Source organism: Triticum aestivum, chromosome 4D (assembly GCF_018294505.1).
Source record: "Triticum aestivum cultivar Chinese Spring chromosome 4D, IWGSC CS RefSeq v2.1, whole genome shotgun sequence".
NCBI lineage: Eukaryota > Viridiplantae > Streptophyta > Magnoliopsida > Poales > Poaceae > Triticum > Triticum aestivum.
The window spans coordinates 89,770,762-89,842,353 of NC_057805.1; the positions used below are offsets into that span (position 1 = coordinate 89,770,762).

At 45.9% G+C, this 71,592-nt stretch overlaps 4 protein-coding genes across 7 annotated transcripts; 2 read left to right on the plus strand and 2 right to left on the minus strand.

Annotated features, from left to right (window-relative positions):
* The first annotated feature begins 3,198 nt into the window (after positions 1-3,198).
* On the plus strand, positions 3,199-5,855 carry LOC123096417 (uncharacterized). Of its 2 annotated transcripts, none has more exons than XM_044518162.1 (8): positions 3,199-3,511; positions 3,604-3,702; positions 3,865-4,024; positions 4,141-4,317; positions 4,414-4,548; positions 5,136-5,218; positions 5,322-5,415; positions 5,510-5,855. In XM_044518162.1, the coding sequence occupies exons 1-8, from the start codon at positions 3,237-3,239 to the stop codon at positions 5,594-5,596; spliced, it is 1,110 nt and encodes a 369-aa protein (XP_044374097.1). In that variant the 5' UTR covers positions 3,199-3,236; the 3' UTR covers positions 5,597-5,855. The 2 variants fall into 2 exon arrangements, with proteins under 2 accessions (XP_044374097.1, XP_044374096.1); XM_044518161.1 differs by having other exon boundaries at positions 3,206-3,511; positions 4,138-4,317.
* LOC123096415 (uncharacterized) lies at positions 5,839-11,076 on the minus strand. Of its 2 annotated transcripts, XM_044518157.1 has the most exons (4): positions 10,643-11,076; positions 7,909-9,727; positions 6,410-6,749; positions 6,064-6,333 (listed from the first exon to the last, which is right to left on the minus strand). In XM_044518157.1, exons 1-4 carry the CDS (start codon positions 11,001-11,003, stop codon positions 6,064-6,066), a joined length of 2,790 nt encoding a protein of 929 aa, XP_044374092.1. In that variant the 5' UTR covers positions 11,004-11,076. The 2 variants fall into 2 exon arrangements, with proteins under 2 accessions (XP_044374091.1, XP_044374092.1); XM_044518156.1 differs by having other exon boundaries at positions 5,839-6,749; positions 10,643-11,073.
* A 178-nt stretch (positions 11,077-11,254) lies between these two features.
* Positions 11,255-16,095, plus strand: LOC123096416 (uncharacterized). 2 transcript variants are annotated; one of them, XM_044518158.1, is made up of 14 exons: positions 11,255-11,436; positions 11,889-11,974; positions 12,460-12,614; positions 12,697-12,761; positions 12,910-13,096; positions 13,386-13,649; positions 13,740-13,873; positions 14,021-14,210; positions 14,293-14,352; positions 14,431-14,682; positions 14,765-15,023; positions 15,093-15,298; positions 15,424-15,474; positions 15,588-16,095. In XM_044518158.1, exons 1-14 carry the CDS (start codon positions 11,369-11,371, stop codon positions 15,876-15,878), a joined length of 2,268 nt encoding a protein of 755 aa, XP_044374093.1. In that variant the 5' UTR covers positions 11,255-11,368; the 3' UTR covers positions 15,879-16,095. The 2 variants fall into 2 exon arrangements, with proteins under 2 accessions (XP_044374093.1, XP_044374094.1); XM_044518159.1 differs by lacking the exon at positions 11,255-11,436 and having other exon boundaries at positions 11,890-11,974; positions 12,447-12,614.
* A 1,995-nt stretch (positions 16,096-18,090) lies between these two features.
* LOC123096418 (protein ROH1) lies at positions 18,091-19,907 on the minus strand. The gene has a single exon (XM_044518163.1). The coding sequence runs from the start codon at positions 19,748-19,750 to the stop codon at positions 18,524-18,526; it is 1,227 nt and encodes a 408-aa protein (XP_044374098.1). The 5' UTR covers positions 19,751-19,907; the 3' UTR covers positions 18,091-18,523.
* Positions 19,908-71,592: the final 51,685 nt, after the last annotated feature.

The following is a 71,592-nucleotide window of genomic DNA, read 5'->3' on the forward strand; positions in this document are numbered from 1 at the left end:
TTGCTTCCGCTGACTCGTCTATGATCAAGCACTTGTATTCGAGCCCTCGAGGCCCCTGGCTTGTATTATGATGCTTGTATGACTTATTTATGTTGTAGAGTTGTGTTGTGATATCTTCCCGTGAGTCCCTGATCTTGATCGTACACATTTGCGTGCATGATTAGTGTACGATTGAATCGGGGGCGTCACACCCCTCCACCATAATCCACCTCGATTTTATCGTAGCGGTGCTTAGGCGAAGCCCTGCGTCGGTAGCATCATCATCACTGTCATCACGCCGTCGTGCTAACGAAACTCTCCAACGAAGCTCTGCTGGATCGGAGCTCCCGGGACGTCATCGAGTTGAATGTGTGCTGAACTTGGAGGTGTCGTACGTTCGGTACTTAGATCGGTCGGATCGTGAAGACGTACGACTACATCAACCGCGTTGTTCTAACGCTTCCGCTTTCAGTCTACGAGGGTACGTGGACACACTCTTCCCTCTCGTTGCTATGCATCACCATGATCCTGCGTGTGCGTAGGAATTTTTTTGAAATTACTACGTTCCCCAACACCCTGCCCATGTATATAAAGGAGGGAGGGAGAGAGGCCGGCCACCTAGGGGTGTGCCAAGAGTATGGAGTCCTACTAGGACTTCCAAGTCCTAGTAGGAATCCTTTTCCCTTTTCGGAGTAGGAGAGAAGGAAAGAGGGAAAGAGAGAGGGAGTAGGAAAAGGCAAGGGGGGCGCCGCCCCCTTCCCCTAATCCAATTCGGACCCATGGCGGGGGGGCACCTCCCCTTGGCCTGCCTCCTCCTTTTCCCGTATGGCCCAATAAGGCCCATTACTTCTCCCGGTGAATTCCCGTAACTCCCCGGTACTCCGAAAAATACCCGAATCACTCGAAACATTTCCGATGTTCGAATATAGCCTTCCAATATATGAATCTTTACCTCTCGACCATTTCGAGACTCCTCTTCATGTCCGTGATCTCATCCGGGACTCCGAACAAACTTCGGTCATCAAATCACATAACTCATAATACAAATCGTCATCGAACGTTAAGCGTGCGGACCCTACGGGTTCAAGAACTATGTAGACATGACCGAGACACATATCCGGTCAATAACCAATAACGGAACCCGGATGCTCATATTGGCTCCTACATATTCTATGAAGATCTTTATCGGTCAAACCGCATAACAACATACGTTGTTCCGTTTGTCATCGGTATGTTACTTGCCCGATATTTGATCGTCGGTATCATCATACCTAGTTCAATCTCGTTACCGGCAAGTCTCTTTACTCGTTCTGTAATGCATCATCCCGCAACTAACTCATTAGTCACATTGCTTGCAAGGCTTATAGTGATGAGCATTACCGAGAGGGCCCAGAGATACCTCTCCGATACTCGGAGTGACAAATTCTAATCTTGATCTATGCCAACTCAACAAACACCTTTGGAGACACCTGTAGAGCATCTTTATAATCACCCAGTTACGTTGTGACGTTTGATAGCACACAAAGTGTTCCTCCTGTATTCGGGAGTTGCATAATCTCATAGTCAAAGGAACATGTATAAGTCATGAAGAAAGCAATAGCAATAAAACTATACGATCATTATGCTAAGCTAACGGATGGGTCTTGTCCATCACATCATTATCTAATGATGTGATCCCGTTCATCAGATGACAACACATGTCCATGGCTAGGAAACTTAACCATCTTTGATTAACGAGCTAGTCAAGTAGAGGCATACTAGGGACACACTGTTTGTCTATGTATTCACACATGTACTAAGTTTCCGGTTAATACAATTCTAGCATGAATAATAAACATTTATCATGATATAAGAAAATATAAATAACAACTTTATTATTGCCTCTAGGGCATATTTCCTTCAACAATCCCCTCTCCCGTCACTCACTTCAGTCCCCTCCCAAAATCCTAGCCGCCAATCGCCACCCACCACCTTGCCACCGGCTGCTGCGATGGGAAAGAAGTTCACGAAGCAGGGGAGGGAGCAGATCCGGGTGTGGAGGCTGCTCGACGGCTACCTTTCCGACTAGCTACTACCATGTCGCAGCACCAGATCCGGGAGAAGCTCCGAATCCAATCGGTGTCGACATGGGGACACCATGTCTTTGTGGACTCACCTGGTCATGGGTCGTCTGGGTCGGAGTCCTCCACCACTCCATCCGCCGTGAAGGAGTCAATTGAAAAAGAGGACGACAGTGTCAATTGCGAGAAGATCGATGCTAAGGACTTGGACCAAGAGCGACAACTCCAACCCACGACGAAGGATGAAGAGTGCATGTGGCAACACCAATTCCCACTGGCACTATGGAACTTGTTGGCTGACCAGGATCTGGTGTAGGCGTTGTCCCCGTCGAAAACCACGGTGTCTAGATTAGACGTCGCGTCGTGCTCCAATGCTCACCACCCCGACCTTGTGGCCCTAGTGCCAAATGGTGCCCAACCCCTCTGAAGTCGTGCTCCCGCATCAAGTACTATTCGGGGACGAGACGTCATGAAACGTGTCCTCCTCCTCGTTGGAGGGCTAGCGCACCCAGCAATGCTCGCCAAGACCTAGGTGACGCCACCACACATCCTCGCAAACCCCATGCTCACGGAGACCCGGGCCCTCGACCGATCCAAGACCACCAAAGAGACCGACACCAGCTCAGCGAGCAGCTCCTCCGCGTTGGACTGTCGAGTCGGAGCACGTGTTATGCCTAATAACTGAGGCGAGTTAATGCAAGGTTGAGGAGGAGGCCGAGTTGCTGCGCCGTGAGTGCGTCGTCGCCACGGCAGCTGGGGCGCCTTCCATAATTGGTGCGACATATACAATGACGACGGTGACAATGACAAAAGCGTTTGGTGGCCTTAGAGGTCATCCCCATGATGTCATCGTCCGTTATCCTGTGAAGTTTTAGTTTAGCTTAGGTTTAATTTGAAGCTGGTGCGATGAATACGTATCGAACTCGTTAAATTTTGTTAGTTTGCATGTAATATATCAAATTTGTCTAAATTTCTATTAGAAGAGTTAAAAAGGAAGATTTTTTAGGTATAATGTTAAGGGACTGGTGTCTAACCGATCATCCGTAGACATGTGCATATTTAAGGTTTGCCGTTGGAGATGTCCCCGAGAATGGCACAAAAGAAGAACACTTCACACCACTGCGGTGGGCTAATCCATGCCGGCCCATCTGTACAAGGGCAGCGAGTTTTTCGGGGTCACCAAGCCCATCCACCATAATGCTCCGCCTCCCCTGCCTCCTGCGTGGCGTCTCCTCGACGGCGGCGTCCTCTCTCCGGCGAGCCTTCCGCTCGGCGGCCTCCCTTGAAGCCATCCTCTCACACTCCCACCCATCCAAGGCCTCCTCCGAGGACCAGGCGGGCCCAGCCCACCTCGCGCTCTACAACTACCCCACCTTCGCCGGCGCCTACTCCGCGCTCGCCGCTGACCTCTTCCACCGCCGCCTCGGCCGGCGCCTCCTCGTCCTCCCCTTTTCCTCCGTCGAGCCTTTCAGGTCTCCCTCTCACTTGCGTCTCACCGTTCCCTCATTGCGTTGGCCTCCAATTGATTATGCTTGCCTGTTTCGCACTGGCTTGGAACAAGCAGAGCGGAGGACTTCAAGGGTGCCGGGTTCCATTCTTGCTATCTTTTGGATTTCATCGGGCCAAGGAATTTTGCGTTGGAGCTCTCTCGATTCATCCCCAGGTGCGTCCAACAAGTCGCAGAAATCTCAGCAAAGTCTGCAACTGAAGTTTCTTCTTCTTTTTTATCTTGACTAAGTACAAAATTTGAAGGAGCAGCTTCAGTGGAGTGTTTGCACTGATATAAATAAGAAACCTCGTGACAAATCATTTCCAAATGATGCAGTGTGGTGGCATTTGATCACCGGCAAAGCACACTGGGAAGGATCCCACAGATGGGTCGATGCCCGACTAACCTTGACATCCGCATCGACACCTCAAAAAGTAGTGCCCGAGCTGTACTTGATTATTTCTCCAATAAGCTTACATCAGAAAACCCCGATTCCGTGAGTAGAATGAGCCATTTCATGTTCCTGTTTTTTTTTTTTTGATATGTTCCTGTTCATTGTATCGCGTCATTTGGTAAACAAGAACATGAGGTTGTTCTTTTCTCATCCAGGAGACATGTGAGAATCTGTTGGGCCAAGAAGATGAGGAGCGGGTTTCAAATGTTGTCAAATATGTAGAGGATGCTGATCTGCGGCAATGGCAGCTGCCCGATAGCAGAGCATTTCATACAGCTCTCAGGGATGAGCGTGCAAAGTTAAATTGTGTTAGTAATCCTCATGTTTTTGAGCAGGTGAAGGTCTACCCGCTGCAATCATGCTTATAAGCTTCTTTTGTGTATCCCTGAGGATGGCATGGTCAATGACCATTTTGTTGGCACTCCAAACAGCTAATGCAACTTGATGTTAGCGATCTGCTTGCTAGAGGGAATTCATTAGCTCAAAATCGTCTAGAGGCTGCAAGGAAGCTCATACACAATCCTTTCAAGCTTTACCTCGGACAAGGGCTATATGGTGAATGTCTTGTAAGTGAAAATGATGCTCTTGCATTATTATAGTTATTACCCTTGATGTACCTTTTGATAGTGGTAGCCGCATAGCACCTATTTTTTCTTTACTGAAGCGTCCTTAGATTTCTTTAGCACAAGCATGTAATATGTGTATCCAGGAGTGCTCTCACATTAATTGTATGGGCTACATTAAGTCTAGTTCAAAGGCAAAATACTCTGGCCCATTTTTCCTTTATTGTTTAGTTAAATTAACGACTATCTATAGTTCAAAGACATGTGGACCTCATAGTTTCTCGCTTGAAAGCAATGATTAACCTCATAGTTCAAATCAGCCATTTGATGCAAACTTATTTATGCTTAAGAGCATTCTTTGATTCTCATGGACTTGTCTGCCTGCAGTATTGCTGCAAACTTGGTTTCATGCTTGGGCATTAACGTACCCAGTCTCGAAAGTTTGATAGCAGATATTAGTTGGCTAATAAAACAAAATCAAGAGTTTTTTGGTGGCCGTGTCATCCACAATTTTACATCTGAAACTTATTGTGTTCGTACGTTGAAAGAAATCTTATGTTATAACATTACATGCTTTATTTTACTATTAGGCAATCAGAGCCGACGGGGATTCAAAGCTGAGCCACGAAATCGGTTTGGAGTTGAGCAAGATGAGTGCTTCCGCCGGATTAAGGTACAAACTTTGTTTGCAAGTTTCAGAGCACATGGACACAGAAATTGTGTGTGGTTAGCGTTGTTTCAGTGATTTTTCATGCACGCTTTGTTTCACTTGGTAGACCAATTGGAGCAGTGGTCTTTATGCAACGTGGACTGCTGAAGATTTGCTTGAGGACTACAGACAATACAACCAACACAGCAGAGATCGCCAAGGTGCTTGTTTCTCTTATTGTCTCTGTAAACCTGCATGGTTTTAGTTTTTTAGTAGTTTAGCTGTTCATACCTTGCCATGCCGTTTGAAACTTAGGCATATGGCGGAGGTGGAAAGGCGAGCTCAAGTTCTTTCGCACTAAGGATGGACGAGTTCAACGCCTGGATTAGGGAGAACACATGAACCGGCCTGGAATGCTGGATGGCAATCTGGTGTATCATATCGTAACATGCGTGCATGCCTAGTTGCGAGGAAGATGTGAAAAATGAGCAGCTGATGTTGGAAGGTGAGACTGTATCCTTGAATGGAGTGGGAACGATCTTGGGCAAGATGGTTAAGCCTGAAGATGTTTAAGATCAGATGTTGATGCGGAAGAGTCCCCCCAATTGGTAGGGCTGGGTGAAGAAGCACAGACGATCGCAAGCAGCGCAATTGGTCTGATTGTGTAATCAGCCACCAAATCCTCTATATAGACATGCAAATTATAGAGATTTGCCATGAAAATATTCTATGGTTTATGCGTTTAGCATAATTACAAAAGGCCATCATCTAGTGCATACCAGAAACGTGTTGATGTTAAAAATGACAATGAAAAATAAATGAGAGAACACAAAATAATAATGCTCAATTGTGACAGCATTTTATTTATACTACTTGCAAAGCACCAGTGCTAACTTGATATCACGAGTGTTGCTGCTGCTGCTGCTGCTTGGTCGAAGGACGATAACACTGACGATAATGTTTATTCGTTCGAGAGCATTCCGCCTTGAAATTTCTTGGCGGTGAACCATCATCCTTGCCTGTTTGTGTTTCCCACGAGGCAATAATTTCGACGAGCGAGCTCCGCGAAGGGTCTCTTCTTGCTTGTTGGCTTGCTGTATGACTTTCATCCTCGGAAAATTCAGCATCCGAATCTTTTCCTGCTTGTTCATCTACCGCATGAATTTCACCATCAGAAAACTCATCATCTGACGAGGTGGGAGGGTGATAGCGCACCACTTTACCAGTTTCTGGATGAGGATCACCAGCACTGGATACAGGACCAAGCTCTTCCCAGGCAAAGTCATCGACATTACCATGGTCTTCATTGCCCTTGCAGCTGGCCTGGCCGTTTCCATTTGTAAGAGGAGAACTTGACCCTTGTGGTTTACAGGCATGTAATGGAGCACATGTTCCTCTCTGAGGCAGCGTAAGTTGGAAATGAAAAGTTTCCGACCTACACTCCTTGATCCATTTCTTCTCAGAGATCAACAGATGTACTAACTGATGGATATGTTTGTCGTCAAGGCCTTTGAGAAGCGAACAGCCCTTCTGCAGTCCATGTGCCAACTCCTCCCTGCCAAGAATAAGCAACTATCTGAGTAATAGTACTTTCTAAACAATCGGTCCATAGATTATTTCACATTACATGTCAGACAAGTCCTTGTCCACCATAGGATGGGAATTGCATGAAATGGAATAACTTTACTGCAACTTGATGAATATAATAATGTTTGGACCTGGACTATATATGTTTCACAAGCATATAGATATCATACCCAGTTCAGGAAATATCATCCTTATTTGATTTGTGTCGATAAGAACAATATACATCATGAGATCATGAGCAGACAAGGAAAGTATTATTTTATTTTAAGGAAAAGAAAGTAATTTTAAAATACATTGATTTTTTATCTACACGACCCAGCAAAATCACCAGGCAGGCAATACACCATGCAATTTCATATTATATTTTGGTGCTTCCACAGGTGATATTTTTCTGTTAACGCTTATGGGCAAGACATTTGCTTGTAATACAGTATGATGGATCATCCACTGAGAATCACACTGCACTGTTTGTCGCTCCAGATATGACAGCCACAATGCAGCTTATTGGTTACTAGTAATCAGGATATTCAGACTAGCATATGGATCTTCAAACAAGTTGGAGAACAGAAAAAGGGATCAGCTCGGGTTCATGAACAAAAGAATCCACCCACTATGAGCAAAACACTACCACTATGCACCTTATGCCCAGTCTTCTCGTCATGTTTCTGGGTGCATGATTAAGTTTCTGTGTTTTTCTACAAAATTGCACAATTATCCTAGAAGGTGCCATGGGATCGGCTTGCGAGCAAAAATGCAACCCCATAGTTTTCCGGACATCAAGCTTTTGTTCTCATTTCAGTTACAGATCTACAACTGGTTCTTAACCAAAGAGCTACTCCCTCTGTTCCTAAATGTAAGTCTTTTTAGATATTTCTATATGAACTACATACGGATGTATATAGACGTATTTTAGAGTGTAGATTCACTCATTTTGTTCCGTATGTAGTCCATATTGGAATCTCTAAAAAGACTTATATTTAGGAACGGAGGGAGTATTGTTAATCCAGGTTATATTATCTGTGATGGTCGTAATTTGCTACTACTTATCAAATTTGAAGCCAATGTCGCAAACATTGATGTTGGGTAGATATAAGAAATAGAAGGAGAAGCAGGAAAGATACATTTACCTTGCCTTTGCTTCTGAAACAAGTTTTGATCCATGATGGGTTAAAAGATATTGCTGTAGTGCATCCCAGAAGTAAGATTTTTCAAACATTTCAACTCCTACTTGCTGTCCACTTGCACTGTTAACAAATGAACATCCTTTGTCCAAATCTTTCCTTGTTCCATCATGATTTTGATTATCTTGTTTATCTGATTTTCCAGATGACCACCACCTTGCTGCCCAGCTAAATATTCCTTTGCTCTTTTCAGCTTTGCTGATTTCGACTGTTTCGCCAGAGTGATTCTTTGTATTTGCAAAATCCCCCTTGACATCTGTTTCAGAACAGCTATTAGACGGGTCATTTGACAAACTAGTGCTGCCTGCTGAACTGTTATCAGGACCATTCACATCAGGATTGTCAGTTGTGGAACAATTCTTCATGGCATTTCTCAAATGTCTGTTATGTTGCCCTTCCTGGCTTGTTACATCACTGGACCCTTCAGAAAAAGTAGCATCATGAGATGGATGGACCTGGGGCTTAATGGTCTTGGGACCAGTCCATAGTATCTGAATCCTTTCAAGTAGCCCTTTTTTACTAGTAGTACCTTGAGCCTCCGAGGAGGGAATTGCAGCAGTGATCACCATATCAGCTTCCATATGACACGCAGGAGGTTCAGATGGCTTAATAAAATCTACGGATGGAGCTTTCCTTTGGTCTCTAGATAACAAACCACACTGGGAAGATGGAGCATCAGCTATCGGAATTTTCCTTTGTTCTGGAGACAATATATCTGATGGAGAAGATGGTACTTTAGATGATGGTGGCTTCCCATTCTTCGTCTCAATGAGGCATTTTACCTCACCATTACTTTGAGCAGAAGGAAATCTATTAAAGCTTTTTTCACCAACTACGGCAGGTTGACTATCACCTGGTAAAGGATCTATAAATTTGACATAATCAGGCATAGCTTGGAGAAGAGCACTGAAGGTTTTGAAGCCATATAATCCATTATACATAAACAACTTGTTCTCTTTAAGTTCTGATAGAAGATCTTCAAGGTTGACCCCTTCAGGATAAGAGTTTAATGCTCTCCTGATACAGTTGACCACAGATATGGGGATTCTAGGTGTCTCCTCTGGTTTCTTGGTCTGCAATGGTACATTCATGGAGTGCTTGGATTCTCCTTGCAGGAAGGGGTCATCACCGACCGGAATTTTCTTTTGTTCTAAAGATTCTAAAGATAATATATCTGATGGAGAAGATGAGGCATTGGATGATCGTGGCTTCTCATTCTTAGTATCAATGAGGCATTTGCTCTCACCAATACTTTGCCCAGAACTCATTCTCATAAAGCTTTTTTCACCAAATACAGCAGGTTGACTATCACCTGGTAGAGGATCTATAAACTTGGCATGATCAGGCCCGTTGACCGCAGATCTGGAGACTATAGGTAGCTTCTCTGGCTTCTTGGTTTGCAATGGTACATTTCCGGAGTGCTTTGGTTCTGCTTTCTGGAAGGGGTCGTCAAGAGCTCCCCTGTAATTACCATACCAAGAACAGGACAAACCATCAGGTGGCTGGTTAAAATGTTTCCGAGTAAACCCCTCCCCTTTAATCAAAGCCTCCCACGGCCACATAATTGTCGCTGCACTGCAGAGAATGCTGGGCTCGGTATTAGGACAGGCTAGGAGTATGTTATAATTGCTCATCCGAAGGCGATGCAGAATATTTGCAAAGTGTTTATCCCCAGATATAAGGAAGAAATGGGCTGGTGGAGGGTTCTGAGCAATCCAATAGACAAGATCAGCAATGAATGATCTGTCACAACCATCCTTTCCACCTATACAAGGTCAGTATTATTAGTACCACAAGATCAAACAGCGGCGCAAGATAAGTAAAAACTACATGCAACATTAAGAAAAAAAATACAGAACTGAGTCCCATTTAACTTGAAGCGACAAAAGAAGAGTTGAGGACTAGAAATACTCCGAGACTAGCTGAGAATTGAAATTCAGTAATATGCACTCACCAAAATAGCCTTATAACACCATAACAGTAGACAAGCGACCAGGCTTCCCTACACTGTCCATCTACTTATTTACCAGTTGTGTTGGGTAAAATTTCTCCAAAGACCACAAATAGACTGTTTAAACAGCTTTTTTTTGTATACATGACACAGACATATGAATTATTTTATATAGAGCATTTTTCATGTTTTAGCGACCCCAACTTTTCTAGAACTTAATAAAGAAGGACGCCGATAAAGCCCAAATAATTGTAAGGTCAACTGAGATGACCCCAATGGGCAACCTCTATCTATTTTTATGAAGAAGAAGACAAGAAAGTGTAACAGTTCCTATTAAACATCGACAAAATAGTATACCTCACAATGATATATTGGAAATGATCGAGGTGCATTTAGCACAAATATCAATCCGGTAAATACAAAACGAAGTACTCCCTCCAGCAAAAATGCTCTTAAATTGTGGGACGGAGGGAGTATCATCTAGAATCTGCTTTCATTAGCATTCATGCACCAATTAATGCAATTTGTAGCAAATTTCCAATCCCATAACACCCCACTGCACAACTACATCCAACATAGGAGACTAGCAGCATAAAAACAGACGAACAATTCTGCAATGCATTCTGAGGCATATAAGGTAATAACATTCCCAATTCGTGTGACAGAAAACCCAAACAATGACAGTAGGGGAGTAAGGAAATGGTGGCTGGCGGAGGTGGAGGACGCAACTGGTGGGGACGTGCGAGAACGCGACGCCGGTGGCCGCGAGGACCTCCTGGACGGGGCGGGGGAGCACGAAAACATCGCCGAAGGCGGTGATCTCGACGGGGCCCCGGATGCCGGCGGCGCGCAGCGCGGCCGTGACGCGCGGGGCCACGCGGCAGGGGTTGGCGCCGGGCGGAAGCTGGCACTTCTGGAAGTCCCACCACACCGACACCTTGACCTCCTTGCTTTCCTCCTGCTGCTGGGGCTGCCCCCTCCACCGCTCGCCGCCGCCCGCGAGCGAGCTGAGCCCGCGATGCCCCCGGAGGCGGAGGACGAGGAGGGGGTATCCGCGGCGCGGAAGCGCTTGGTACATGGCTGTGATCATCGCCGTCGCTCGCCGCGGCGGCGCCACGGGCAGCTGGAGGCGGTGGCTGGCTACTGCTGGCGGCGGGGTTTCTCCAGGGCTTAAGAAGGACGAAGCCGAATGGTTCGTGGGCTGGGCTCTCTGGTGTTGAGCCGAAAGATAGACAGACATGGGCTCAAAGTGGCCTCCTGAACGAGGAGGTAGCGGCCCATTGGGATAAAAGCTCAGGAAGGAAGGAGAGCCGAGAGCGTAAGGGTTGGCCCCCACACACGGCGCGGTCTGCGGGGAGCGGCAAAGGCGATTTCGCCGGCGTTGGTAGTGGAAGCGGGTGTGCGCGCGACGCCGCCAGCCGCCGGCCGATCCTTCTCCGGCCGCCGCGGGGCGCGATGGAGACGGCGCACGAGGTGGCCATCTACATTGACCGCTTCCACAATCTCGACTTGTACCACCAAGGGTAACGAGAAGGGCCATGTGCATCTTCACTCCTTCCATTGGTGCTCCTTCTTTTCTTGATTCTTGAATGGCGGCATGTGGATTCTCCTGAGCCTCTGTCGGGTAGATAGAGATACGATTGGCACGCGATTTTCCTTCAGATGAATGTTTCATTCCTGTGACCATTTCTATGCGGTTTTTTTTTGGAGAATACATATAGCATGCGCATCATCTATTAGAGAAGATTTCTGTGCGGAATTTCACTGCTGGTTCCCTGATTGGTAATCTGGTACGATTTTATTTATTTTTTGTATTTTGCCGACACCCTGTTTGGTAATTTCACATTCTAATTTTGCTCTTCTGTCCATTCCTCTTGGAGAACCATCCGCTGCAAACTTCCGCCCCTTTTTCCCAACATGCGGCCGCTGTGAAATTTGATTATTTCTTTCGAAATTTTCTTGTGTCTGCGTGCAGATGGTACCGGATGAAGATTAGTGCGGCGTGGGAGCAGGACGACGGCAGGGCACCGGTGTCGCCAGCAAGGGTAGCACAATACGAAGGTTATTGCATCTCCCATGGCTTGGAAAAAGAAATTTCCGTACTCACTTTACATTTCTTGCATGATCCTGTGTGGGCGGAAGTAAATGTCTAAATTCGTGATTGATAATTTATCAGATTATTATATTTATTATGATCAACACGTAGACCAGTTTGTAATGTTAAAGCAACAGCTGTTCGCCATCTTGCATTGACTTAAAATGATCTGTTCATTGCTATTTTTATCTTGAATTAAATCAATTCATTACTACTTTAGCTCTATTTTTTCTTTGGTTAGTTTAGGCAATTTTGATTTGTTCAGTTTTGGTCGTTCCCATGCTTGTTGTGCTGCAATGAGCATTTTGATGCCTGGTAGAAAAAAAATAATTCAGGGTGCAGAAAAATATTAGGTTGGATTTTCCATGCTGGGACATTTTTTTGTCTAGTATCCTTTGAAATTGTCAATCTTTTGGCTAATAGATAATGACATGCTAGGTGGATTGTGCAGCTACTGATATTGGTGCGAAGCGTGCATGTGGCTTTTGGAAAATAGATGACGTTGACAACAGCTTCTATACACAGCCATTTAGAATTAAATATGCTAGACAAGATATTTATCTATCACTTATGGTGTCTTTCTACATACCCAACAGTCAAGATGAGGTTGGGTTTCATAAAGTTTCATTTTTTTAAATGTAATCATGTCTTGTATATAGTGTGATTTGTACAGCTTTGTCTATTATAGGGTCCAGCAACTTCTTCAGTTATGTTGAAGTTTGAGCTCCTATTTATTCCAACATTGGGGAATAGGTGAGTGTGTATGTTATTTCCATCTCTTTGGATCTTGTTTTGCATGCTCTTGACATGTTTGTTCATTGTGGAGTACATGTGCATCTAACATTTCACAGGCTGACTGCATCAATACTGAAGCATGTTCTCCTTTTCTTCTCTATTACAGGATTGAAACTGAAGATTCAAATGACCAGTATTTGATCCCTGTTCATGAATTTAGGATCCCACATAGGGCACTCCTGGGTTTACACACATATTGTCCTGTCCATTTTGACACTTTCCACCCTGTGCTTGTTGATCTGACCATACATATAGTGTACCTGAAAGCTGGCGTGACTAAATCGTCACTGAAGGTACACAGGTTTGTGATGCTTTTAGCTTGAATATTATTTTTAGGCATTTAGTCTATTCCACAAGCTTGTCTGAGACTGCTACTATAACAGAAACCATATGTCCGCTTTCTTCTTTTTTTATACTAAAAAGAACTAAAGCAGAAATATGCTTCTAACAAGTTTGGCATAAAATTTTAGAGATACCAAATGTATATTTCTTGATGTTATTTCATGCCCCTGAATAAATTATTTCTTTTATTGCTAATCATCTCATCAAGTTGGTGAGTAAAATGTGTCATTCATTATGCAGGCATTCAAGCAAGGTTCAGTCTCAAAGTTATATGATATTCTGAAGGCATTATTATCTTCTAGAGAACTGTTGCTTGAGGAAGTAAAGAGGATCAGTAATGGTATTGGTACGGCTCTTCAAGATTTGGATGGCGCTGATTTAACACTTGGTAAATACGAGTCAGTTCACCCAACAAAGTCAAGTTTTCCTAATTATACTAATGGGCTCCCTGTAACCCCAAAGTGCATTGGCCAGCAGTTTGGCATTTTACAAGATCTTCTAGAGGTACTTCATTTCTCTGTTGAAGATGACTACTGACAAAGTGCAAATATGATAATTTTGCTGATTGGATACATTATCTTCCAAGTATTTCAGAGATCTGATGATGCGGTTCAAAGCACTAATGATGCTATGCTGTACACTCTTTCCAAGGAAGAATTGTTAGAATTATTTGAAATAGTGAGCGACCAACTTTCACTTGTATGGAGTGGATTCCTGAAGTTTCATAGGTGAGGTTAATTGCTTTCTTGATGTTACTTCAGAAGATGGGCATTTTCTATTGCTCTCATGTTAGTGGCTAGCACCGCTGTTTCTTAACATTTTAGATTATTTCATGTCATGCCTTATTCAGCCAAAGTATGGTTGGTCTCCTGCAGGACAAATAAATTAAAGATATTGGATTACTTGCATGATATTTGGGATGTTGATCGGAAATCAGAATGGTCAATATGGATTGTTCATTCAAAAATTGAGATTCCACATCGTTACATGCACGGTATGGGTGACAGTTCGTCTCCTCGCCATTCACTCCGGAGGGTTTCCAGCTCAAAGAAGTTGCATCATGATGTAATTGTCTTCTCTTGATTGTTTACAACGAAGTATGCTTGATACGCTTGTCACTGTTTTATGGTTTCATATATTTTTGTAGCCTGTACAGAATGCTTCTTCACGAGCTGAACTCCACAGAAAAAGTATTGCGCAAATGAAGGTCAGTCTTTGTTGATTGTGGAACTGTAAGTGAAACACTTATCTTAATAAGTGGAGACTAATGCGAAGTCCACTGCAGATTAACGCACGGTCTGTTCAAGATATGCATATCTATGCTAATCCTTCACGTGTTCCTGTTGTTCTTATAGAACAACATGTCATGGTCGTTCCACAACATGGTTGTAACAAGGATTTGTTGGCAAATGCTCCAGATCTGTATAATACTTCTGTACCACCTAACCTACAAGGAGATTCTTTTGCGGGGAATCCTAGCGGTGGTAAAAACACTGGACATGTCTTACGAGCTGTCATTTTTGTGCATGGATTTCAGGCAAGTTTATTTGGACTTATGTGTTGGTTTGGATCTAATTAGTACACATTTAATTTGAACTTCTGCCGATGTCAAAAAACAGGGGCATCATCTGGATCTTTGTCTCATTAGAAACCAATGGCTTTTGCGTGATCCTGGAGCTGAGTGTCTATTGTCCGAGACAAACGAAGATAGAACATATGGAGATTTTAAAGAAATGGGTAGAAGGCTTGCTAATGAAGTAGTCTCATTCCTAAAGAACAAATTGGATAAGTATTCAAGACATGGAGGCTGCAGAGAATTGAGGCTTAGTTTTGTCGGTCACTCCATTGGGAACGTCATCATCAGAAGTGCACTATCAGGTACTTTCAACCTAGGAAATTCCTTCCAAACAGACCGCTACATGTGGCTAATCAATTTCCATTCAACAGAACCCAAGTTGCAGCCGTTTTTGAAAAACCTCCACACATACATGTCGATATCAGGGCCTCATTTAGGTTACTGGTACAGCTCAAATTCGTTGTTCAACTCTGGCCTCTGGCTTATGAAGAGACTCAAGGGACTGCAATGCATGCATCAGCTCACTTTCACTGATGAGCAAGACCCCCAGAATACATTTTTTTACAAGCTCTGCAAGGTACATAGATTAAATCTATCAACTTCATGCTAGAATTAGATGTTTTCTACAGCTAGAAGTAGAACTAGGACGATAGGCCAACTTCCTAATTTGGTGTATGCGCCTACTTTCCTATCTTTTTTCAGCTCAAGACACTGGAGAACTTCAAAAACATCATTTTGGTGTCTTCACCGCAGGTGCTTAATATGACCAGCATGCCTTCCCTTCCTTTTGAATGCCAGGATGGTTTACTCATTCTATTAGATATCCAGAAGGTTTACTCATAAATCTGGTCACAATCTTGTGCTAGGATGGTTACGTCCCATACCATTCAGCGAGAATCGACCTCTGCCCGGCCTCGTCGTCAGATAGCTCGAAGAAGGGGCAGGTGTTCACGGAGATGCTCAACAATTGCCTGGACCAGATCCGTGCACCCACCTCCGAGACGCGGGTGTTCATGCGCTGCGACGTGAACTTCGACCAGTCCACACAGCGACGGGACCTCAACTCCTTCGTCGGTAGGGCTGCACACGTCGAGTTCCTGGAGAATGACATGTATGCCAGGTTCATCATGTGGTCCTTCCCGGAATTGTTCCTGTGATGAATGAGGGTGTTCCGTAGACTGGGGACGAGGGCGCCACCTCCATTTTGTAAGCGAAAATTCACATGGCCATACTGAAATGACTTAGTAGTTGACAGCCGATGGAAATGTAAGATGTTCTACACTAGTGGGAGTTCATGTTCTTAGAAAAGAGGCATGACAAGCAAAGTACGGGACGCTTGGGATACTAGCTATCTAATACTCCCTCCTTTTAAAATTATTTGAAGTTCTAGCTTTGTCCTAATTTAAACTTGTTTAACTTTGACCATGTATATAGAGAAAAAATTGCTAATATCTGGGATATAACCTATGATGTTTCGCCCCTTGGAGTCAGGTAGGAGTAGTGGGTAAAAAATTATATACGCCTCCCTCCCTCTTTAATGAGAGATGTGGAAAAAAGTGAAGTAAGGGTACCCTATGGGTATCTGATTTTGCCCCCTTTTTTTGCGAATAATCTGATTTTGCCCCTTGGTCTCTTTTTTCATGACAAAAAGGAAATTCCATTCATTGAACCCTTGTTCAGTTTTCCAAAGAGAAAAAAATCATCCCAGCCTGGCCAGATGGGCCAACTATCAGGCTGCTCTAGACCACCACCGAGCCGAGCTGTGAAACAGTCCAGCCCGGCCTGTTTTGCTGCAAGGAAGAACAAGAAAAATACCAGCGCACATGTGCCTGTGTTTGATTCCCTCCAAAAAAAATGTGCGTGTGTCTGACAGGTGGATCCCACCAAACGACGTAACCGTGACGCCTGAGTGACGCAACGGTGAAACCCAGCAATATGCATGCGGGCGGGGCCACCGTCACAGCTCACTCACACAACAGCACAGCAGCAGAGCAGGCAGCAGCTAGCCAGCACGCATCGTTCACACACACACACACACACACACACACACACACTGCCTGCACAGGGCCTCCTACTCCTAGTACTACTAGTACTTGACCGATGATGATGCACACGCACAACAACAGAGCAGGACAGAAACCCGATCACACCACCTTGTGAACAGGGAGGGGAGGGGCTGGTGGGAAGGGAAACGGAGCCCATGTGGCCGGTGAACCAAATCATCAAAAACCCAGCAAGGATCATGGCAAATGGCGATGATTAGTGCCGCTGTTACGGCAACGAGAAAAGTGCTTTGGAGGGGGGTTACAGTGGACACAGGACAGTTCGGAGCTTTCAAGTCTCAAACCCATCATCACACGCCTTTTCTGAGAGGAACATTGCTGTCTTGTCTGCCGCCACAGCCGTTTGGTCACTCTGAGGGCAGCTCCATGGACTAGTGGAATTTTGTAGGTAGAAAGGGGAGGAAGAAGATTGTTCCATTCTTCATCAGAAACTAATGAGAACACCAGTGGACTTGTGAGGTGAACTAGCAGAACCAAACGCAAAACCAAAGATACTATGAGAGAATACTCAAATGATATGATAGGGGAAGAGTAGATGCGTCTACCAAAGTAGACACAGTGTACTGTGTACAGGGGTGCAGCTGAATGCAGGACTGAACTACAAGACGAGCATGCACTTGGTACTGCATCAGGTTGTTATTAACATGTGACCTCGGGATATCATGCTGGGAGGGACTAACTTTTCCGCAGTACACTAGTAGTCGTACAAGGCAAACGGAGTACTTAACTCTGTGGCACCACTCTTTACCTTTTTGGCCCGATCAAGGTTGGTGTTGGTGGAGACCTGACAGAAGAAGCTTGTACAAGGAAAGAAGAACACATGCCATTCAGTCAAGAGATCATAAGCCATTTCATGCACTTGGTATTTGGATTCAGTCGAATTGTTTCTGTTCTGCAATTTCTTACTCTGCAGACTATTTTATTAACCGTGGTCTGTAAAAGCTATACATGGTGGGGATTTTATTATACTTTGTAGCTCTTGATCATAAGCCATTCCATATGCTATTGTCCTCTTGCCACTTGGTATTCAGAATTATTTGAAGCGTTTGTGTTCTGCGATTTGTCACTCTGCAGACTACTTTATTATTAACTGTAAAAGCTATACTATACATGGTGGGAATTTTATCCTGAGATGCCTTTTTTACTCCTGATAAGCAGACAAACAATCCACATATAGAGAACTGGGAAATAATCTTGAGCATATAGAGAACTGGGAAATAGTCCATAATTGGAGACAATTTTTTTAGGGGGACATTTGTAACTGCGGCATTTCTCTAGACAAAGAGTACAATGTCTTAAGCTAATGTTCAAACTGAAAATGTTCCAGATGACGCCAAAGATGAAAATGTGGACATTATAGAGTCAAGAACAACACAGAAGCTAATCACTCCAGTATTTTTTTTCTTTTTTCCTCTTTTCTATGACATTCTAAGATCAGAGCAAGCGACCTCGCTCACAGGCGCAAGTAACTCAAGAATTAGCCGCGCACACATGTCGTAGACGACTAACAAAAATCTGATGATACACACCAAATGCAGCATCAAAACATGAGAAGGAATAAATCTTTGCAGAAAGATGGTTCCTTCCCTTTCCCCTTTCCTTTACAGAACGATACACATTTTAAACTTATACTACTGACTGCGAGACAGATCACGGGTGATAAAAAACCACGGACAGGAGAGAGCTACCTATCGCCGCCGCGGCAGCGCGCGGACAAAATGCGGATTCTTGATGATGGTTCAGTCGGCGGCGTTGGGCATCGGCGAGTCGAGGCCCTCCATGCGGCTGCGCACAATGCGGTGGAACACCTCCCGGACCTGCCTTTCCAGCGGCTCCAGGCCGTCCTTCATGGCGCTGCACACAGCGGCGAGCTCTGCGGCGGCCTCCCGCACCGCGGCCTCCCTCTCTCCGGCGAGCGGGATGGGCGCCGCGTCGATCGCCTCGGCGAGCCTCTGCGCGCACTTCTCGAGCGCGTGGATTTCCTTGAGGAGGCCGCAGGAATTGCGCCTGTCCTTGCGCTTTCCCTCCTCGGTGAGCCGGTCCTGGAGCGTCAGGAGCGGCGGCGCCCACGCGAACGCCCCGCGCGGCGGTGCGGCGGGGAGGTGGTGCGCTTGGAGCGCCGCGGCGCGGTCCGGGCACGGGACGGCCGCGACGAGCGCCCACGAGGCGAGGTGCAGCAGGCATCCCATTGCGTACACGGGCGCGGCGAGGCCCGCCTCGTGCGCGCGCGGCGCGGCCAGGCCGGCCCCGATGGCCTGCAGCTGCCGCGACGCCGACCACGTGCGGGACACGCTCCACGAGAGCGAGCGGAAGTGCGAGGAGGAGGACGAGGAGGAGGAGGCGGAGGACGCGCGAGACGGGGACGCGCGGCTCCCGCGGCCGAAGGAGCGGTTGCGGTGGGAGGCGAGGAAGGAGGCGACGCCGCCCCCGCCCCCGGCGGCGGCCGCGTCGTCGACGAGGAGGATCGAGAGGTCGGACAGCGCCTTCCTGGCGCGGCGGAGCTGGCCCTCGTGGATCTCCACGGGGGCGAGCAGCACGGACGCCGCGATGCCGGCGAGCCGCCCCCAGCGCCGGACCTGGTCAACACCGTCGCGAGCGGCGTTGCACACGTCAAGCGCCTTCACCGCGCGCTCGTGGTACTCCCCCACCAGCCTCTCCGCCAGCGCGCCTCCACCGCCGCGGCGCCGCGCTTCGGCCACCACCGCCCGAAACTCCTCCTGGCACAGCAGAAACGCCTCCAGGAGCCGCCGGATCCACGCGACGGAGAGGAAATCCTCCCCGTCCCTCAGCTCCGCGAGGCTGACGGCCACGTGGCGCTGGAACGCCTCGACCTCGGCCTCCCCGCCGGACGGAAGCATGGCGGGGGACGCCGGGCTGTCCCGGCTTCGAGACAGCAGCGAGCGGCCGAAGGAGGCGAACGGGGAGTGGGAGGAGGAGGAGGAGCCCTGGTAGTCCGTAGCCGGCATGGCCGCCGGTGAGACCGGTGTGGGGGTTTCTCGCCGGAGAAGGCGAAGCGGGGCGCGGAGAAGGGGGCGGCTATCCGATATCGGGTGCGGGTCGTCGGCGGAGACGTTTTGTTTTGGATTTGCGATGAAGCTGCGATGAGGTGCGGTTTGATGGGTGTAGGTGTGCGCGTATATATGTATGGGGTTGTGCTTAGGGAGGCGATTAGTTTACTGATTGATGATTTTGGGGTTCGGGAAGGGTTCCCGGCTACTGATCCCTTGCACCTGTTGAATTAGTTTAATGGCGGCCTGTGGTCTTTTTTTGCAGGTGGTGATATTCTTTTGGAATTGGAATGTCTCTGGTTTTTGTTTAGCTTTATTTGACCCTTTTTGTAGATGGAGATTTGTAATTGCTGACAAGTTCCTTTCAAGCGAGGATGCTTGATTTTATTTTATTTTGAAAGATTCAGCCAATGCTAGCTCCCATGATTTTACGAGCAAATGATGCTTGACTTTAGACAGAAATTTGTCAAGTATTCAAGAAATGATGCAATCTTGGAAGATTATACCATCAAATGGCTACATACGATGCTCACAGCGACCTGCTATGATTTTGAGGAACCTTGATGGGGGCACGAAGCTCATCGGTCAACTAAGAAAACAAAATTTTGATCCAAGTTAAGATAAAATTGGATTAAACATTTGTTATGCATCTTGAAGAACATCACAACTAAAAACGATTGTCTGGTCGGAAATGAGTTTCACGCCTATAATCGGACTCATGCCCTCCAAAATGTTGGCACCGAACAACTGATTTCGTAGACCTTTGGCAGGCCATGCGCTACTTATTTTTTTTATTTTTTTGCGCTACTTAATTCTTAATGAGCACACTAGCGGCACCATCAGTTGGAACCTCGCCACATCCAGGTTCGATTCGACGAAGTCTGTACATCATATGCAATTGCAATCCGCTTGATCACACCTTCCCTTCTTGGTCGGGAAAGAGAGCTGATGTGCCACTTATTTTCTTGGCTCATGCTTCATGGAAAAGATCCTAACTGTGACGAATGTTGATGTTAAACCCCCGGTGTTCCAAACTCGCACGAGTTCTTTGATTTAGGGCCAACCAGGAATTTAGCTTGTGAGGATGGTAACACAATGCAATCTGCAGCAACCACTCGAAAAATGTTGTGCACCTACAGCGTGATTGTTTCTTCACCAGCGAGCTACGTCCACCTGCGGGACGACATCCAATTAGGCTATCATGCCGACGAAATCATCATCATTCAACTCATGATGCGAGGAATTGCTTGAATTCACAGAAGGGCGGGAACCTCGATGGGGGCACAAAGACCATTCGATTATTTATTGTCAACAAGAAAACTGACTCAAGTCATGAGAAAATCGAACCGAAAATGTAACATAATAATTGTACATTTCAATTCACAAAGATCGATCGCGGAAAGAAAAATCCCAAAGATCGACATGACACGGTACTGGCCGTCAACATGCAAAACCAGCAATCCATGCGGTCGGACATGCAAAATGGCATTCCATACATGCAAGAGAGGCCAAGGACGTGCGCTCATATTTTGGGTTTAATTTAAGGACATAGGAGATCAAGAAAACCATTAGACCAATCCAACCCGATTCCGATTGCCCGGTCAGCCAGTCTCCTCGCGCTCGCGCGCGCACGATCGGTGGCGATTAGAAAACGTAAAAGAAGAGAACTGAGAAAAGGGGGAAACGTAAAAGAAACCGAGGCGTACGCGGCCGCCGCGGGGGCGACGCGCCGGCGCCGGGGCCGGGGCCGGGGCGGGAGGACGCCGCCATGCGGGGCCCTCGGCCGCGTGCACGCGGACAGAACGTTCCCACGTCGCCCGCGGCTCGGGCCTGACGGGCCTGCCCCTGCCCGCCCGTCTGTTCAGCGCCACCGACCCCGGGGGCAGTTTGGGGCGAAGAAAGACGTCTGTCGATCGGCCGCACGGTTGGGCACGCGGCTGCGCCGAGAGCTGCGGGCCACGCGGCCTACGCGGCCAGGCCCGGTTTGACCGCCGCGGAGGCTGGGAGTGAGGGTGGGCCCAGGCCGCAGTGGGCGGAGGGCGACGATGCGGAAGCGGTCGCCGGCGGTGGGGCGGGCCACGTTGAACGGCTGACTGCGCCGGAGCGCTGCACTGAGAGTACGTGCGACGGTGACGGGTTTGTGTTGTGGTTGTGCCGTGCATGAACGGAAATGCTCGGGTTTTTTTTGGCGGGGAGGAACTGGTCGCTCCTGCTGGTGCTGGGGAAGCAGCACAGCTTGGCAGGGATTTTCTCAACAGAGGATTTAATTTGCTGCAACAGCTCACCTAGATCGACTTGTTTATCCCGAGGTTCGAGACGGAACTTCTGTGTCAGGATGGGAATGGGCCGGATCGGGCCGGCCCCGGGCCTCGTGTATAGGAGTAGTATACATAAGAGCATCGAAAGACCGGCTTGACAAATTCGGCTCCTCCTGTTCGATCACACCTCAAATTTTCGTTCTCACAACCGGACGCCTCAATTAACATATCTTAAATCCATACAAACCCATGCAACTACGTAAACGATGCATTACACATAAAGTCCGGTTACTACATCAGGACATGTTATCGGACTATCAAAATTTGGCATGTTTAACCTACATGCTAGCTATGAAGAAGATCATCCACAACTGCTCTTGCTCTTCCCGATGCCCATGTCGTCCTTCTCACGAAAGTAGCGGTCAAAACACAGTAGGGATCTAGCCGGATCTGCTCATCATCAGAGTTGTCCGACCCGTCGGTGTCCTCCCTCTTCTCCTTGGGAGGCCGATGAGTGATATTTTTACACTCATTCACCCTTAGTTTAAACCGAGATATTCCATTTAAACTGAGATATTCGCTCTGATATTGCTACTAGCGACTAATGAATGCAAAAGATCCCACAAATCCTCTCTTTGATGTGTTTCCATAGAAAATGGGCTAAAAAGGAAAGAAATCATGTGATAACATGCAAAAGAGTGGAAATGAAGAAAGAAGCAATCACCAGGAGGCGCACCAGCGGCCACAGACCAAAAGACGGCGTCCATATGACGTGGATTCCGAGGCAGGTTGTTCACCTGAACAACTTTTATAAAGGAGACCACGCCAAATTGTCAACAGAAGAGCGTCGAGCGAAGCCAGAACAGAATCATCTTCATCTTCTCTCACAAACCTTAGCCGCCGCCATTTCCATCTCCATAGCCGCCATCACCACCATAGTCCATCTCCCTTTAGTTCATACTCGTAATCGTGCATCGCACAAGGCAGCCATTGTAAGACATATTTATGATCAATCAATTTTTAAGATGTGTTCTTTAATGTTTTCTTCTTGGGATATTATCTCCATCTATGAGTAGTTCGGTAAGGTATGGCCGTATGGGTTGAGGCATAGGCCTTCCAACCCTCTCTATTTGTTGTAAGAATCAATGGAAGGGCTTTGAATTAACATCTGTATGTGTGAAATAAAATTGTTTTGTAGATGTCTCTTGTCTTGTCCGCGATCTTCATCCCTGCAGGTACCCAGGATCATCTCCAGCACAAGATGAGTTTTTTCCCCAAAACCCTAAAACCCTCCTGAGGCGATTAGGGCACGGTGGAACCGGCGGCGCTCGCAGATCTCATCGGCGGGGCGCACTAGCATCTGGGCAGACGATGACGAGATCATCTGCTCCAGGAGGCTCTGGCAACAACGGCGCTTCATCCCCGCGTTCCGCCAGGGCACAAATGGAGGAGGCGCTCGGGAAACTTGATATATCGGAGAAGGAGGCGACTCCGCTTGTGATCAATGATCTGGAGGATGATGCAGCACCGAAGTGGCTTCTGGCAGGCAAGGTGTTGTTCAGGAACTTGTTCCACATCCAAACAATTACCAACGCCCTACGTCCAGCTTGGGGTAACCCGAGGGGCTTGGAGTTCCGCCCGCTGGGGGAAAACATGTTTGTTGCGGAATTTTCCTCCCAACGTGATCGCGGTCGTGTTTGGGATGGACCCCCATGGAACATAAACAAGCATGCGGTGATCTTGGAGAAATTCGAGTCCCACATGCAGCCGTCAGAATTGAGGTTTGATAAACTGCAGATTTGGTCGAGGGTAGTGAATCTACCCTATAATCTAAGGAACGACACTTGGGGTCTGGCTATTGCTCAACAGATTGATAAGGAGGCAACAGTAGTCCAGATTGACCTTGTAGGAGCTTTTCTTCGTGCAAGAGTTACAATTAATTATTGGGGAACGTAGCATGCAATTTCAAAAAAAAATCCTACTATCACGCAAGATCTATCTAGGAGATGCATAACAACGAGATGGGGAGAGTGTGTCCATGTACCCTTGTAGACCGAAAGCGGAAGCGTTATGTTAACACAGTTGATGTAGTCGAACGTCTTCACGATCCAACCGATCCAAGTACCGAACGTACGGCACCTCCATGTTCAGCAGACGTTCAGCTCGATGACGTCCCTCGAACTCTTGATCCAGTAGAGGGTCGAGGGAGAATTCCGCCAACACGACGGCGTGACGACGGTGATGGTAATATGATCTGCGCAGGGCTTCGCCTAAGCACTACGACGGTATGACCGGAGGAGTAAACTGTGGAGGGGGGCACCGCACACGGCTAAGAGAACAATTGGTGTGCCTTTGGGGTGCCCCCTGCCCACGTATATAAAGGAGGGGGGAGAGAGGCCGGCGGCCAGGAGGGGCGCGGCATGGGGGGAGTCCTACTTGGACTCCTAGTCCAAGTAGGATTCGCCCCCCCCCCCTTTCCTTTCTCCACCGGAGGGAATAGGAAGGAGAGGGAGAGGGAAAGGGAAGGGGGGCGTCGCCCCTCCTCCTTGTCCTATTCGGACTCCCTACGAGGGGGACGCGCGGCCACCCTTGATGACCCATAGTATAGGGGATCTATCGTAGTCCTTTCGATAAGTAAGAGTGTCGAACCCAACGAGGAGCAGAAGGAAATTACAAGCGGTTTTCAGTAAGGTATTCTCTGGAAGCACTGAAATTATCGGTAACAGATAGTTTTGTGATAAGGTAATTTGTAACGGGTAACAAGTAATAAAAGTAAATAAGGTGCAGCAAGGGGGCCCAACCCTTTTTGTAGCAAAGGACAAGCCTGGACAAACTCTTATATAAAGGAAAGCGCTCCCGAGGACACATGGGAATTATCGTCAAGCTAGTTTTCATCATGCTCATATGATTCGCGTTCGTTAATTTGATAATTTGATATGTGGGTGGACCGGTGCTTGGGTAATGCCCTTCCTTGGACAAGCATCCCACTTATGATTAACCTCTCTCACAAGCATCCGCAACTACAAAAGAAGAATTATGGTAAACCTAACCATAGCATGAAACATATGGATCCAAATCAGCCCCTTACGAAGCAACGCATAAACTAGGGTTTAAGCTTCTGTCACTCTAGCAACCCAGCATCTACTTATTACTTCCCAATGCCTTCCTCTAGGCCCAAACAATGGTGAAGTGTCATGTAGTCGACGTTCACATAACACCACTAGAGGAAAGACAACATGCATCTCATCAAAATATCGAACGAATACCAAATTCACATGACTACTTATAGCAAGACTTCTCCCATGTCCCCAGGAACAAACGTAACTACTCACAAATCATATTCATGTTCATAATCAGAGGGGTATTAATATGCATAAAGGATCTGAACATGTTATCTTCCACCAAATAAACCAACTAGCATCAACTATAAGGAGTAATCAACACTACTAGCAACCCACAGGTACCAATCTGAGGTTTTAGGACAAAGATTGGATACAAGAGATGAACTAGGGTTTGAGAGGAGATGGTGCTGGTGAAGATGTTGATCGAGATTGACCCCCTCCCGATGAGAGGATCAATGGTGATGATTTCCCCTCCCGGAGGGATGTTTCCCTGGCAGAACAGCTCCGCCGGAGCCCTAGATTGGTTTCGCCAGGTTCCGCCTCGTGACGGCGGCGCTTCGTCCCGAAAGCTTCCTCCTCATTTTTTTCCAGGGAAAAAGACTTCATATAGCCAAAGATGGGCACCGGAGGCCTGCCAGGGGGCCCACGAGGCAGGGGGCGCGCCCAGGGGGTAGGGCGCGCCCCCCACCCTCGTGGATAGGGTGTGGCAACCCTCTGGTTCTTTCTTCGCCCAATATTTTTAATATATTCCAAAACTAACTTTCATGGAGTTTCAGGACTTTTGGAGTTGTGCAGAATAGGTCTAATATTTGCTCCTTTTCCAGCCCAGAATTCCAGCTGCCGGCTGACACGTCTCCAACGTATCTATAATTTATGAAGTATTCATGCTATTATATTATCCATCTAGGATGTTTTATATGCATTTATATGCTATTTTATATGATTTTTGGGACTAACCTATTAACCTAGAGCCCAGTGCCAGTTTCTGTTTTTTCCTTGTTTTTGAGTTTTACAGAAAAGGAATACCAAACGGAGTCCAATTGACGTGCCAATTTTTGATGATTTTTTCTGGACCAAAAGAAGCCCCCGGAGTAAAAGAGTTGGGCCAGGAGAGTCCCGGGCTGCCCACGAGGGTGGGGGGCGCGCCCACCCCCCTGGGCGTGGGCCCCTGCCTCGTGGACAACCTGGAGACCCCCCTGACGTGAGACCTACGCCAAAAAATCCTATAAATACTGAAACCTCCAGAAAACAGAATAGATCGGGAGTTCCGCCACCGCAAGCCTCTGTAGCCACCAAAAACCAATCGGGACCCTGTTCCGGCACCCTGCCGGAGGGGGGATCCATCACTGGTGGCCATCATTATCATCCCGGCGCTCTCCATGACGAGGAGGGAGTAGTTCACCCTCGGGGCTGAGGGTATGTACCAGTAGCTATGTGTTTGATCTCTCTCCCTCGTGTTCTTGAGGTGGTACGATCTTGATGTATCGCGAGCTTTGCTATTATAGTTGGATCTTATGATGTTTCTCCCCCTCTACTCTCTTGTAATGGATTGAGTTTTCCCTTTGAAGTTATCTTATCGGATTGAGTCTTTAAGGATTTGAGAACACTTGATGTATGTCTTGCCGTGCGTATCTGTGGTGACAATGGGATATCACGTGATCCACTTGATGTATGTTTTGGTGATCAACTTGCGGGTTCCGCCCATGAACCTATGCATAGGGGTTGGCACACGTTTTCGTCTTGACTCTCCGGTAGAAACTTTGGGGCACTCTTTGAGGTTCTATGTGTTGGTTGAATAGATGAATCTGAGATTGTGTGATGCATATCGTATAATCATACCCACGGATACTTGAGGTGACAATGGAGTATCTAGGTGACATTAGGGTTTTGGTTGATTTGTGTCTTAAGGTGTTATTCTAGTATGAACTCTATGATAGATTGAACGGAAAGAATAGCTTTGTGTTATTTTACTACGGACTCTTGAATAGATTGAGTAGAAAGAATACTTTGAGGTGGTTTCGTACCTACCATAATCTCTTCGTTTGTTCTCCGCTATTAGTGACTTTGGAGTGACTCTTTGTTGCATGTTGAGGGATAGTTATATGATCCAATTATGTTATTATTGTCGAGAGAACTTGCACTAGTGAAAGTATGAACCCTAGGCCTTGTTTCAAAGCATTGCAATACCGTTTGTGCTCACTTTTATCATTAGTTACCTTGCTGTTTTTATATTTTCAGATTACAAAAACCTATATCTACCATCCATATTGCACTTGTATCACCATCTCTTCGCCGTACTAGTGCACTTATACAATTTACCATTGTATTGGGTGTGTTGGGGGCATAAGAGACTCTTTGTTATTTGGTTGCAGGGTTGTTTGAGAGAGACCATCTTCATCCTACACCTCCCACGGATTGATAAACCTTAGTTCATCCACTTGAGGGAAATTTGCTACTGTCCTACAAACCTCTGCACTTGGAGGCCCAACAACGTCTACAAGAAGAAGGTTGCGTAGTAGACATCACCGGCATTCTCCCTCTTCGTGTAAACCTTGTAAAATAAGAGAGAATAGGCATAAGTATTGTGACATAATGTGTAATAACATCCCATAATGCAATAAATATCGATATAAAAGCATGATGCAAAATGGACGTATCAACTCCCCCAGGCTTAGACCTCGCTTGTCCTCAAGCGGAAGCCGATAACGAAAAATATGTCCACATCTTTAGAGATAGAGGTGTCGATAAAATAAAATACGGACATGAGGGAATCATGATCATTCTTATAACAACAACATATATATATATATATATTCATATGATTTCTTATGCTAAAGTAACAATCTATTCACAATGTCAAGTATGAATCAGAAACTTCATTGAAAACTAACAAACTATGATCTCGGTCATTGAAGCAATTGCAATTTATCATAACATCGGAAAGAGTCAATATAAGAGCTTTTCAACAAGTCCACATACTCAACTATCATTTAGTCTTTCACAATTGCTAACACTCACGCAATACTTATGGGTATGGAGTTTTAATCGGACACAGAGAAAGATAGGGGCTTATAGTGTTGCCTCCCAACCTTTTACCTCAAGGGTAATGTCAACAATAATAGTTTATGATAACTTACATCCAATTGGATATATATATCAGGATCTTTCCAACACAATGTGCTTGCCAAAGGATAAAGTGTAAAAAGAAAAGGTGAAGATCACCATGACTCTTGTATAAGGTATAAGACAAGAATAAAAGATAGGCCCTTCGCAGAGGGAAGCAGAGGTTGTCATGTGCTTTTATGGTTGGATGCACAAAGTCTTAATGCGAAAGAACGTCACTTTATATTGCCACTTGTGATAGGGACCTTTATTATGCAGTCCGTCGCTTTTATTGCTTCCATATCGCAAGATCGTATAAAGCTTATTTTCTCCACACTAATAGATCATACATATTTAGAGAGCAATTTTTATTGCATGCAACAATGACAACTTACTTGAAGGATCTTACTCAATCCATAGGTAGATATGGTGGACTCTCATGGCAAAACCGGGTTTAAGGATATTCGGAAGCACAAGTAGTATCTCTACTTGGTGCAAAGAATTTGGCTAGCATGAGGGGGAAAGGCAAGCTCAACATGTTGGATGATCCATGACAATATACTTTATTTCGGATATAAGAAAACATAACCCATTACGTTGTCTTCCTTGTCCAACATCAACCTTTTAGCATGTCATATTTTAATGAGTGCTCACAATCATAAAAGATTTCCAAGATAGTATATTTATATGTGAAAACCTCTCTTTCTTTATTACTTCCTATTAATTGCAATGATGACCAAAACTATGTTTGTCAACTCTCAACAATTTTCATTCATCATACTCTTTTATATGTGAAGTCATTACTCTCCATAAGATCAATATGATCTCTTTAATTCTTTTTATTATTTCTTTTATTCCCTCAAGATCATAGCAAGATAACCAAGCCCTCGACTCAAGACTAATCTTTATTATATATAGCTCACGGACTCGATTACATAGGAGGATCATAAAGCAAAGCTCAAAACTAGATCATACTAAAACTTTATTCTACTAGATCAAGATATTACTAAAAGGATCGAACTAAAAAAAAGGTAAAGATAGAAGTGTGATGGTGATACGATACCGGGGCACCTCCCCCAAGCTTGGCAGTTGCCAAGGGGAGTGCCCATACCCATGTGTTTATGTCTCTTTCTTCGGAGGTGGTGATGTTGGAGTTGCTGATGATGTAGGCTTGTCGTCCCTCTTCCAAGGCATAGGCTCACCATCATGGAAAGATGATCGAGTCTCCGGGATCCTCAAATCTGCAGCCAAACTCATCCTCTTGAATCTATATTCATACTCACAGTTTTGGTTTTGCAGGTCATAGATCTGGGCTTGGAGGTGCTCGATTTTCTGATGAAGCTTGAAGATGGCCTCCCCAATGTTCTTGGAATCCAGCTTGTGGTTGTTGGTGAACTCCGCGATCATCATGTGGTTGGCGTCGAGTCCGCGTTCCACCATCCGTTGGCACTTGAAAACTTGCTGCTCCATTGCTTCGAGTCTTGTCTCCACGCTTCCGGTCCTCCTTGGTCCCTCAACATCGCGGATGTGCAGCACCCCCTCACGCATCTCAATGGTTTGAGGGTGTTGCAGCACCTCCGCGAGGTAGGGGTTGATGACCTTCTCGAAGAATTTGTCCTTGGGGGCGCTCGAAGACGTCATGGTGATCTAGATCTATCAGAAAAACAGCTCAAAACAAAAGCAGAGGATTGTGTCGTGGTACCGTGGTCAAAACCTTCGGGAGATTATATAATGAATTTTTACCGACCACAAGAAGTATCGTGCAAGAAAACGGAGTCCGGAGGGCACACGAGGTGCCCACGAGGCAGGGGCGCGCCCAGGGGGTAGGGCGCGCCCTCCACCCACGTGGATGCCTCATGTCCCTTTCGTACTAATTCTTATTTTCCTATTTTCTTAAATATTCCAAAACGGAGAAAAATTGCCATTAGAACTGTTTTGGAGTCGGTTTACTTACCGTACCACATACCTATTCCTTTTCGGAGTCTGAAACGTTCTGGAAAGTGTCCCTTATATATTCCTCCGGGGTTACGGTCTCAATAACATTAGTTTCAACATTTATTGGATTACCTGAGATATAATGTTTGATTCTTTGACCGTTCACCACCTTTGGATTTGTGCCTTCGAAGTTGTTGATTTTATGGCACCGGAACGATAGACCTCCTCGATAACGTAAGGACCTTCCCATTTAGAGAGAAGTTTCCCTGCAAAAAATCTTAAACGAGAGTTGTCTAACAAAACATAGTCACCTACATTAAACTCACGCTTTTGTATCCTTTTGTCATGCCATCTTTTAACTTTTTCTTTATACAGCTTGGCATTCTCATAGGCCTGGGTTCTCCATTCATCAAGTGGGCTAATGTCAAATAGCCTCTTCTCACCGGCAAGTTTGAAATCATAATTGAGCTCTTTAATGGCCCAATATGCCTTATTTTCTAGTTCGAGAGGTAAGTGACATGCTTTCCATAAACCATTTTATATGGAGACATACACCCTTAGGATTTTTATATGCAGTTCCATAGGCCCATAATGCATCATCAAGTTTTTTGGACCAATTCTTTCTAGATCTATTAACAGTCTTTTGCAAAATTAATTTAATCTCCCTATTACTTAGTTCTACTTGACCACTAGATTGTGGATGGTATGGAGATGCAATTCTATGATTAACATCATACTTAGCAAGCATTTTACGAAACACACCATGAATAAAATGTGAACCACCATCAGTCATTAAGTATCTAGGGACTCCAAACCTCGGAAAATGACTTCTTTAAGCATCTTAATTGAGGTGTTATGATCAACACTACTAGTTGGAATAGCTTCTACCCACTTAGTAACGTAATCAACAACAATTAAAATATGTGTATACCCATTAGAGGAAGGAAACGGTCCCATATAATCAAAGCCCCAACCATCAAATGGTTCAATAACAAGTGAATAGTTCATAGGCATTTCTTGACGTCTACTAATATTACCAATTCTTTGACATTCATCACAAGACAAAACAAACTTACGAGCATCTTTAAAAAGAGTAGGCCAATAAAAACCGGATTGCAATACCTTATGCGCAGTTCTATCTCCAGCGTGGTGTCCTCCATAAGCCTCGGAGTGACACTTGCGTAGATCTGTTCTTGTTCATGCTCAGGTACACAACGTCTAATAACACCATCTACTCCTTCTTTATAAAGGTGTGGGTCATCCCAGTAGTAATGTCTTAAATCATAGAAAACTTTTTCTTTTGCTGGTATGTGAAACTAGGTGGTATAAATTTAGCAACAATGTAATTGGCATAATCAGCATACCATGGAGCAGTACGAGAAACATTTATGACAGCTAATTGTTCATCAGGGAAGCTATCATCAATAGGTAGTGGGTCATCAAGAACATTCTCTAACCTAGACAAGTTGTCTGCAATTGGGTTCTCAACTCCCTTTCTATCAATAATATGCAAATCAAATTCTTGTAGCAAGAGAACCCATCTAATAAGTCTAGGTTTAGCATCTTTCTTTCCCATAAGGTATTTAATAGCAGCATGATCAGTGTGAATAGTTACTTTAGAATCAACAATATAAGGTCTGAACTTATCACAAGCAAATACAACTGCTAAAAATTCCTTTTCAGTAGTAGCATAGTTTCTCTGGGCACTATCTAGAGTTTTACTAGCATATTGGATAACATTTAATTTCTTATCAACTCTTTGTCCTAGAACAGCACCTACAGCATAATCACTAGCATCACACATAATTTCAAAGGGTAAATTCCAATCAGGTGGCTAAACAATAGGCGCAGAAATCAAGGCTTTCTTAAGTATTTCAAATGCTTCTACACAATCATCATCAAAGACAAAAGGAACATCTTTTTGTAAGAGATTAGTCAGAGGCCTAGAAATTTTTGAGAAGTCTTTAATGAACCTCCTATAAAAACTGGCATGACCAGGGAAACTTCTTATACCTTTAATGTCCTTATGACACGGCATCTTTTCAATAGCATCAACTTTAGCTTTATCAACTTCAATACCTCTTTCAGAAATTTTATGTCCCAAGACAATACCTTGATTAACCATAAAGTGACACTTCTCCCAATTCAAGACAAGTTTAGTTTCTTCACATCTCTGCAAAACTCGATCAAGGTTGCTTAAGCAATCATCAAAAGAAGTTCCATACATGGAGAAATCATCCATGAAAACCTCAACAATCTTTTCACAAAAGTCAGAGAATATAGCAGTCATACATCTTTGAAAGGTAGTAGGTGCATTGCATAAACCAAAAGGCATACGTCTATAAGCAAAGGTACCGAAAGGGCAAGTAAAAGTGGTCTTTTCTTGATCCTCTTTTGACACAGGTATTTGAGAGAAACCAGAATAACCGTCTATAAAGCAAAAATGTGTATGTTTGGATAATCTTTCTAGCATTTGATCGATAAAAGGTAAAGGGTAATGATCTTTTCTAGTAGCTTTATTCAATTTGCAGAAATCAATTACCATTCTATAACCTGCAACATTTCTTTGTGGGATCAATTCATCTTTATCATTAGGAACAACAGTAATGCCTCCCTTCTTAGGGACACAATGGACAGGACTTACCCACTGACTATCAGCAACGGGATAAATTATACCTGCCTCCAGAAGCTTTAGTATTTCATTTCTTACCACTTCTTTCATCTTAGGATTTAACCGTCGTTGGTGATCGTCTTTCTCCAATTTTATTTTGTGCTGGCATAGAGTGGGACTAATGCCCTTAAGATCATCCAGAGTATATCCAATGGCAGCACGGTGCTTCTTCAGAGTTTTCAATAATTTCTCTTCTTCCTCCTCTGAAAGGTTAGCACTAATAATAACATGATATATCTTCTTTTCATCAAGATAAGCATATTTAAGAGTATCAGGTAATGGTTTAAGGGATCACCCTTGGGTGGAGGAGGATCCCCTAGAATTTCAATAGGCAAGTTGTGTTTCAAAATAGGTCCCAGTTTAAAGAATACTTCATCTATTTCCCTACTTTCATTCATAAACATATCATTTTCATGGTCTAAGAAATATTGTTCTGAAGGATCGTTAGGAGGCACGACAATAGAAGCAAGACCAATAATTTCATCTTTACTAGGCAATTCTTTATCATGGGGTTGTCTACAAAATTTAGCAAAATTAAAATCATGAGACATATCCCCTAATCCAATAGTAACAACATCCTTTTTGCAATCTATCTTAGCATTAACAATATTCAAGAAGGGTCTACCAAATATAATGGGACAAAAGTCATCTTGTGGGAAACCAAGAACAAGAAAATCAGTAGGATATTTAATTTTACCACACAAGACTTCAACATCTCTAACAATCCCAACCGGTGAGATCGTATCTCTATTGGCAAGCTTAATAGTAACATCAATATCTTCTATCTCAGCAGGTGCAAGATCATGCATAATTTCTTTATATAAGGTATAAGGTATTGCACTGACACTAGCACCCATATCACATAAGCCATGATAACAGTGATCTCCTATTTTAACCGAAACAACAGGCATGCCAACAACAGGTCTATGTTTATCTTTAGTATCGGGTTTAGCAATTCTAGCAGCTTCATCACAGAAGTAAATAACATGCCCATCAATATTATCAACCAAGAGATCTTTAGCCATAGCATACTAGGTTCAACTTAATTTGCTCAGAAGGTTTGGGTGTTTTAATATTACTTTTGTTGACCACAGTTGAAGCTTTAGCATGATCCTTTATTCTAACAGGGAAAGGTGGTTTCTCAATATAAGCGGTAGGAACAATAGGATCAACATTATAAGTGATAGTCTTTTCTTAAACTTTAATAGGTTCAACTACTTTTACTTCAATGGGAGGATGATATTTAAACCACTTCTCCTTAGGAATATCAACATGAGTAGCAAATGATTCACAGAAAGAAGCTACTATCTCAGAGTCAAGTCCATATTTAGTGCTAAATTCACGGAAAACATCGGTATCCATAAAACATTTAACACAATCAAACTTAGGTGTTATACCTGACTCCTTACCTTCGCCGAGTTCCCAATCTTCAGAGTTGCATTTAATTCTTTCCAATAAATCCCATCTTAATTCAATAGTCTTCATCATAAAAGAACCAGTACAAGAAGTATCGAGCATGGAGTGATTACTGAGAGAAAGCCGAGCATAAAAATTTTGAATAATAATTTCTCTTGAGAGCTCATGATTGTGGCATGAATATAACATTGACTTAAGCCTCCCCCAAGCTTGAGCGATACTTTCTCCTTCGCGAGGCCAAAAATTATATATATAATTACGATCACGATGAACCAGATGCATAGGATAAAACTTCTGATGAAATTCCAATTTCAATCAGTTGTAGTTCCATGATCCAATATCATCGCATAACCTAAACCATGTCAATGCCTTTCCCTTCAAAGATAAAGGGAAGACCTTCTTCTTGATAACATCCTCGGGCATACCTGCAAGCTTAAATAATCCACAAACTTCATCCACATAGATTAGGTGCAAATCGGGATGCAATGTTCCATCTCCTGTAAAAGGATTAGCTAGCAGTTTCTCTATCATACCCGAAGGAATTTCAAAGTAAACATTTTCAGTAGGTTCAGTAGGTTGAGGAGCAACTCTTTCCTCTATTGGTCGGGGTCAAGATACCCCGAACAAGCCCCTCAAAGGATTATGTTCCATAGTAACAAGTGGCAGTAAATTTCAGCACACTATATAAATTTTTTCTTACCAAAGGCGCTTCACTCCCCGGCAACGGCGTCAGAAAAGAGTCTTAATGACCCACAGTATAGGGGATCTATCATAGTCCTTTCGATAAGTAAGAGTGTCAAACCCAACGAGGAGCAGAAGGAAATGACAAGCGGTTTTCAGTAAGGTATTCTCTGCAAGCACTGAAATTATCGGTAACAGATAGTTTTGTGATAAGGTAATTCATAACGGGTAACAAGTAATAAAAGTAAATAAGGTGCAGCAAGGTGGCCCAATCCTTTTTGTAGCAAAGGACAAGCCTGTACAAACTCTTATATAAAGGAAAGAGCTCCCGAGGACACATGGGAATTATTGTCAAGCTAGTTTTCATCATGCTCATATGATTCGCGTCCGTTACTTTGATAATTTGATATGTGGGTGGACTGGTGCTTGGGTAATGCCCTTCCTTGGACAAGCACCCCACTTTTGATTAACCTCTCTCGCAAGCATCCGCAACTACAAAAGAAGAATTAAGGTAAACCTAACCATAGCATGAAACATATGGATCCAAATCAGCCCCTTACGAAGCAACGCATAAACTAGGGTTTAAGCTTCTGTCACTCTAGCAACCCATCATCTACTTATTACTTCCCAATGCCTTCCTCTAGGCCCAAACAATGGTGAAGTGTCATGTAGTCGACGTTCACATAACACCACTAGAGGAAAGACAACATACATCTCATCAAAATATCGAACGGATACCAAATTCGCATCACTATTTATAGCAAGACTTTGTTGGGAATCGTAGCATAATTAAAATTTTCCTACGCTCACCAAGATGCATCTATGGAGTCTACTAGCAACGAGGGGAAAGGAGTGGATCTACATACCCTTGTAGATCGCGAGCGGAAGCGTTCCAATGAACGTGGATGACGGAGTCGTACTCGCCGTGATCCAAATCACCGATGACCGAGTGCCGAACGTATGGCACCTCCACGTTCAACACACGTACGGTGCAGCGACGTCTCCTCCTTCTTGATCCAGCAAGGGGGAAGGAGAGGTTGATGGAGATCCAACAGCACGACGGCGTGGTGGTGGATGTAGCGGGTCTCCGGCAGGGCTTCGCCGAGCTTCTGCGAGAGAGAGAGAGGTGTTGCAGGGGAGGAGGGAGGCGCCCAAGGCTTAGATGTTGCTGCCCTCCCTTTCCCCCACTATATATAGGGCCAAGGGAGAGGGGGGGCGCAGCCTTTCCCCTTCCTCCAAGGAAGGGTGCGGCCAGGGGGGAGTCCTTCCCCCCCAAGGCACCTCGGAGGTGCCTTCCCCCTTTAGGACTCTCCCTTATTTCTTATCTCTTGCGCATGGGCCTCTTGGGGCTGGTGCCCTTGGCCCATATAGGCCAAGGCGCACCCCTTACAGCCCATGTGGCCCCCCGGGGCTGGTGGACCCCCTTGGTGGACCCCCGGACCCCTTTCGGCACTCCCGGTACAATACCGATAAAGCGCGAAACTTTTCCGGCGACCAAAATAAGACTTCCCATATATAAATCTTTACCTCCGGACCATTCCAGAACCTCTCGTGACATCCGGGATCTCATCCGGGACTCCGAACAACTTTCGGGTTTCCGCATACATATATCTCTACAACCCTAGCGTCACCGGACCTTAAGTGTGTAGACCCTATGGGTTCGGGAGACATGCAGACATGACCGAGACGCCTCTCCGGCCAATAACCAACAGCGGGATCTGGATACCCATTTTGGCTCCCACATGTTCCACGATGATCTCATCGGATGAACCACGGTGTCGAGGATTCAATCAATCCGTATGCAATTCCCTTCGTCAATCGGTATGTTACTTGCCCGAGATTCGATCGTCGGTATCCCAATACCTTGTTCAATCTCGTTACCGGCAAGTCTCTTTACTCGTACTGCAATGCATGATCCCGTGACTAACGCCTTAGTCACATTGAGCTCATTATGATGATGCATTACCGAGTGGGCCCAGAGATACCTCTCCGTCACACGGAGTGACAAATCCCAGTCTCGATCCGTGCCAACCCAACAGACACTTTCGGAGATACCCGTAATGCACCTTTATAGTCACCCAGTTACGTTGTGACGTTTGGCACACCCAAAGCACTCCTACGGTATCTGGGAGTTGCACGATCTCATGGTCTAAGGAAAAGATACTTGACATTGGAAAAGCTCTAGCAAACGAAACTACACGATCTTTTATGCTATGCTTAGGATTGGGTCTTGTCCATCACATCATTCTCCTAATGATGTGATCCCGTTATCAATGACATCCAATGTCCATAGTCAGGAAACCATGACTATCTGTTGATCAACGAGCTAGTCAACTAGAGGCTTACTAGGGACAGGTTGTGGTCTATGTATTCACACATGTATTACGATTTCTGGACAATACAATTATAGCATGAATAATAGACAATTACCACGAACAAAGAAATATAATAATAACCATTTATTATTGCCTCTAGGGCATATTTCCAACAGTCTCCCACTTGCACTAGAGTCAATAATCTAGTTACATTGTGATGAATCGAACACCCATTGCGTCTTGGTGTTGATCATGTTTTGCCCTAGGGAGAGGTTTAGTCAACGGATCTGCTACATTCAGGTCCGTATGTACTTTACAAATATCTATGTCTCCATTTTGAACACTTTCACGAATGGAGTTGAAGCGACGCTTGATATGCCTGGTCTTCCTGTGAAACCTGGGCTCCTTCGCAAGGGCAATAGCTCCAGTGTTGTCACAGAAGAGAGTCATCGGGCCCGACGCATTGGGAATCACCCCTAGGTCGGTAATGAACTCCTTCATCCAGACTGCTTCCTGTGCTGCCTCCAAGGCTGCCATGTACTCCGCTTCACATGTAGATCCCGCCACGACGCTTTGCTTGCAACTGCACCAGCTTACTGCTCCTCCATTCAAAATATACACGTATCCGGTTTGTGACTTCGAGTCATCCAGATCTGTGTCGAAGCTAGCGTCGACGTAACCCTTTACGACGAGCTCTTCGTCACCTCCATAAATGAGAAACATATCCTTAGTCCTTTTCAGGTACTTTAGGATATTCTTGACCGCTGTCCAGTGTTCCATGCCGGGATTACTTTGGTACCTTCCTACCAAACTTACGGCAAGGTTTACATCAGGTCTGGTACACAGCATGGCATACATAATAGACCCTATGGCCGAGGCATAGGGGATGACACTCATCTTTTCTATATCTTCTGCCGTGGTCGGGCATTGAGCCGTGCTCAATTGCACACCTTGCAATACAGGCAAGAACCCCTTCTTGGACTGATCCATATTGAACTTCTTCAATATCTTGTCAAGGTATGTACTCTGTGAAAGACCAATGAGGCATCTTGATCTATCTCTATAGATCTTGATGCCTAATATATAAGCAGCTTCTCCAAGGTCCTTCATTGAAAAACACTTATTCAAATAGGCCTTTATACTTTCCAAGAATTCTATATCATTTCCCATCAATAGTATGTCATCCACATATAATATGAGAAATGCTACAGAGCTCCCACTCACTTTCTTGTAAACACAGGCTTCTCCATAAGTCTGTGTAAACCCAAACGCATTGATCATCTCATCAAAGCGAATGTTCCAACTCCGAGATGCTTGCACCAGCCCATAGATTGAGCGCTGGAGCTTGCACACTTTGTTAGCATTCTTAGGATCGACAAAACCTTCCGGCTGCATCATATACAACTCTTCCTTAAGGAAGCCATTAAGGAATGCCGTTTTGACGTCCATCTGCCATATCTCATAATCATAGTATGCGGCAATTGCTAACATGATTCGGACGGACTTCAGCTTCGCTACGGGTGAGAAAGTCTCATCGTAGTCAACCCCTTGAACTTGTCGATAACCCTTAGCGACAAGTCGAGCTTTGTAGATGGTCACATTACCATCCGCGTTCGTCTTCTTCTTAAAGATCCATTTGTTTTCTATGGCTCGCCGCTCATCGGGCAAGTCAGTCAAAGTCCATACTTTGTTTTCATACATGGATTCTATCTCGGATTTCATGGCTTCTAGCCATTTGTTGGAATCCGGGCCCGCCATCGCTTCTTCATAGTTCGAAGGTTCACCGTTGTCTAACAACATGATTTCCAGGACAGGGTTGCCGTACCACTCTGGTGCGGAACGTGTCCTTGTGGACCTACGAAGTTCAGTAACTTGATCCGAAGCTTCATGATCATCATCATTAACTTCCTCCCCAGTCGGTGTAGGCACCACAGGAACACTTTCCCGCGCTGCGCTACTTTCCGGTTCGGAAGGGGTGACTATCACCTCATCAAGTTCCACTTTCCTCCCACTCAATTCTTTCGAGAGAAACTCCTTCTCTAGAAAGGACCCGTTCTTGGCAAAGAAGATCTTGCCTTCGGATCTGAGGTAGAAGGTATACCCAACAGTTTCCTTAGGGTATCCTATGAAGACGCATTTTTCCGATTTGGGTTCGAGCTTTTCAGGTTGAAGTTTCTTGACATAAGCATCGCATCCCCAAACTTTTAGAAACGACAGCTTAGGTTTCTTCCCAAACCATAATTCATACGGTGTCGTCTCAACGGATTTCGACGGAGCCCTATTTAAAGTGAATGCGGCAGTCTCTAAAGCATAGCCCCAAAATGAGAGCAGTAAATCGGTAAGAAACATCATAGATCGCACCATATCCAATAGAGTGCGATTACGACGTTCGGACACACCATTTCTCTGAGGTGTTCCAGGCGGCGTGAGTTGTGAAACTATTCCACATTTCCTTAAGTGTGCACCAAACTCATGACTTAAATATTCTCCACCACGATCTGATCGTAGGAATTTTATTCTCCTGTCACGTTGATTCTCAACTTCACTCTGAAATTCCTTGAACTTTTCAAAGGTTTCAGACTTGTGTTTCATTAGGTAGACATATCCATATCTACTTAAATCATCAGTGAGAGTGAGAACATAACGATATCCTCCGCGAGCCTCAACACTCATTGGACCACACACATCGGTATGTATGATTTCCAATAAGTTGGTTGCTCGCTCCATTGTTCCGGAGAACGGAGTCTTGGTCATCTTACCCATGAGGCATGGTTCGCACGTGTCAAATGATTCGTAATCAAGAGACTCCAAAAGTCCATCTGCATGGAGCTTCTTCATGCGCTTGACACCAATGTGACCAAGGCGGCAGTGCCACAAGTATGTGGGACTATCGTTATCAACTTTACATCTTTTGGTATTCACACTATGAACATGTGTAACATCACGTTCGAGATTCATAAAAAATAAACCATTGACCAGCGGGGCATGACCATAAAACATATCTCTCAAATAAATAGAACAACCATTATTCTCGGATTTAAATGAGTAGCCATCTCGAATTAAACGAGATCCAGATACAATGTTCATGCTCAAAGCTGGCACTAAATAACAATTATTGAGGTTTAAAACTAATCCCGTGGGTAGATGCAGAGGTAGCGTGCCGACGGCGATCACATCGACCTTGGAACCATTCCCGACGCGCATCGTCACCTCGTCCTTTGCCAGTCTCCGTTTATTCCGTAGTTCCTGTTTTGAGTTACAAATATGAGCAACCGCACCGGTATCAAATACCCAGGAGCTACTACGAGTACTGGTAAGGTACACATCAATTACTTGTATATCACATATACCTTGGGTGTTGCCGGCCTTCTTCTTGTCCGCTAAATAGTTGGGGCAATTCCGCTTCCAGTGACCACTTCCCTTGCAATAAAAGCACTCAGTCCCGGGCTTGGGTCCATTCTTTGACTTCTTCCCAGTAACTGGTTTACCGGGCGCGGCAACTCCCTTGCCGTCCTTCTTGAAGTTCTTCTTACCCTTGCCCTTCTTGAACTTGGTGGTTTTATTCACCATCAACACTTGATGTTCTTTTCTGATCTCCCCTTCCGTTGATTTCAGCATTGAATATACCTCGGGAATGGTCTTTTCCATCCCCTGCATATTGTAGTTCATCACAAAGCTCTTGTAGCTTGGTGGAAGCGACTGGAGGATTCTGTTAATGACCGCGTCATCCTGGAGATTAACTCCCAGCTGAGACAAGCGGTTGTGCAACCCAGACATTCTGAGTATGTGCTCACTAATAGAACTGTTCTCCTCCATTTTACAGCTGAAGAACTTGTCGGAGACATCATATCTCTCGACCCGGGCATGAGCTTGGAAAACTAGTTTCAGCTCCTCGAACATCTCATATCCTCCATGTTTCTCAAAACGCTTTTGGAGACCCGGTTCTAAGCTGTAAAGCATGCCGCACTGAACGAGGGAGTAATCATCAGCACGTGATTGCCAAGCGTTCATAACGTCTTGGTTCTGTGGGATTGGTGCATAACCTAGCGGTGCTTCTAAGACATAATCTTTCTTGGCTACTATAAGGATGAGCCTCAGGTTCCTGACCCAGTCCGTATAGTTGCTGCCATCATCTTTCAGCTTGGTTTTCTCTAGGAACGCGTTGAAATTGAGGACAACGTTGGCCATTTGATCTACAATACATAGTGTAAAGATTTTAGACTAAGTTCATGATAATTGAGTTCATCTAATCAAATTATTTAACGAACTCCTACTCAGATAGACATCCCTCTCGTCATCTAAGTGAAACATGATCCGAGTTCAACTAGGCCGTGTCCGATCATCACGTGAGACGGACTAGTCGAGATCGGTGAACATCTCCATGTTGATCGTATCTTCTATACGACTCATGCTCGACCTTTCGGTCCTCCGTGTTCCGAGGCCATGTCTGTACATGCTAGGCTCGTCAAGTCAACCTAAGTGTATTGCGTGTGTTCCGAGGCCATGTCTGTACATGCTAGGCTTGTCAACACCCGTTGTATTCGAACGTAAGAATCTATCACACCCGATCATCACGTGGTGCTTCAAAACGACAAACCTTCGCAACGGTGCACAGTTAGGGTGAACACTTTCTTGAAATTATTATAAGGGATCATCCTACTTGCTACCGTCGTTCTAAGCAAATAAGATGCAAAAACATGATAAACATCACATGCAATCAAATAGTGACATGATATGGCCAATATCATCATGCTCCTTTGATCTCCATCTTCGGGGCACCATGATCATCTTTGTCACCGGCATGACACCATGATCTCCATCATTGTGTCTTCATGAAGTCGTCACGCCAATGATTACTTCTACTTCTATGGCTAACGCGTTTAGCAATAAAGTAAAGTAATTTACATGGCGTTATTCAATGACACGCAGGTCATACAAAATAATAAAGACAACTCCTATGGCTCCTGCCGATTGTCATTCTCATCGACATGCAAGTCGTGATTCTTATTACAAGAATATGATCAATCTCATACATCACATATATCATTTATCACATCTTCTGGCCATATCACATCACATAGCACTTGCTGCAAAAACAAGTTAGACGTCCTCTAATTGTTGTTGCAAGTTTTTACGTGGTTTGTAGGTTTCTAGCAAAAACGTTTCTTACCTACGTATGACCACAACGCGATTTGCCAATTTCTATTTACCCTTCATAAGGACCCTTTTCATCGAATCCGTTCCGACTAAAGTAGGAGAGACAGACACCCGCTAGCCACCTTATGCATCTAGTGCATGTCAATCGGTGGAACCTGTCTCACGTAAGTGTACGTGTAAGGTCGGTCCGGGCCGCTTCATCCTACAATGCCGCCGAAACAAGAAAAGACTAGTAGCGGCAAAAAGAATTGGCAAACTCAACGCCCACAACTACTTTGTGTTCTACTCGTGCATAGTAACTACGCATAGACCTGGCTCATGATGCCACTGTTGGGAATCGTAGCATAATTTAAAATTTTCCTACGCTCACCAAGATGCATCTATGGAGTCTACTAGCAACGAGGGGAAAGGAGTGGATCTACATACCCTTGTAGATCGCGAGCGGAAGCGTTCCAATGAACGTGGATGACAGAGTCGTACTCGCCGTGATCCAAATCACCGATGACCGAGTGCCGAACGTACGGCACCTCCGCGTTCAACACACGTACGGTGCAGCGACGTCTCCTCCTTCTTGATCCAGCAAGGGGGAAGGAGAGGTTGATGGAGATCCAACAGCACGACGGCGTGGTGGTGGATGTAGCGGGTCTCCGGCAGGGCTTCGCCGAGCTTCTGCGAGAGAGAGAGGTGTTGCAGGGGAGGAGGGAGGCGCCCAAGGCTTAGATGTTGCTGCCCTCCCTTTCCCCCACTATATATAGGGCCAAGGGAGAGGGGGGGCGCAGCCTTGCCCCTTCCTCCAAGGAAGGGTGCGGCCAGGGGGGAGTCCTTCCCCCCCAAGGCACCTCGGAGGTGCCTTCCCCCTTTAGGACTCTCCCTTATTTCTTATCTCTTGCGCATGGGCCTCTTGGGGCTGGTGCCCTTGGCCCATATAGGCCAAGGCGCACCCCTTACAGCCCATGTGGCCCCCAGGGGCTGGTGGACCCTCTTGGTGGACCCCCGGACCCCTTTCGGCACTCCCGGTACAATACCGATAAAGCGGGAATCTTTTCCGGCGACCAAAATAAGACTTCCCATATATAAATCTTTACCTCCGGACCATTCCGGAACCTCTCGTGACGTCCGGGATCTCATCCGGGACTCCGAACAACTTTCGGGTTTCCGCATACATATATCTCTACAACCCTAGCGTCACCGGACCTTAAGTGTGTAGACCCTACGGGTTCGGGAGACATGCAGACATGACCGAGACGCCTCTCCGGTCAATAACCAACAGCGGGATCTGGATACCCATGTTGGCTCCCACATGTTCCACGATGATCTCATCGGATGAACCACGGTGTCGAGGATTCAATCAATCTGTATGCAATTCCCTTCGTCAATCGGTATGTTACTTGCCCGAGATTCGATCGTCGGTATCCCAATACCTTGTTCAATCTCGTTACCGGCAAGTCTCTTTACTCGTACCGCAATGCATGATCCCGTGACTAACGCCTTAGTCACATTGAGCTCATTATGATGATGCATTACCGAGTGGGCCCAGAGATACCTCTCCGTCACACGGAGTGACAAATCCCAGTCTCGATCCGTGCCAACCCAAGAGACACTTTCGGAGATACCCGTAATGCACCTTTATAGTCACCCAGTTACGTTGTGACGTTTGGCACACCCAAAGCACTCCTACGGTATCCGGGAGTTGCACGATCTCATGGTCTAAGGAAAAGATACTTGACATTGGAAAAGCTCTAGCAAACGAAACTACACGATCTTTTATGCTATGCTTAGGATTGGGTCTTGTCCATCACATCATTCTCCTAATGATGTGATCCCGTTATCAATGACATCCAATGTCCATAGTCAGGAAACCATGACTATCTGTTGATCAACGAGCTAGTCAACTAGAGGCTTACTAGGGACAGGTTGTGGTCTATGTATTCACACATGTATTACGATTTCCGGACAATACAATTATAGCATGAATAATAGACAATTACCACGAACAAAGAAATATAATAATAACCATTTATTATTGCCTCTAGGGCATATTTCCAACAGACTTCTCCCATGTCCCCAGGAACAAACGTAACTACTCACAAATCATATTCATGTTCATAATCAGAGGGGTATTAATATGCATAAAGGATCCGAACATATTATCTTCCACCAAATAAACCAACTAGCATCAACTACAAGGAGTAATCAACACTACTAGCAACCCACAGGTACCAATATGAGGTTATAGGACAAAGATTGGATACAAGAGATGAACTAGGGTTTGAGAGGAGATGGTGCTGGTGAAGATGTTGATGGAGGTTGACCCCCTCCCGATGAGAGGATCGATGGTGATGATTTCCCCCTCCCGGAGGGATGTTTCCCCGGCAGAACAGCTCCACTGGAGCCCTAGATTGGTTTCGCCAGGTTCCGCCTCGTGACGGCGGTGCTTCGTCCCGAAAGCTTCTCCTCATTTTTTTCTACGGCAAAAGACTTCATATAGCCAAAGATGGGCACCGGAGGCCTGCCAGGGAGCCCACGAGGCAGGGGGGCGCGCCTAGGGGGTAGGGCGCGCCCCCCACCCTCGTGGACAGGGTGTGGCCCCCCTCTGGTGCTTTCTTCGCCCAATATTTTTAATATATTCCAAAACTGACTTTCGTGGAGTTTCAGGACTTTTGGAATTGTGCAGAATAGGTCTCTAATATTTTCTCCTTTTCCAGCTCAGGATTCCAGCTGCCGGCATTCTCCCTCTTCATGTAAACCTTGTAAAATAAGAGAGAATAGGCATAAGTATTGTGACATAATGTGTAATAACAGCCCATAATGCAATAAATATCGATATAAAAGCATGATGCAAAATGGACGAATCAACCCCCCGCGGGCTTCCCTCTCTCTCCCTTAGGCCCATGTTAGCCCAACACTTCCCCGGGGGGTTCCGGTAACCCCTCGGTACTCCGGTAAAATACCCGAATCACTCGGAACCATTCCAATGTCCGAATACAACCTTCCAATATATGAATCTTTACCTCTAGACCGTTTCAAGACTCCTCGTCATGTCCGTGATCTCATCCAGGACTCTGAACAAACTTCGGTCACCAAAACACACAGCTCATAATACAAATCGTCATCGAACGTTAAGCGTGCGGACCCTACCGGCTCGATAACTATGTAGACATGACCGAGACCCATCTCCGGTCAATAACCAATAGCGAAACCTGGATGCTCATATTGGTTCCTACATATTCTATGAAGATCTTTATCGGTCAAACCGCATAACAACATACGTCATTCCCTTTCTCATCGGTATGTTATTTGCCCGAGATTCGATCGTTGGTATCATCATACCTAGTTCAATCTCGTTACCGGCAAGTCTCTTTACTCGTTCCGTAATGAATCATCCCGCAACTAACTCATTAGTCACATTGCTTGCAAGGCTTATAGTGATGTGCATTACCGAGAGGGCCTAGAGATACCTCTTCGATACACGGAGTCACAAATCCTAATCTTGATCTATGCCAACTCAACAAACACCTTCGGAGACACCTGTAGAGCATCTTTATAATCACCCAGTTACGTTGTGACGTTTGATAGCACACAAAGTGTTCCTCCGGTATTTGGGAGTTGCATAATCTCATAGTCAGAGGAATATGTATAATTCATGAAGAAAGCAATAGCAATAAAACTAAACGATCATAATGCTAAGCTAACGGATGGGTCTTGTCCATCACATCATTCTCTAATGATGTGGTCTCGTTCATCAAATGACAACACATGTTTATGGTCAGGAAACTTAACCATCTTTGATTAACGAGCTAGCCCAGTATAGGCATACTAGGGACACTCTGTTTGTCTATGTATTCACACATGTACTAAGTTTCCGGTTAATACAATTCTAGAATGTATAATAAACATTTATCATGATATAAGGAAATATAAATAACAACTTTATTATTGCCTCTAGGGCGTATTTCCTTCATTAATGTCAAGAAACCTCTTCGCAGATGGATTGTGATTGATTCGGCAAAGAGGAAAAAGGTGGAATGGTATGATATTGAGTATTAACAGATTCCGCACTTTTGTTTCTCAAGTGGCCGACTCGGGCACTCTGATCTCTACTGCCCTACTCCGGGCACAAGGGATGAGAATGGCGATCTGCCTTTCAAACTAAGCCTGCGGGCTAGTGAGGATCGCAAGAAAGCAAGCTCTGCCGACAGCACAACGAAGGAAAGGCAGGACACATAGAACAACACTAGAGAATCTCGTTCGTCAAACTCCAAGCAGAAGCAACAAGGAGAGGTCACTTCTCCAGTTAAACATGTACAGAAAAATGCAAAGGGGGACCACAAATGACACATGTTTATAAACCAGGGGCACAGAAACCTACTCTAACCATTACTAAAGGTCGGGGTGTGGATGTTGGTAAGAGCATGGAGGGTATGGTCTTTTCAGCAGGCACTAAGGGAGATGATCAAACTGAAGGCAGAGCAGAGAGGGAATCCCAGAAGAAAAAAACCTGCCCCGCCTTCTTCTGAAAATTCGGCAGGGACTGCTGGTCAGCCCTGCCCGAGCCAATGAGTACATTAAGCTGGAACTGCCTAGGGCTTGGGAACCCTTGGTCAGTTCCAGAGCTTCGCAAAGTGGTGAAGTAAGAAGGCACTGCCCTTTTATTTGTAATGGAAACCAAAATAAAGGGTAAAAGAGTGGCAGATTTGAAAACCTCTCTTAGTTTTTCAGGATGTTTTGCCGTCGGCAGTGATGGGCTAAGTGGTGGTATTGGTTTATTTTGGTCGAAATACATTGATGTTACTTTGGAAAACTATAGTATTTCTCACATTGATGTAACGGTCAAGCAAGAAAATAAATCTTGGCGGTTCACAGGGTTTTACAGGGCGCCACGAGTGGAAAACAGATGTCATAGTTGGCGCTTCCTTCGCACGTTGTTCACTCTTCTGCATCATGCATGGATTTGCATGGGGGACTGCAATGAGAGTTTATATGCAGAAGAGCATTTTGGAGCAAATGTGAGATCGGAGAGCCAAATGAAGGCATTTCGGAAAGCAACAGAGGAGTGCTCACTCCAAGATTTGGGGTGGAGAGGTGTACCATTCACATGGGATAACAGGCAAGATGGAGCTGCAAATGTCAAAGCAAGGCTTGATCAGGCCTTTGCGAACGCAGCCTTCCTGCATCTCTTTGAGTTCACGTTAGTAAAACACATCAATAGTGCGGAATCAGATCACTGTTACGTGCTAGCTGAAGTGTGTACACATGCAACAAACAATTGGTCTAGAGCAGCAAAAAAATTGATATAAGAATGTCTGGCAATCTCATGCGCAATACGATGAGCTTGTTCGTGAGATCTGGCAGACAGGATCAGGTCAAGGAGGCCTACAGGGCGTGGTTGCTGCCATGGCAGCTGTCCAACAGAAGTTGGGATCATGGGGTGCGCGGGAGTTTGGCAATTTGACGAAAAAAGTACGCAAACTTTAGCAATGCCTAGATCGTCTACGGTGTTCCTCGATTGGCCATGGGCCGTCGGAGGAGGAGAAAAGAGTAGCAGCGCAGCTACCTGAAGCACTTCGACAGGAAGAGGTGTGGCCCAAGCAGCGTTCGCGTGTGCTGTGCCTAAAAGAAGGCGACTGAAACACGGGCTATTTCCAAGCTCAGGTTGCTCCTCGGAAGAGGATTAACAGAATCACTTCATTGGAGAAGGGCGATGGTCACATTTGTACTGAACCTGATGAAGTGAAGGAAGAGATATCAAGTTTCTTTGCAGTGTTGTACCAAACACAAGGGTATCGGGCTATGGATGACCTGCTAGATTGTGTGGCACCCCGAGTCTCTGAAGGCATGAATGACTTGCTAGATAAATATTATACAACCGAGGAAGTCAAGAAGGCCCTTTTTGATATGGCCCCTTCAAAGGCCCCAGGAGTAGATGGCTTCACGGCTCGTTTTTACCAACGACATTGGATGTTCTGGGTAATAACATCTCTCATGTTGTCTTGGAGTTTCTGAATGGTGGTGAGTTACCGATGGGACTGAATGACACTGCTATCACCTTGATCCCTAAGGTAAGGAATCCACAAAAAATATCCCAGTTCCGCCCTATTGCTCTCTGCTCGGTCTTATACAAAATTGCAGTTAAGGTGGTTGCAAACCGGCTGAGACTCATCCTAGATGAGATAATCGGCGAGGAACAGAGTGCTTTTTTCCCCGGACGCTTGATCACTGACAACGTGCTCATAGCTTATGAGAGTATTCACACTCAGGAAGAAGAAAGGAAAAAAAATCTTGTTGCATCGTTAAACTCAATATGTTGAAGGCTTATGATAGAGTGGAATGGCATTATCTTGAAGCTATGCTCAACAAGCTAGGCATCAATGATTGATTTATCAGATTAGTGATGAAATGTGTGACTTCGGTCAGATTCACAATCAAAGTCAACGGAGAGCTCCTCCCCTTCTTTAATCCCTCCAGAGGCTTACGTCAAGGGTGCCCGTTATCACCTTATTTGTTTCTCATTTGTGCTCAAGGCCTCACCTCTTTACTGAATCACTACAGAGGAGCGCAAATTGGCAGAGGAATACGAGTTAGCATTCACTCACCATGGGTTAACCACTTGTTATTTGCTGACGACAGCTTGATCTTTCTAAAAGTGCCAAAACCCAGAGTGCAACTAGACTCAATGATAGTCTACGGATTTATGCTGACTGCTCGGGTCAAGCTGTCAACCATGAGAAAAGCTCCATTTTCTTCAGTGGCAATACAGCAGCACCTCTTCGAGAGGAACTCAAGGATACTTTGGGAATTATAGTAGAAGCGTTCTCTGAATGTTATCTAGGGCTCCCCACAGTTGTCGGCCGCATCACTAGCGGTTCCTTCGAGCACATCCTCGAGAGAAGCCGCTATAAATTTCTGAAGGAAATATGCCCTAGAGGCAATAATAAAGTTGTTATTTATATTTCCTTATATCATGATAAATGTTTATTATTCATGCTAGAATTATATTAACCGGAAACTTAGTACATGTGTGAATACATAGACAAAACAGAGTGCCCCTAGTATGCCTCTACTTGACTAGCTCGTCAATCAAAGATGGTTATGTTTCCTGACCATAGACATGTGTTGTCATTTGATGAACGGGGTCACATCATTAGAGAATGATGTGATGGACAAGACCCATCCGTTAGCTTAGCATAATGATCGTTTAGTTTTTTTGCTGTTGCTTTCTTCATGACTTATACATGTTCCTCAGACTATGAGATTATGCAACTCCCGAATACCAGAGGAACACCTTGTGTGCTATCAAACGTCACAACGTAACTGGGTGATTATAAAGATGCTCTACAGATGTCTCCAAAGGTGTTTGTTGGGTGGCATAGATCGAGATTAGGATTTGTCCGTGTATCGGAGAGGTATCTCTGGGCCCTCTCGGTAATGCACATCACTGTAAGCCTTGCAAGCAATGTGACTAATGAGTTAGTCATGGGATGATGCATTACAGAATGAGTAAATAGACTTGTCGGTAACGAGATTGAACTAGGTTTGAGGATACCGACGATCGAATCTCGGGCAAGTAACATACCGATGACAAAGGGAACAACGTATGTTGTTATGCGGTTTGACCGATAAAGATCTTCGTAGAATATGTAGGAGCCAATATGAGCATCCAGGTTTCGCTATTGGTTATTGACCGGAGATGTGTCTCGGTCATGTCTACATAGTTCTCGAACCCGTAGGGTCTGCATGCTTAACGTTGGATGACGATTTGTATTATGAGTTTCGTGTTTTGATGAACCGAAGTTTGTTCAAAGTCCCGGATGAGATCACGGACATGACGAGGAGTCTCGAAATGGTCGAGAGGTAAAGATTCATATATTGGAAGGTTGCATCCGGACATCGGAATGGTTCCGAGTGATTCGGGCATTTATTCGAAGTAGCGGGAGGTTACCGGAACCCCCCGGGGGAAGATTGGGCCTACATGGGCCATAGGGAAGAGGGGAGGAAGCCCACAAGGGGCAGCCACGCCCCCTCCCTATAGGGAGTCCGAATTGGACTAGGGAGCCCCCCCTTTCCTTCTCCCTCTCTCTCCCTTCGCCTTTTCCCTCTCCGGTGGAAGGAAGGAGGGGGGGGGATCCTACTTGGACTAGGAGTCCAAGTAGGACTCCCCCCTTGGCGGGCCCCCTCTAGGGCCGGCCTCCTCCTCCTCCCCCCTTTATATACGTGGGAGGGGGGCACCCCAAAGGCACACCAAGTCTTATCTTTGTCGTGTGCGGTGCCCCCCCACAGTTACACACCTCGGTCATATCGTCGTAGTGCTTAGGGGAAGCCCTGCGCCGGTAACTTCATCAACACCGTTGCCATGCCGTCGTGCTGACAGAACTCTCCCTCGGCCTCACATAGATCAAGAGTTCGAGGGGCGTCACCGAGCTGAACGTGTGCTGATCGCGGAGGTGCCGTACGTTCGGTACTTGGATCGGTTGGATCGCGAAGACGTTCGACTACATCAACCGCGTTACTAAACGCTTCCGCTTTCGGTCTACGAGGGTACGTAGACACACTCTCCCCGCTCATTTCTATGCATCTCCTAGATAGATCTTGCATGATCGTAGGTAAATTTTTTGAAATACTATGTTCCCCAACAGTGGCATTCGAGCCAGGTCTATGGGTAGATGTTATAGAACACAATGAGTTGTGGGCGATAATAGTCATACTGCTTACCAGCATGTCTTACTTTGATTCGGCGGTATTGTTGGATGAAGTGGCCCAGACCGACATTACATGACCGCGTTCATGAGACTGGTTCTACCGACGTGCTTCACACACAGGTGGCTAGTGGGTATCTGTTTCTCCAGCTTTAGTTGAATTGGGTTTGACTATGCCAGGTCCTTATTGAAGGTTAAAACAGCACACTTGACAAAAAATCATTGTGGTTTTATGCGTAGGTAAGAACGGTTCTTGCTAGAAGCCCGTAGCAGCCACGTCAAACTTGCAACAACAAAGTAGAGGACGTCTAACTTGTTTTTGCAGGGCTTGTTGTGATGTGATATGGTCAAGACGTGATGATATATAAATTGTTGTATGAGATAATCATGTTTTGTAACCGAGTTATCGGCAACTGGCAGGAGCCATATGGTTGTCGCTTTATTGTATGAAATGCAATCGCCATGTAATTGCTTTACTTTATCACTAAGCGGTAGCGATAGTCGTAGAAGCAATAGTTGGCGAGACGACAACGATGCTACGATGGAGATCAAGGTGTCGCGCCGGTGACAATGGTGATCATGACGGTGCTTTGGAGATGGAGATCAAAGGCACAAGATGATGATGGCCATATCATATCACTTATATTGATTGCATGTGATGTTTATCTTTTATGCATCTTATTTTGCTTAGATCGACGGTAGCATTATAAGATAGTCTGTTACCAAATTTCAAGGTATAAGTGTTCTCCCTGAGTATGCACCGTTGCGAAAGTTCGTCGTGCCGAGACACCACGTGATGATCGGGTGTGATAAGCTCTACGTTCACATACAACGGGTGCAAGCCAGTTTTGCACACGCAGAATACTCGGGTTAAACTTGACGAGCCTAGCATATGCAGATATGGCCTCAGAACACTGAGGCCGAAAGGTCGAGCGTGAATCATATAGTATATATGGTCAACATAGTGATGTTCACCATTGAAAACTACTCCATCTCACGTGATGATCGGACATGGTTTGGTTGATATGGATCACGTGATCATTTAGATGACTAGAGGGATGTCTATCTAAGTGGGAGTTCTTAAGTAATACGATTAATTGAACTTTAATTTATCATGAACTTAGTACCTGATAGTATTTTGCATGCCTATGTTGTTGTAGATAAATGGTCCGTGCTACTGTTCCTTTGAATTTTAATGCGTTCCTAGAGAAAGCTAAGTTAAAAGATGATGGTAGCAACTACACGGGCTGGGTCCGTAACTTGAGGATTATCCTCATTGCTGCACAGAAGAATTACATCCTGGAAGCACCGCTAGGTGCAAGACCCGCTACAGGAGCAACGCCGGACGTTATGAACGCTTGGCAGAGCAAAGCTGATGACTACTCGATAGTTCAGTGTGCCATGCTTTACGGCTTAGAACCGGGACTTCAACAACATTTTGAACGTCATGGAGCATATGAGATGTTCCAGGAGTTGAAGTTAATATTTCAAGCAAATGCTCGGATTGAGAGATATGAAGTCTCCAATAAGTTCTATAGCTGCAAAATGGAGGAGAATAGTTCTGTGAGTGAACATATACTCAGAATGTCTGGGTACCACAATCACTTGACTCAACTGGGAGTTAATATTCCTGTTGATAGTGTCATTGACAGAGTTCTTCAATCACTGCCACCAAGCTACAAAAGCTTCATGATGAACTGTGATATGCAAGGGATGGATAAGACAATTCCCTAGCTCTTCGCAATGCTAAAGACTGCGGAGGTAGAAATCAAGAAGGAGCATCAAGTGTTGATAATCAACAAGACCACTAGTTTCAGGAAGAAGGGTAACTTCAAGAAGAACGGCAAGCAAGTTGCTGCTCAAGTGAAGAAGCCCAAGTCTAGACCTAAGCCTGAGACTGAGTGCTTCTACTGCAAAGGGACTGGTCACTGGAAGCGGAACTGCCCCAAGTATTTCGCGGATAAGAAGGATGGCAAAGTGAAAGGTATATTTGATATACATGTTATTGTGTACCTTACTAATGCTCATAGTAGCGCCTGGGTATTTGATCGAAACAGGGGCTACGGATTAAGCGAAGATTGGCTAAGGATGAGGTGACGATGCGCGTGGGAAATGGTTCCAAAGTCGATGTGATTGAGGGAGTCCTGGATTAAGGGTCCTCGGGCGTCCGGCCTTTAGCCATGGGCCGGACTGATGGGCTGTGAAGATACGAAGACTGAAGACTGCACCCGTGTCCGGATGGGACTCTCCTTGGCGACCGAATATGTAGATTCCTTTCCTTTGTAACCGACTTGGTGTAACCCTAGATCCTCCTGGTGTCTATATAAACCGGAGGACTTAGTCCGGAAAGATATATACTCATTACTATAGTCATACAGGCTAGACTTCTAGGGTTTAGCCATTACGATCTCGTGGTAGATCAACTCTTGTAATACTCATATCCATGAAGATCAATCAAGCAGGAAGTAGGGTATTACCTCCATAGAGAGGGCCCGAACCTGGGTAAACATCGTGTGCCTTGTCCCCTGTTACCATCGACCTTAGACGCACAGTTCGGGACCCCCTACCCGAGATCCGCCGGTTTTGACACCGACATTGGTGCTTTCAATGAGAGTTCCACTGTGCCGTCGATGACAGGGTCGATGACTCGCCTCGTCCTTAAAGACAATATCACCACCGGAGGAGAACTGGCCCCAGGCCAAACCCTCCGGCTGGGCGGCTTTACCATGACCGCCCGTTCGGCCGTTAAGCCGACGATGACCTCTCGGGCCATCGAAAATCCCCTTCGTATCAACCCCAAACACTCCAAGTAGATGGATCCGATGGAGTTTTCGTCTTTAAACGAGCTCCTTGATCGCATTGCTGCCCTGGGAATCGCCACAGATTACGATCGGATCGGGCTTAAACCCGACCAAAGAGAAATCAAATCTCCACCGTTCACCCACCAGATAGCGGTAGTCGAGGAGCAAGACGGCAACTCTTCGCCTATACTAAAGACGGACTATGTTCGGGTCGCTGACCCTGCAGAGCCGGATACCCGCCAGCGAAAGGACGTGATCAACCTTCCGAACATAGAATCGGATGGCGGGCATAAGCAATCCGAAGATACTCCGGAGTCCGGACTGTTACGTTTGGAAAATCATCAGGCTCCGGATCATCGATCGGGTCAAGGTCCGGATTCAATTCCACCCACCCATCCAAACGTAAGCGCTCTTATGAGCATACAACAGCAGTCGCAGGAAACGGTCCATCACTTCTGGGCCAGATTCCTCCTTGTCAAGGACAAGGTTAAAGATTGCCGCGACGAGGACGCGATATCTGCGTTCTACAATAATTGCACGGACGAAGGAATCCTCAACGCCATTAATCGCCGCCGTATACTACACTTTGCGGACTTGGCAACTATCGTATAGAAGTACAATGCAATGGAAAGCGCCTGGAAAGATCAGGCAGCTTGTTGGGAGCCATCGATCCCAACTCGACCGCTCGTCCAGGCGAAAAGGGCGCATCCCCGTGACACGCCCAATCAAATATCCAAGAAATATAAGTCCATTACGAGGCGCGGAACCATTCTGGAAGGATGGCTTGATGGGACATGCAAAATACATGCAACGCCGGACAACATACCAACACACAGCCTTAGAGCATGTTGGATACTCCGGCAAGTGGCAAAGAGTGGCGAGAATATCCTCACCAAGAATATCCCAGAACAACACCCCTGGGAAGACGGCGACCCCAGAGTACTGACGATCTTCGAGACATTCGCCTCAAACAATAAGTGCAAAAGGGCACTCCGCGACCTCGCCGAAGTCTATCAAATCACCACAGTAAACCCTTGGAACGACACGGCCATAACCTTTAATGCCGGTGACGAACCAAAATTCAGGACAGTCCGAGCAAGTCGCTTTAGTCCTCAGTCCCATCGTGGACGGCTTTCGACTCACCAAGGTCCTCATGGACGGTGGCAGCGGACTAAACCTCATCTATGAGGATACACTCCACAAAATGGAAATAGACAGGAGCCGCATCAAGCAAAGCAGCACGACCTTCCGAGGAATCATTCCCAGTCGGGAGGCGCGGTGTGCGGGAAAAATCACACTTGACGTGGTATTCGGCACCCCGGAGAACTATCGGTCTGAAGAAATCACTTTCCAAGTGGCTCCTTTCAACGGATACCACGCCCTGTTGGGGAGGGATGCTTTTATACGCTTCCAAGCTATACCTCATTACGGGTATATGAAGCTCAAAATGCCCGAACCAAACGGCATAATCACTCTTGTCAGTGAACCGAACATAGCACTCCGTGCCGAAAACAAAACCGCATCCCTAGCCCTTGAGGCATCATCTGAAGCCCTCGCGGCCGAAGAATTAACCGCACTGCGCACCACGATGGACAGGGACGATGTGATCTTAGGCAAACAACCCAAATCCACCTCCTTCAAACCGGCAGAAGAAATAATCAAATTCCAGGTCCACCCAACGGACCCCATGAAGACAGCATCTATTGGAGCACAACTAGACCCAATAGTCGACGCCGCACTAAAGGATTTCCTTCGGGAAAACTGGGATATATTCGCCTGGCACCCTTCTGACATGCCTGGAATCCCACGTGAGCTGGCCGAACATAGCCTTAATATCTTAAAGGGATACAAACCAATCAAACAAGCACTGCGGCGCTTTTCCGAGCCCAAACTCCAAGCTATGGGGGAAGAGCTGGCCAAGCTAATTGAGGCCGGATTCATCAGAGAAATAAAACATCCGGACTGGCTGGCAAACCTGGTGATGGTACCAAAAAAGGACAAATCCTAGCGGTTGTGCGTCGATTTTAAAGACCTCAACAAGGCTTGCCCTAAGGATCCCTTCCCCCTCCCCGGCATTGATCAAATCATTGATGCTACCGCAGGACACGACTCACTGTGTTTCCTCGATGCATATTACGGATACCATCAAATCAAAATGAAGGAGTCCGATCAAGCTGCAACAGCATTCATTACCCCATATGGGGCATTCTGCTTCAACACCATGCCCTTCGGGCTCAAGAACGCCGGCGCCACATACCAACACATGATTCAAACATGCCTGGAGAAACAGATCGGCAAGACTGTTGAAGCTTATGTGGACGACGTCGTCATCAAAACCAGGCGCGTCGAAACACTAATAGACGATTTATGTCTCACATTTGATAACCTTCGCGCGCATGACATTAAGCTCAATCCGGAAAAGTACGTTTTCGGCGTCCGCGCTGGAAAACTGCTGGGCTTCATCGTTTCCAATAGAGGAATTGAAGCAAATCCAGCCAAAATCCGAGCTCTGTCACAATTGGCTATGCCAACAGACCTTAAACAAGTCCAAAAGCTCGTGGGTTGCGTGGCAGCTCTAAGCCGCTTTATCTCCAAATTGGGAGAAAAGGCACTGCCACTCTATCGCCTTTTACGGCGAACCAATCACTTCGAGTGGACGGACGTGGCAACAGCCGGACTGGAGGAAATAAAAACCCTTCTTGCGAGCAACCCAATCCTGGCCGCGCCAAACGTCGACGAACCGATGTTATTATACATATCGGCAACACATCAGGTGGTGAGAGCCGTGCTCGTCGTTGAACGAGAACAGGACGGACACAAATTCCCGCTTCAAAAGCCAGTATACTACGTATCTACTGTCCTTACACCATGCAAATCCCGGTACCCCCATTATCAAAAGATAGCATACGCGGTCTTCATGGCATCCCGAAAGCTCCGTCACTACTTCCAGGAGTGTTCGATCACGATGGCTTCCGAAGTACCACTCAATGACATTATAAACAACCGCGATGCCACAGGCCGGATTGCCAAATGGGCCATTGAGCTCCTTCCATTTGATATTACATACAAACCACGTCGAGCTATTAAATCCCAAGTACTGGCTGACTTCGTCACCGAATGGACAGAGGCCGAACTCCCTAAAGAGTACGGCGCATATTCCAATTGGGTTATGTATTTCGATGGCTCCAAAATGCTGGCAGGGCTAGGGGCGGGCGTCGTTTTAACGTCACCTACTGGAGACGTCGTTCAGTACGTACTCCAAATACTATACACAGACTCCAACAATGCAGCCGAATACGAGGCCTTATTGCATGGTCTCCGGATGGCTGTCTCCATGGGCATACAATGCCTAGAAGTGCGCGGGGATTCAAACCTTGCAATATCTCAAATAAATGGAGACTTTGACGCCAAAGATCCGAAGATGGCAGCTTATCGTAATGCCGTCATAAAAATGTCGGCCCGGTTCGAGGGGCTCAAGTTCCATCATGTGGCTCAAGAAAGTAATCTAGCAGCGGACGTTCTTGCTCGCATCGGCGCTAAGCGTGACCCCGTCCCACCTAATATCTTTTTGGAAAGGCTTTTAAGCCATCCGTGGTGTGGCAGGGGAAAAACGGCAACACTAGTCCGGATCCGAACATAAGCCCAGATTCCGAAAACACCGACATCATCGGAGGCCCAGCCACCGAAATAACACCGTCGGCGCATCTCATCATGGCAGTCATTGCCCCATGGACGGAACCCTTCCTGGCCTACCTTAACAGGAAGGAACTTCTTGAGGACCAGAATGAGGCCCGCCGCATTGTCCGGCGTTCGAAGGCCTACAAGGTTCATGACGGAGAGCTCTAAAAGAAAAGTGTTACCGGAGTCCTTCAAAGATGTATCTCCGAGGAGGAGGGGCGGCAGCTCCTGGCTGAGATTCATGCCGGTCTCGGCGGGTACCACGCCGTAGCTCGGGCCCTTGTTAGCAAGGCCTTCCATACAGGGTTCTATTGGCTGACGGCCCGAGCGGATGCACAGGACCTTGTCCAACGTTGCGTAGGATGCCAACTCTTCGCCAACCAAAGCCATATGCCCCCACCGCCCTACAAACAATCCCCATCACTTGGCCTTTTGCGGTCTGGGGACTGGATATGGTTGGACCCCTTAAAGGAGGAAGCCATAAGAAAAAATATCTGCTGGTCATGGTGGATAAATTCACCAAGTGGATAGAGGCCAAACCAGTTAAAACGGCCGAGTCTGGGCTAGTAATAGACTTTATATCCGGCGTCGTACACCGTTATGGTGTTCCGCACAGCATCATCACTGATAACGGCTCCAATTTCACAGCCGACGAAGTGAAAACCTGGTGTGCCAATCTGGGCATCAAGCTCGATTACGCCTCTGTATATCATCCACTGACAAACGGCCAAGTCGAATGAGCCAATGGTCTTATTATGAGCGGCATTAAACCCAGACTAGTGCGGTCTTTGAAGGAATCAGACAAGCACTGGGTTGAGGAGCTCGACTCCGTACTCTGGGGGTTGCGGACCACGCCCAATCGCACTACCGGATACACACCCTTTTTCATGGTGTACGACGCAGAGGCAGTACTACCCTGCGACATTATTCATGACTCACCTCGAGTGCGCATGTACAAAGAAAGAGAGAGAGGCCGAGCTTGATCGGCAGGACAACCTAGATGCCCTGGAGGAGGAGCACGACGTCACAAAAGCCCGTTCTGCATTTTATCAACAGCAGGCTCGCAGGTACCAAAGCAGAGAAGTGCGGGCCAAAACTTACAATGTCGGCGAACTCGTTCTACGCCTGCCGGAGAAGAAAAAGGACAAACTCAAGCCCAAGTGGGAGGGTCCCTTCATCATCGACAAAGTTCTCACCGGAGGAGCGTACCGCTTGCGTGATGCGTCAGAGAATCGACTAGAGCCGAATCCCTGGAACGCGGCCAGACTCCAAAGATTCTATGCCTAGCGCCGAACTCTTTGTTCGTCTCCTTCCTCTTACTGTCTTCATTATTTTTTCTCTCTTTTTGTTTTTTCTCTTTAGCCTTAAAGGCTTTCGTGCGGTTAGACCGTGCACCCCCGACGCATACATCTTCAAGTATGCACGTCTATCATACCTGGGGGCTTCTTGGACAGAAGCTTGCTATTTCTATTTTCTGAGCATAAAGATCATCACATATGCGTTTTCTCCCATATGTACCTTTTCTTTGCCATTATATGCATCGATATGACTTAAGTTTTGGCCAAGCTGGGTTGCCTGGCTCCTGTGCTTATGCCCTATGTTCCCGTTAGTTCGGCTAAGGCATAAAGGGAGCACCTCTGCCATTGTTACTGCCGGGTCATCCGGATGTGTACCTCAGACTGGGTGAAGCCGGAAGCTAGCGTTCTTAAGGGAATATTCGGTCGGTGAACTAAAGATGTTTTTGCACTCGCTCCATTATGAACCCCCAGAAGTTATACGTACTGTGAATTTTTCCATCACAGTCTGGACATGCACGTAGATGCATGCACACCTAGGGAAAGGAACCCTTAATGGAACTATTCTCTCTGGAAGATGTTTCTTACAATCTTAAATATAATATAACATAACTAGCCGGATACTTGTCTGTTCAAGCAACTATGACCCCTACGCCTGGTTTCCATGCATACCCGGTCTACTCGGCCGTTCTGGTATTCGGAAACACTCTGCACCTTCGAGTCGAGAGGTTGAAGCGAAAAGGTCCGCCATGACAAGCGTTTTACAATTCAGCTAGAGTTACAGATGCAAAGGAAAGTACATAGTCACTTGGACTCAAAAACTTCCTCCTCTATGTCGTCCAGCAGGCTGTCTAACTTGCAATCCTGCTGGGAATACTTGGCGGCTACTTCTACTGGGCCATATACTAAACTAACGGGAATTTCGTCCCCATTTGACCCTAGCGGTCCGACCCGGGCCATGTGATTCGGATCCAGCTTGGTATATCGTGTTTTTATCATGGTCCAGGCCTCTCGCGCACCCTCTCGGCAGGCCGATATCTTCCATAGTCGGATACGCCGCCGCGCTCCCTTGAACAGCTCTACAAGCTTCTCGATACTCCCTGGAGGGGAGTCGGATGGCCATAAGACCTTGGCTACACTCTGCATTGCCTGCCGAGCTTGCTCGTGCAACTGCGACAGCCCTTGCAGAAGATCACTTGATGATCCGGACACCGCCTCTTTGGGACTGCCCGTCAGCATACCTGCAACCATAGCTATATCAGCTACTTTTACCTCCAAACTGTTATAAGGTCAATTCGGCCACGTACTGAATATGCCGCCTCGCAGCCTTTTGTTCTCCTTCACAGAGTCGGCTAGCTGGGCTCGTACATCTTTCAGTTCTTCGCGCAGTTTGGTGTTTGAATCTTGGAGTTTGTTTTTCTCCTCCCTGAATTTGGTCAGGACGCGCTCGCCTGCAGCATGTTGTCTCTTCGCCTCTCTTTCGCTCGTCTGCGTGGCCTTCAGTTCCTCTTCCAGTTGGTCCGATGACCCTGTTAGGAGACAAGCAGCAGTTTTAACACAGCTGGAGTATCATTTTCTGTTTCTCGACGGAGGGAAATATTACCAGAGGACGCCTTCTTCGACTTCTCCAGTTCGGCGGTCACTGCGTTCGGCACTTTTCTAGCTCTTGGGCTAGCACGTCGTTTTTCTCCGACAGAACCTGGTCATGCAGCGATCCTCAAATCAGTTGTCCCAACTACTTTAAGTCTCGGGGGCTACTGGCATACGGTTATCATACTGAGACACAGTAAACTTACCTGCACATCTTTTAAATGCTACTTTGTGGCTCTGCTAAGCCCATCTCGAGCAACTCGGATGTATGCATCAGCCGAGCTGAAGGCATTAAACGCCTCTTCTGAAAAGCGGGGGTCTCGTAAAATAGCCCTCCGGCGCCGATGATTCATGGCGCTCTCCACTTCCGAGTTGGTAACGGACATATTATCCGAGCCCTCGGTCGAAGGACAGTCCGGCGTCACTCCCAAATCGGCCCCCGTCCCCTCGGCTGAGACTGGATCCTGGCTGTTGGGAGTATTACTGACCGGACCCACGGACATAGTCCGGCGGACTCTTTTCCTGATACAGGACGAACATGAAAGTCACGGTTGGACACGACTATTAAAACGTATTTGCAAACCCATACCTCTTTGACGAGGGCCCGACCGTGTCTTCGTTTGCCTTCCTCTTCGGAGGCTTACCCGGTGCGGGAGCCGCTCTCTTCGGAGTCGCTCCTGGAGTAGCACGGTATGTACAACGCCTCCCCTTCGAAGCACGAGACAGCATGGTGGGTGAGGCGGAATGAGGGAACCCTTTCGGGGGAGATGTCTCCTGACTACTTACGTGCGAAGCGGGGAGAAGACCAGGATAATCGGTGATGATGGGCACTTCGGTGCCGTCATAGCTCGCCTGATAAAACACGCCATTCTCGAGCACCACAGATATATCCGGATCCTCTTCGAATCCAGGGTCAAGGTCCCGATTGTGGCCCTCGGGCTGCGGGGCGGGGCTGTAAAGCCCCTCAGAAGTCTTTCTCCAGTGCTGTTATAAATGGACGGACAAAAATTTCAGTAAACGAAGCTCAGGGAGTGGAATGGATGGAGCAAAGAAAAATTGGGAACTCACCCAGCTAGGAGGATTGTACATGGAATATCCTTCTCTGTGCGTGATATGCAGGAACTCCTCTTCCTCACCCTTGAACAGTTCGGCCAATATTTTGGCTAAGGCGGCAGGGGTGTCCGGACCTTTCCTGCCGCAGCGAGAGGCGTCATCTTCCCCATTATAATTCCACATGGGAAGTCCTCTGTATTGGAGTGGCTGAACTCCCCGTACTATGGAGGTTGCCATCACTTCGACTATCGTGTACCCGGATTGGGCAAGCGTCCTGATCTTGCTCAGGAGTTGGCGAACTTCCGCACTATCTTCCTCCTCGAGGCTCCGAGGGTGCCAGCTTTGGCGTTTCTTCAGAGGAACACTCGCAAACTCAGGGAGTCCTCTCCGGACTGGATCTGGAAGTACGACATCATCAATGTAGAACCACTCAGAGGTCCACTCTTCGGAAGCTTTCTTCGGTGTGCCGGATAGGTATCCGGTCTCAGCAATACGCCATATTTCGGCCCCGCCCACTTCAAATATCGATCCCTCGTGGTTGCGCGGGACAAGGCAAAACAACTTTCTCCACAAATCAAAATGGGCCTCACAACCCAGGAATAGTTTGCATAAAGCGACATAACCCGCAATGTGCAGGATGGAGGCTGGGGTAAAATTGTGCAGCTGGAGGGCATAATACTCCAGAAGACCCTAGAGGAATGGGTGAATTGGAAATCCCACGCCCCTCAGCAAATAGGGGACGAAGCACACTCGTTCTCCCGCAGACGGATTGGGGAAATCCTCTGCCTGGGTTTTGCCGTTGAAAGAGGCCAATCCTGCTCGAACAGGGACCAGATCTGCAGGAGGGAGAAACCCCTGCGTTTGCAGCTTCTCCAATTGGCTGTGGGATACAGAGCACCTCTCCCACTCGCCTCTCTCTAGGTTGGAACGGGAAGAGGAGCTGGGAATGTTGGCCATGTTGGAATGGTATCTCCTGGCGGTCTCTGAGGATTTTCTCCGCGTGGTGCCGTATGGATCTGAGATCCAATCTCTTTAAATAGACGCTCTTTCTTACATGGCTAGGGTGTTATTTGCGAAAAATACCCTGACCGTCCGCATTCGCCCGACATGTGGAAGCTGAAGTTATGGAAGCACAGAAGCCGAGGGGTGCGGCATTGTATTATAAGCTGAATACATTACTTGGAAGTCATCGTCGGAGGAACTCGCCTTGCAATGCCGAAGGCAATCTGTGCGCTGAACATCTTGTCATTGAAAGCCTGGTTCGGGGGCTACTGAGGGAGTCCTGGATTAAGGGGTCCTCGGGCGTCCGGTCTGTTAGCCATGGGCCGGACTGATGGGCTGTGAAGATACAAAGACCGAAGACTGCACCCGTGTCCGGATGGGACTCTCCTTGGCATGGAAGGCAAGCTTGGCGACCGAATATGTAGATTCCTTTCCTTTGTAACTGACCTGGTGTAACCCTATATCCTCCTGGTGTCTATATAAACCGGAGGACTTAGTCCGGAAAGATATATACTCATTACTATAGTCATACAGGCTAGACTTCTAGGGTTTAGCCATTACGATCTCGTCGTAGATCAACTCTTGTAATACTCATATCCATGAAGATCAATCAAGCAGGAAGTAGGGTATTACCTCCATAGAGAGGGCCCGAACCTGGGTAAACATCGTGTCCCTTGTCTCCTGTTACCATCGACCTTAGACGCACAGTTCGGGACCCCTACCCGAGATCCGCCGGTTTTGACACCGGCAGTGATCGCGGTCGGCATGCTACCTCTCCATCTACCTTCGGGATTAGTTTTTGACCTGAATAATTGTTATTTGGTGCCAGTGTTAAGCATGAGCATTATATCTGGATCTTGTTTGATGCGGACGGTTATTCATTTAAATCAGAGAATAATGGTTGTTCTATTTATACGAGTAATATCTTTTATGGTCATGCACCCTTGATGAGTGGTCTATTTTTATTGAATCTCGATAGTAGTGATACACATATTCATAGTATTGAAACCAAAAGATACAAGTTTAATAATGATAGTGCAACTTGTTTGTGGCACTGCCGTTTAGGTCATATTGGTGTAAAGCGCATGAAGAAACTCCATGCTGATTGGCTTTTGGAATCACTTGATGCTTGCGAACCATGCCTCATGGGCAAGATGACTAAAACTCCGTTCTCCAGAACAATGGAGCGAGAAACAGACTTATTGGAAATAATACATACTGATGTATGCGGTCCGATGAGTGTTGATGCTCGCGGCGGGTATCGTTATTTTCTGACCTTCACAGATGATTTGAGCAGATATGGGTAAATCTACTTGATGAAACATAAGTCTAAAACATTTGAAAAGTTCAAAGAATTTCAGTGTGAAGTGGAAAATCATCGTAACAAGAAAATAAAGTTTCTACGATCTGATCCTGGAGGTGAATATTTGAGTTATGAGTTTGGTCTTCATTTGAAACAATGCGGAATAGTTTCGCAACTCACGCCACCTGGAACACCATAGCGTAATGGTGTGTCCGAACGTCGTAACCACACTTTATTAGATATGGTGTGATCTATGATATCTCTTACTGATTTACCGCTATCATACTGGGGTTATGCTTTAGAGACGACTACATTCATGTTAAATAGGGCACCATCTAAATCCGTTGAGACGACACCATATGAACTGTGGTTTGGCAAGAAACCCAAGTTGTCGTTTCTTAAAGTTTGGGGTTGCGATGCTTATGTGAAAAAGCTTCAACCTGATAAGCTTGAACCCAAATCAGAGAAATGGGTCTTCATAGGATACCCAAAAGAAACTGTTGGGTACACCTTCTATCACAGATCCGAAGGCAAGATATTCGTTGCTAAGGATGGATCCTTTCTAGAGAAGGAGTTTCTCTCGAAAGAAGTGAGTGGGAGGAAAGTAGAACTTGATGAGGTAATTGTACCTTCTCCCAAATTGGAAAGTAGTCCATCACGGAAATTAGGTCCAGTGATTCCTACACCAATTAGTGAGGAAGCTAATGATAATGATCATGAAACTTCGGATCAAGTTACTACTGAACCTCGTAGGTCAACCAGAGTAAGATCCGCACCAGAGTGGTACGGTAATCCTGTTCTGGAAGTCATGTTACTTGACCATGATGAAGCTACGAACTATAAGGAAGCGATGATGAGCCCAGATTCTGCGAAATGGCTTGAGGCCATGAAATCTGAGATGGGATCCACGTATGAAAACAAAGTGTGGACTTTGGTTGACTTGCCCGATGATCGACAAGCCATAGAGAATAAATGGATCTTCAAGAAGAAGAGTGACGCTGATGGTAATGTTACTGTCTACAATGCTCAACTTGTTGTGAAAGGTTTTCGACAAGTTCAAGGAGTTGATTACGATGAGACTTTCTCACCCTTAGCGATGCTTAAAGTCTGTCCGAATCATGTTAGCAATTGCTGCATTTTATGATTATGAAATTTGGCAAATGGATGTCAAAAATGCATTCCTTAATGGATATCTTAAAGAAGAGTTGTATATGATGCAACCAGAAGGTTTTGTCGATCCAAAAGGTGCTAACAAAGTGTGCAAGATCCAGCGATCCATTTATGGACTGGTGCAAGCCTCTCGGAGTTGGAATATACACTTTGATAGTGTGATCACAGCATATGGTTTTATACAGACTTTTGGAGGATCATGTATTTACAAGAAAGTGAGTGTGAGCTCTGTAGCATTTCTGATATTATATGTGGATGACATATTGTTGATCGGAAATGATACTGAATTTCTGAATAGCATAAAAGGATACTTGAATAAGAATTTTTCAATGAAAGACCTCGGTGAAGCTGCTTATGTATTGGGCATCAAGATCTATAGAGATAGATCAAGACGCTTAATTGGACTTTCACAAAGCACATACCTTGATAAAGTTTTGAAAAAGTTCAAAAATGGATCAAGCAAAGAAAGGGTTCTTGCCTTTGTTACATGGTGTGAAGTTGAGTCAGACTCAATGCCCGACCACTGCAGAAGATAGAGAGAAAATGGAAGTCATTCCCTATGCCTCAGCCATAGGTTCTATCATGTATGCAATGTTGTGTACCAGACCTGATGTGTGCCTTTCTATTAGTTTAGCAGGGAGGTACCAAAGTAATCCAGGAGTGGATCACTGGACAGCGGTCAAGAACATCCTGAATACCTGAAAAGGACTAAGGATATGTTTCTCGTTTATGGAGGTGACAAAGAGCTCGTCGTAAATGGTTACGTCGATGCAAACTTTGGCACTGATCCGGATGACTCTAAGTCACAAACCGGATACATATTTATATTGAATGGTGGAGCTGTCAGTTGGTGCAGTTCCAAGCAGAGCGTCATGGCGGGATCTACGTGTGAAGCGGAGTACATAGCTTCTTCGAACGCAGCAAATGAAGGAGTCTGGATGAAGGAGTTCATATCCGATCTAGGTGTCATATCTAGTGCATCGGGTCCAATGAAAATCTTTTGTGATAATACTGGTGCAATTGCCTTGGCAAAGGAATCTAGATTTCACATGACAACCAAGCACAGACGCTTCAATTCCATCCGCGATCAAGTCAAGGAGGGAGACATAGAGATTTGCAAAATACATACGGATCTGAATGTTGCAGACCCGTTGACTACGCCTCTCTCAGGAGCAAAACATGATCAGCACCAAGACTCCATGGGTGTTAGAATCATTACTATTTAATCTAGATTATTGACTCTAGTGCAAGTGGGAGACTGAAGGAAATATGCCCTAGAGGCAATAATAAAGTTTTTATTTATATTTCCTTATATCATGATAAATGTTTATAATTCATGCTAGAATTGTATTAACCAGAAACTTAGTACATGTGTGAATACATAGACAAAACAGAGTGTCCCAAGTATGCCTCTACTTGACTAGCTCGTTAATCAAAGATGGTTATGTTTCCTGACCATAGACATGTGTTGTCATTTGATGAACGGGATCATATCATTAGATAATGATGTGATGGACAAGACCCCTCCTTTAGCTTAGCATAATGATCGTTTAGTTTTTCTTCTATTGCTTTCTTCATGACTTATACATGTTCCTCGGACTATGAGATTGTGCCACTCCCGAATACCGGAGGAACACCTTGTGTGCTATCAAACGTCACAATGTAACTGGGTGATTACAAAGATGCTCTACAGATGTCTCCAAAGGTGTTTGTTGGGTGGCATAGATCGAGATTAGGATTTGTCACTCCGTGTATCGGAGAGGTATCTCTGGGCCCTCCCGGTAATGCACATCACTGTAAGCCTTGCAAGCAATGTGACTAATGAGTTAGTCACAGGATGATGCATTACGAAACGAGTAAAGAGACATGCCGGTAACGAGATTGAACTAGGTATGAGGATACCGACGATCGAATCTCGGGCAAGTAACATACCGATGACAAAGGGAACAACATATGTTGTTATGCGGTTTGACCGATAAAGATCTGCGTAGAATATGTAGGAGCCAATATGAGCATCCAGGTTCCGCTATTGGTTATTAACCGGAGATGTGTCTCGGTCATGTCTACATAGTTCTCGAACCCGTAGGGTCCGCACGCTTAACGTTCGATGACGATTTGTATTATGAGTTTCGTGTTTTGATGAACCGAAGTTTGTTCAAAGTCCCGGATGAGATCACAGACATTACGAGGAGTCTCGAAATGGTCGAGAGGTAAAGATTCATATATTGGAAGGTTGCATCCAGACATCGGAATGGTTCCGAGTGATTCGGGCATTTATTCGGAGTACCGGGAGGTTAGCGGAACCCGCCGGGGGAAGATTGGGCCTACATGGGCCATAGGGAAGAGGGGAGGCAGCCCACAAGGGGCAACCGCGCCCCCTCCCTATAGGGAGTCCAAATTGAACTAGGGAGGTGGGCGCGCCCCCCTTTCCTTCTCCCTCTGTCTCCCTTCCCCTTTTCCCTCTCCGGTGGAAGGAAGGAGGGGGGGCCGAATCCTACTTGGACTAGGAGTCCAAGTAGGATTCCCCCTAGGCGCGCCCCCTCTAGGGCCGGCCTCCTCCTCCTCTCCCCTTTATATACGTGGCAGGGGGGCACCCCAAAGGCACACCAAGTCTTCTCTTAGCCGTGTGCGGTGCCCCCCTCCACAGTTACACACCTCGGTCATATCGTCGTAGTGCTTAGGCGAAGCCCTGCGCCGGTAACTTCATCAACACCATCGCCACGCCATCGTGCTGACGAAAATCTCCCTCGGCCTCAACTGGATCAAGAGTTCGAGGGACATCACCGAGCTGAACGTGTGCTGATCACGGAGGTGCCGTACGTTCGGTACTTGGATCGGTTGGATCGCGAAGACATTCGACTACATCAACCGCGTTACTAAACGCTTCCACTTTTAGTCTACAAGGGTACGTAGACACACTCTCCTCGCTCGTTGCTATGCATCTCCTAGATAGATCTTGCGTGATCGTAGGTAAAGTTTTTGAAATACTGTGTTCCCCAACAATTTCGGGGATGGTCGGAGAGAAATATGGCTTGCGCAGCTTGAGAGACTTTGATCAAATCGGTCGCTTAATCAATACCAACCTTTAGTATGAGTTGTTTCTTGCCAACAAAAAAGGTGTGCAAGGGCTTTACATCCTGCATGGCCAAGTATTGGTGGGGCAGTTCTATAGACAAACGATCCTTGCATTGGGTGTCTTGGAAGAACCTTGCAACAGCAAAACTTAAGGGTGGAATGGGTTTCAAAGATTTGCATCTATATAATCTAGCTATGCTAGGGAAGCAGAGACTAATTACCCACCCGGAGACCCTTTGTTCTAGAGTTCTCAAAGGAAAGTATTTCCCGTTGACAGACTTTCAGAATGCCACTGCATAGCTCGGTCATCCAGTACGTGGAAGGCTATTGTGGCAGGCTGGAAGGCTCTTGACATGGGCCTCATAAAACAAGTTGGAGATGGCACATCGATTGCGACATGGACGGATTGCTAGATTCCGCATACTATCACTATGAAGCCAATTGGGCGCACCGGTGTTGCTCAGCTTAACAGAGTTTTAGACTTGATCGACAACTACACAAGGAACTGGAATGTGGATGTTGTGCGACAAAACTTCCTTCACCGTGACGCAGAGGCTATACTGAACATCCCCTTAAACCCTGCGGGAGGAGAGGACTCGCTAGCTTGGGCTCTTGAAAAATCGGGCATCTACTCTGTAAGATCCGCGTATCGTTCCCTTGTGACTCGTAACGAGCTTGGCTCTCTAGAGGAAGGGACGATCACAGAATCATCATCGTTAAATAAACAGTTGTGGACTGCTTTATGTAAGCTTCATGTGGTACCAATGGTCGGAGTATTTTGGTGGAGAGTGTTGCGTGGTATTCTCCCAGACTCGGTCACCTTGCAATACTGACATATTAAACCTCTAGGCATTTGCGATATATGCAAATCTATGAATGAGGACCTCAATCATGCGCTAGTTGACTGCACGCATGCGAAGAAATTCTAGATTGCTGCCAAGGATCGGTTCGAATTCACGTTACCGAGACTACATCCAGACACATGGGCTAGAGACATCTTGCTTGATAACATGTTCAATGATGACACAAGGGGCAAGATCATCACCATCATGCACTCCGTTTGGACCTCAAGGAATAACTGGACACATGACAGGGATGGATATGACCCAGTTCAGGCGATAAAATGGGTGCATGAGACCTTGACACTACTGGATTTGCTAGTAGGACGCTCGAAACATCCTGCTGGTCAGTGCTGGAGGCCACCTGACCCGGGGTGGATTACAATAAACACTGATGGAGCAACCAACGGGGATGCTATGAAGGGGGGTGTTGGCGGTGTCATTTGCTCCCACCTAGCATTCCTTGCTGCATGGAGTAAAGCTTTGCCTGGAATCTCAGATCCTTTCATTGCCGAGTTGATGGCATTTCGGAAGGGGGTGATCTTTTCGCGCCTTCGGGGTTACTCTCATGTGATCATACAGGTGGACTGCCTTGAGCTAGTCAACCTATGGAACTCGCGAGGCAATAACCGGTCTATTGCAGCGCCTATCTTAGCAGAATTAGAGGAGATAGTTGTTGATTTTGTTTCTTTTTCAGTTTTCCATGTGGGCAGGACTCTCAATCATCCGGATCATCTCTGTGCCCACCGAGCAGCTGCTCAAGAGGGGACGGAGAGCTGGCTTGATGAGAGCCCGAGTTTTCTTATCAGCAGCCTCCGGGCAGATTGTAACTGAATTCTAGTTCATTAATAAAGCTCGATGATTCGATGAAAAAAAAGGTACCTGAGATCATGAAGATCGAGCAACGGTGAGGCTTAGTGCAGAGAGAACGTGAATGTTGGAAATATGCCATAGAGGCAATAATATTTTTATTATTATATTTCCATATTCATAATGATAGAGTTTATATTCTATGCTATAACTGCTAAGATCCTAGAATATGCGATTCAGTGGAAAACTCATATGCAAGTGTAGAATGATGAATGATAAATAAAAGGTTTCTAGTCTCACCTCTAAGACTAGCTCAAGTGTTGTTGGTGATCATGTTTTCTGGATCTTATAATATTGTTAAGTGTAACAACGATCCTAAAACAACATTGAGATTATGACGTTGGCAGAACGATCATATTGAACTGACCCAAACTTGCTTGTTGTGAATTGGATTAATATCGCCTGTATACAATTGTAATAATACGGAGTGTTAACATGTGGCATTGCTCCTTATACTATGAGAGTATCATAGTCACTTCTTACTGTACAGTGGGCTTTGGGGTTGCTCAAACGTCACATGTAACACGATGATCATAACAACAACTTACAGGTTCATCGGAAAGTTTGACAAGGGAGTAGATAGCTCGAGAGTGTTTGCTCCTCCGACGATGGAGAGATATTCTTAGGGCCCTCTCGGTGTGATGGCATCAATCATCATCTGGCCAGACACATGTGACTTCATCACAAGGATGCCAGAACACAATAACGAGAAAGAAGAGCAAAACCAGTAACAAGGATTTTTATATAGTGAGCATGGTGATGACTCAGGAGGATACCGATGCATCCCGGATTTCGTGAAGTATCGCAAAGCATAGGGAACATCACATGATAACCAAAGGTTCGCTCGAATATCATTTGTGTGCTCATAGGGACCAATATGGACGTCCATGGTCACGCTGTCGGTCTTTGAACAAACGGTTTCGTTCATGTCCATGAGTTACCGAACCTACGGGGTCACAGGCTTAATGAAATCATGATCTGCTGAGTTTTAGTAGCACGGGAGTCATGAGAATATACTTGTTAAATTATTTCATGAATATTCGGAATAGTTCTGAGAGGATTCGGAAGCGTTTCGGGGTCACCGGAAGGGTTTCGGTGAGTGTCGGGTATTACCGATAAATTATATATAGGCGGAAAAGTATTCGGAGATGTTAAAAAAATATAATTGTCTAGGATTATTTAGAATAGTTTATATTTAATACAAATATCAACAGGCCTAAAAAGGCCAAGAGGTAGAAGGCAACTTGGGCCAAAAAGGCCCAAGTGGGTAAGTGCCTCCTTCCTTAGGAAGCAGGCTGAATTGGGAGAGGGGGAGGAGTCCTACTCCTCCCTTGGCTGGCGCACCAAAGAGGAACTTTCCCTCCTTGGTGGCAGCCCTCTCTCTCCCCTCCAACCTATATATACATGAGGATTTGTGCTCTTTGTGAAGGAAATATGCCCTAGAGGCAATAATAAAATTGTTATTTTATATTTCCTTATTCATGATAAAGGTTTATTATTCATGCTAGAATTGTATAAATCGGAAATTTAAATATATGTGTGAATACATAAACAAATACTGTGTCCCTAGTAAGCCTCTACTAGACTAGCTCGTTGATCAAAGATGGTTAAAATTTCCTAACCATGGACATGTGTTGTCATTTGATAACGGGATCACATCATTGGGAGAATGATGTGATGGACAAGACCCACCCGTTAGCTTAGCATAATGATCGTTAAGTTTATTGCTATTGATTTCTTCATGTCAAATACTTATTCCTTTGACTATGAGATT

Bases quoted from the DNA above. Each gene is read 5' to 3' on its own strand.
- LOC123096417 (XM_044518161.1), top strand. From the start codon at position 3,237: ATGCTCCGCCTCCCCTGCCTCCTGCGTGGCGTCTCCTCGACGGCGGCG. The intron at 3,703-3,864 runs GTGCGTCCAACA...CAAATGATGCAG, and splicing joins CTCTCTCGATTCATCCCCAG to TGTGGTGGCATTTGATCACC. The intron at 4,549-5,135 runs GTAAGTGAAAAT...TTTTACTATTAG, and splicing joins GGCTATATGGTGAATGTCTT to GCAATCAGAGCCGACGGGGA.
- LOC123096415 (XM_044518156.1), bottom strand. From the start codon at position 11,003: ATGATCACAGCCATGTACCAAGCGCTTCCGCGCCGCGGATACCCCCTC. The intron at 9,728-10,642 runs GTTGCGTCCTCC...GACCTTGTATAG, and splicing joins GTTCTCGCACGTCCCCACCA to GTGGAAAGGATGGTTGTGAC. The intron at 6,750-7,908 runs GTAAATGTATCT...TATTCTTGGCAG, and splicing joins GTTTCAGAAGCAAAGGCAAG to GGAGGAGTTGGCACATGGAC.
- LOC123096416 (XM_044518158.1), top strand. From the start codon at position 11,369: ATGGAGACGGCGCACGAGGTGGCCATCTACATTGACCGCTTCCACAAT. The intron at 13,097-13,385 runs GTACACAGGTTT...TTCATTATGCAG, and splicing joins TGACTAAATCGTCACTGAAG to GCATTCAAGCAAGGTTCAGT. The intron at 15,475-15,587 runs GTGCTTAATATG...ATCTTGTGCTAG, and splicing joins TTTTGGTGTCTTCACCGCAG to GATGGTTACGTCCCATACCA.
- LOC123096418 (XM_044518163.1), bottom strand. From the start codon at position 19,750: ATGCCGGCTACGGACTACCAGGGCTCCTCCTCCTCCTCCCACTCCCCG.